The sequence below is a fragment of the Humulus lupulus genome, chromosome 5 (genome assembly GCF_963169125.1).
Source record: "Humulus lupulus chromosome 5, drHumLupu1.1, whole genome shotgun sequence".
NCBI lineage: Eukaryota > Viridiplantae > Streptophyta > Magnoliopsida > Rosales > Cannabaceae > Humulus > Humulus lupulus.
The window spans coordinates 193,531,118-193,603,206 of record NC_084797.1 but is presented as its reverse complement, the minus strand read 5'-3'; the positions used below and the strand labels follow the sequence as shown (position 1 = coordinate 193,603,206).

Sequence of the window (72,089 nt, the reverse complement as noted above, 5' to 3'; positions counted from 1 at the left end):
GTTTTGGTGTTGTTATAGAGCTGGAATATATGTGTTTAATACCTGGGTTAGATAGGTGAGTTTTGGTGAGGATTGGCTTGAAGAAAAGATGGGAAATTGATGAAGAATTCTGGGTTCAGCGAGGAGCGCCGCGGCCCTAGGAGGGGTGTGCCGCGGCCCGCATGCGCGCGCAGCCATGGGAGGCTAAGGGAACTCGAGCGCGCCGCAGCGCTTGCAGGGCGCGCCGCGGCCCGCGTGGTGGACAGTGGAGAGCTAGCCTCTGTTTTGAGGCTAGCCGCGACTCTAGAAGGTGGGGGCCGCGGCCCTTAGTATCAGTGAGGATTTTAATGATATTTTCGACTTGGGAACTTAAAGGGTAAGGCTTGGGATGGATTTTATCGTTTCGATTGATAGAATTCAAGGTCCCGGAGGTTAGGGTTATGGTTTGAGGTTATTTGTTGGGTTAGAATTTGATGGTCGGATATTGTTATGTGTTGTGACTAGGAGTTCGGCGAGGCTCACGTTGGCGGACTGTGCTCGGGGCATCGATGCTCAGGAAGCTCGGAACTCAGGTAAGAGAACCTTTGTTCCCATAGAGCTTGTGTGCAGGGCTGAGCCCAATGTGTTTGAATGAACTGATATGCAGGGCTGAGCCCAGTGTGATTGAATGGATTAATGTGCAGGGCTGAGCCCAGTATGTTAGAATTGCGGGGCGTAGCCCTTTATCTGATTATGCTAGAATTCTATGTATGCCTGTTATGCTTTGTGAACTATGATGTGAATGGTCGGCTTGGGCCGGGAACGGTGTAGACCGAGAACGGCAAGGGGCCGGGAGCAGCGCTGAGCACGTGGAGTGCGAGTTGCCAGGGCGAGTCCCCAGAAGGATACCTGGGATATCCTCACAGCATGGTCCGCGAACCCAGGGCGTAGTAAATGCCTGGGACGGCTAGGCCATGCGTGCTTAGCCATTGGTGGCATGATTATATGTTTGATTTATGTGTTGCATATGTTATCTGCTTGTGGGTTCTCTTGCTGGGCTTCGGCTCACAGATGCTCTGTGGTGCAGGTAAAGGGAACAAAGGTGATCAACCAACCATGAGTATAGCAGGCGTGAGGCGGCGTGTACATGTTTGGCCAGCCTGGCCGCCACGGCCAGAGGAATTTGGGAGATGCTTGTAAACAACCTTTGATTTTGACGTCTAGTCGACTTGGTTTAACTAATATGTTGTAAACATTTCTAAACTGTATTTTTGGGATCCCAATTGTAAACCTTTTATGATTTTCTATGGAAGTCAATATTTCTAAGGTTTTTCCTCTGTTTATAGCTTAATTACACTGTTTGATCTAAAACCTCGATTAGCGAGATGAAAGCACGTTTAAAAACTCACTTAGTAACGGCTCTAAGGAAGTAGGGCGTTACAAGAAACCCCTACTATCAAGCCCACATGGAAACTTTATGTTGATGGCTCCTCCAACGAGAATGGTGTAGGAGCTGGACTTATTTTGGTATCCCCAAAGGGTAATCATGTCCACAACGCCTTAAGGTTTGGCTTCGATGCCTCAAACAATGAAGTAGAGTATGAAACACTCATTGTCAATCTCCGAGTGGTTTTGGAACTCAAAGCAAAAGGCCTTGAGATATTTAGCGACTCTCAGCTCGTGGTAAACCAGGTGCTCGAGGAGTATTAGGCCCGAGGAACGAAAATGGCTGCATACCTCGCGAAAGCTCAAGAAATGCTACACTTTTTTAAGTTTACCATCCGACAAGTCCCTAGAGAGAAGAATTCAAACGCAGATGCTCTAGCCAAGCTTGCTACCACTAAAGTTACTGAACTGATCAACGTGGTCTTGATCGATTACCTATCGGCCCCAAGCATCTCTACGCCCGAAGAGGTAGAATTTGTACAACGACATGACGGTTGGATGGAACCAATAGTCAAATATATTGTTTGAGGAGATCTGCCAACAGATAAGAAAGTAGCTCATAAGTTGTTGTATCAGGCTCCACCATATATAATCATGGACGGCAAGTTGTACAGGTGAGGATATTCCTTACCCCTACAGCGTTGTGTGTCCCATCAGAAAGCAGGACTTACTTTCCGAGAGGTGCACGAGGGCTTTTGTGGGGACCATGCTGGGGGGCAGAGCCTCGCCAAGAGGATTCTTAGACAAGGTTACTTTTCGCCTACCATGAATAAGGATTCTATAGACTACATTAGGAGGTGCAACAAGTGCCAATGTTATGCCAACATACCCTGAGCTCCTCCAAATGAGCTTACCCAGATGACGAGTCCTTGGCCTTTTGCTATATGGGGGATTGACCTTATCGGGTCTTTGCCCACTAGAAAGCGAGGATTGAAGTATGCTCTCATCGCGGTCAACTACTTTATGAACTGGGCAAGGCTGAGCCTCTCGCTACCATAACTTCCAAGAAAGCGCTGGACTTTGTCATATAAAACATAGTTTGCCATTATAGACTCTTGAGAAAGATAGTGTCCGACAACAGCCTTCAGTTCGACAATGAACTGTTTACCGATTTTTGTCAAAGGCATGGGGTGATGAAGAGCCTCTCCTCTGTGGCTCATCCACAAGAAAATGGACAAGTGGAAGCGATCAACAAGATGCTTAAGGCCACTTTAAAGAAGAGGTTAGAACAATCGATAGGTGCATGGCCTGAAGAACTGCCTAAGGCATTATGGAGTTATCGCACCACTGCCAGGACTTCTACCGACTACTCTCCCTTCTTCATGGCCTATAGCTATGAGGCCATGCTGCCAGATGAAGTAGTGATCTCCATGCACCGCGAGATACATACAACCCAACCACCAATCATGAATTACTACGAGAGTCTCTAGACCTAGTGGAGGAGCTCCAGGAAGCTTCGCATCTTTGTGTAGCATCCTACCAGAAAAAGGTGGCTAGATACTTCAATTCCAAAGTAAAAGATAGGAAGTTTGGTGTCTGAGACTTGGTGTTGCGAAGGGTTTTCTTAGCAACCCGAGATTCTGGTGCTGGGGTGTTGGACCCAAACTGGGAAGGTCTTGATCAAGTTGAGAGCGTCGTATGTCCCAGAAGATACAAGTTAGCCCGACTAAGTGGGGAGTTAGTGCCCCATGCTTGGAATTTCAAGAATCTTTGGTGGTACTACCAATAATATAAGCAATGTAGTAGTCTAAATTTTATAATCATTATGTTGCCTTTTAGCACAATTAATGAAAACCATGTATTCAAAACATGGTAGAGGAATTTTAGAAAAAAAATTCTTATATTTAATCATTTATTATTTTTATATCAATGCTCGAAGAGTATGTGCCCGCTAGCTTGGACAAGTGAACATAGACTAAATCTTCGATCACTTGGGGGGCATGGTAGGGCAACCTCACTGAGCATTGTAAATCGGGATCATGACCTAGGAAGCTAGGCTTATCGAAAGAAAAGTAAGCCTAGTGTCAGAGGTCCTGAATAAAAAACTTAGAGAATAAACTCTAAGATTACAAAACCCAAATATCTCCTAAGGATCAGAGCCCAAGGAGTAATGGCTCATTCTCGATGAGCGGAACCTGGTTAAAAGGTGAATGGGCTAGGGATTCCCGAGTATGATACTCAAACTCCCAAACTGCATCCTGGAGACTTAGAGCCCAATGATGAGTAGTGCTTCCCCAAGACCATAAGGCAAGCCCTGAGTATAGGTACCCAGGGGGCAAGGGTATTTCCGTGGCCAAGGAGAATAACCTAGTGGACCCAGTGGGTAATACTAAGGTTAAGGGACCCTAAGGCTAACTGACCTCATGAGCCCTGAGTAGGAGAACTCAAGAAAATGCTAAGAACTCTAACTTAGCACCACACTTAAGCTATTGTCAGGGACCTGGTGCCCTATGCCCAATGCTAAAGTGTTGGATTGTGATGTCTCTGGGTGATCTCGTTGAAAGAGCAAGGGCCCAAAAAAAATTTGTGGTTTCTGATCATGTTAAATTAGAGTAAGTGCAATTCTCAAAATAATGACATGCAGCAATAGGATAAACAAGTTTAAAAAGAGAAACAACATTCATAAGAGCACTACGATGTGGAGATTTACACATAAAGGTGCTCGAGGGCTCGAACTTAAATCTATTTTTTCCCCAAAACAAGAATAAAAAGAAATGGCACGTAGGCTGAGGGAATAAACAAATAAAGTTTTTACTCTTGGCCGCCTCTTAGGTCCTCCTCCACAAGGTCGACGACAGGGTCCGCCTCTGAAGCTTTCCCAGCTTCACAAGTTGCGGCGTTGGCAGCCTCTGCATCTTGCGTCACTCGCAAGCGCTATTTGAAAAGAAGCTTGTACTTGGCGACTTCCCCTTGAAGTAAGCTCATCTCTTGGTTATGGAACCAGGCCACAAAAAAAGGCATCTTCAGCTTGTCCACCTGGTGCTGAGAGGACATGTTCATCTCCATAGCCTGGATGGCCTTGTTCTTAGCAAGATTGACTCGATCATTGGCTTCCTTCAACTGTTCTTGCACCTAGAGAATCTCCAGGTCTACCTAATCAACCTCCATTGCAGCCTTGGTAGCATCCTCCTTGGCCTTACAGGCCTCCTCATTAACTATTCTGAGCTCCTCAGCAGTCTTTGAGATTGTTTCCTTGAGCTCCCAAGTACATTGTTGTTCAGTCTCTAGGGCAGCCTGAAAGCAAAAGTACGTGGACCCTTTCCTTGAGGACCACGATCTTGTCGTGGGCCCGCTGAAGTTCAAAGGATTTCTCTATCATTATATTTCCCAAGCGCTGGTAGGCCAAGGTGAACTATACAAAGAAGAAAGTAAATATCCATTATATTTAAAGTCGAATAAAGACCCGAGAAGGTGATGACATACCCGAACAGTAGCATAGCGACATGAAGCAACAAGAGAAGCCTCATTACTGTCACCCAACTAGGCAAAGCTACGAGCAATTAGCTCACACATTATGGAGCTGACCCCTTGAACAAGCTAAGCTGCGAGCAAGGCGACGACTTCCCTGAGCTTAGCGGAAAAAAGAGTTTACAGCTCAGCCCGACCTATTGGATGCATTTTGGGTCGCACTCTTGGAGGCTTCAGCTAGCGCAAGGCCTCTGTAGTATCATGGAGAAGTATGTTGCCCTCCTCCATACAGGCATCGAAATGTTGGAGCATGGCCTGGTAGCGCTCCAACAAGTCCTGATCATACCTCTCAAGGTACACTAGGAGTTGGGGATGAGATGCCAACTCCTGTGGGTTCAAGCCCAGAACCTCCTCCCCATCCATGGAGGAGGATGAGAATTCTAGGACTGGACCCAGATCCTCCCTCAAAACTTATGTGGGAGGTATGGAGGCTCTTTGCCTCTTCACCGACGGGGAGGGATTAAGACCCTCCCGAGGACACAGTTGTTCTCCTGCTGTGGAAGAACTTGGAGGCGCTCCCAGCCTAAGAGCTGAACGAGTGATATCAGCATGCCCCATTTTTTATGCAAGGACAGGGAAACAGTTAGCACAAATTCTTGAGCTATCAAAATAAAATATCAATAAAGGCTTGATCTTTTATTTCTTGGTGCAAACAGTTGAGGTGCTTAATCTTTTCCAAAATCTCACAGTTTAAGTTGGTACCATATTGACTAAACTAGGTGGAGACCAGAGTAAAGGATGTCACACGGTCTAGGGATACAAAGCCTCGAGGAGGTGATTGCCTCCTCGGATGGTGGAGATAAACATCTATGAGGTCTTGATAATCCTAGAACTCTTCCCTATTCCAATGTCGATCCACAGTTAGGCCACACCGGAAAAGCGAGGGAGAAACCCAGACGTGCTCAGGACTTATCCTATCCCCTACGTGTTTAGCATGATGTAAGGCTATGGGGTATTTACTTGGAGAAAGTTGAGAACTCTCTAAGCCTGCTTGTAGTTCAGCCTCGAGCTCCTGATCTTCTTGGGCTTCTCAGGCCACCTCGATCGCCTGTATGTCCTCCAGTCTCTCTTCTCCCAGCCTTTGATTAAGTAGTTGGAGAGTGTGGCTGTCAATGTAGTTGATGTGCTGAGAGGCCAACTCCCGAGAATTCTTGGAGGGGAGGTACCTTGTCAGCTTCAAGTTGTTGATCCTTTGTCCTCGATGGAGGATCCCGACCCTGACAAGATTCTCCTACGTCGCCAGGAAGCTGAGCTCCGATTCCTGCTCGGGAAAAGTCCTCAGCTCTTGAAGGTGGTCCTTAAAAACATGGACATACAGAGTCCGACGAAATGGACCTATTCAATAAAAAGACCAATTATATAGGGCAGATAAAAGGGAAAGAAACTATCATCGAGGGGATACTCACCAACCCTGGAGAAATCGAGGATGGGGGTTAGGTTATCACAAGTCAGAAATCCTCTCGTAAAGAATAAGTGGTCCTTAAAATCTCAAGAATGATTCTCGTTGTGGTGAGGGGCCTTGTAGTTAAGTGACGAGCTGGCATACTTTATCAATGCATAGACCCCGTCAAGGTTTCTTTTCCTTCTCAGGGTATTGCGAAAGCTGTAAAAATACAATATTTCTGCCAAAGAAGGTGTGGGCCAATTCCTCCTCCATTACAGGACATACATCCCTGCTAACACTCGATATGCATTGGGGGAGAGTTGGAAGGAAGTTATCCCCACGAACTTCAAGAAGTCCATGAAGTATTGGTGTAGGGGCAAGGTTGCTCCAGCCATCAGATGTGCATGGCTCCATGCACCAAGACTATTGACATTGCGGTGTTCCCTCTCAAAATCTCGACAAAGGCGCACCAAGCACTCTTCACCAATCCCGTTGTGCCTCATGATGTGATCTAAGGCCTCAGGGTGTCGGAGCAAAGTGCTATATTTCTCTGCCTCAAACCCATCAGCATCATACTTCTGACTAGGGTGGGGAATGGGAGCCCAGTTCATTTCCATCACGGTCATCCTCCTTTGGCTAATAGCATTGGCCTTTCTGCTACCGGGCCATCCGTCCAAACTACCAGTTCCCTAGCTGGTTCTTAGGCCTCCGCCCTCGCGCCTCATTGCTGCCTTCTTTGTTCTTGGGCCATCTTGAGTATCTCCTGATTGAAACTCGTAAAATCCTTGCTCGTGAAGTTGATGTAGTTCCTCAGATATCTGAGACAAAAAAACCAAGCAGTTAGTATTTTAACTGAAGAAAAGAAGGCCAAAACACAGGAAACCCTAAGACAACTGCTTGGGAAGAATGAATGAAGAGAATTTATTAAGAAAATGGAACATTCTCAGGTTCCGATGTCGGTTCTTGCAAAGCGTCGCCGAAAGTTCATAAAACTCACCAGATTCTGGAAATTTCCCAGAACCCAGTGGAGCATTCAAAGGTGGCTTTTTGGCAATAAAAGGCCTAGAGATGGCCAGAACAACCTAAAGGCCTGCATGGCGGATATAGATGCTAGCCTGTGCCCAAGGAACGACCTAAATGTGCCTATACCCATGTCAAGTGCCATGCCCAAACTCAAACATTCGCATAAAAATAAAAGAGGAAAAGAATAAGAGACTTACTCGAAATGTAGCTCCAGTAAGTGTTGTATCTCATGCAAATGTGGAGATAGTTTGTGTCGTTTGCCCAAAAGTACCGCGTTTCTCTCCAACCGTCCAGGACCATCCGTGCAAACTATCAGTTCCCTAGCTGGTTCTAAGGCCTCTGCCCTCGCGCCTCCTTGCTGCCTTCTTTTTTCTTGTGCCATCTTGAGTATCTCCTGATCGAAACTCGTAAAATCCTTGCTCGTGAAGTTGATGTAGTTCCTCATACATCTGAGACACAAAAACCAAGCAGATAGTATTTTGATTGAAGAAAAGAAGGGCCAAAACATAGGAAAAACTAAGACAACTGCTTGGGAAGAATGAATGAAGAGAATTTCTAAGAAAAGGGGACGTTCTTAGGGTCCGATGTCGGTTCTTGCAAAGCGTCATCGGAGTTCATAAAACTCACCGGGTTCTGGAAATTTCCCAGAACCCAGTGGAGCATTCAAAGGCGGCTTTTTGGCAATAAAAGGCCCAGAGATGGCCAGAACAACCTAAAGGCCCGTATGGCGGATATAGATGCTGGCCTGTGCCCAAGGAATGACCTAAATGACTAAATCATACCCATGTCAAGTGCCATGCCCAAACTCAAACATTCGCATAAAAGAAAAGAGGAAAAGAATTAGATACTTACTCGAAATGTAGCTCTAGTAAGTGTTGTATCTCATGCAAATGCGGAGATAGTTTGTGTCATTTGCCCAGAAGTATCGCGCTTCTCTCCAACCGTCCAGGACCATCTGTGAAAACTACCAGTTCCCTAGGTGGTTCTCAGGCCTCTGCTCTCGCGTCTCATTGCTGCCTTCTTTATTCTTGGGCCATCTTGAGTATCTCCTGATCAGAACTCGTAAAATCCTTGCTCATGAAGTTGATGTAGTTCCTCAGACATCTGAGACACAAAAACCAAGCAGTTAGTATTTTGACTGAAGAAAAGAAGGCCAAAACATAGGAAACCCTAAGACAACTGCTTGGGAAGAATGAATGAAGAGAATTTCTAAGAAAAGGGGGCGTTCTTAGGGTCCGATGTCGGTTCTTGCAAAGCGTCATCGGAGTTCATAAAACTCACCGGGTTCTGGAAATTTCCCAGAACCCAGTGGAGCATTCAAAGGCGGCTTTTTGGCAATAAAAGGCCCAGAGATGGCCAGAACAACCTAAAGGCCCGTATGGCGGATATAGATGCTGGCTCGTGCCCAAGGAATGACCAAAATGTGCCTATATGACTAAATCATACCCATGTCAAGTGCCATGCCCAAACTCAAAAATTCGCACAAAAGAAAAGAGGAAAAGAAGAAGAGACTTACTCGAAATGTAGCTCTAGTAAGTGTTGTATCTCATGCAAATGCGGAGATAGTTTGTGTCATTTGCCCAGAAATACCGCGCTTCTCTCCAACTGTCCAGGACCATCCGTGAAAACTACCAGTTCCCTAGCTGGTTCTCAGACCTCCGCCCTCGCGCCTCCTTGCTGCCGTTTTTGTTCTTGGGCCATCTTGAGTATCTCCTGATCGAAACTCGTAAAACCCTTGCTCGTGAAGTTGATGTAGTTCCTCAGACATCTGAGACACAAAAACCAAGCAGTTAGTATTTTGACTGAAGAAAAGAAGGCCAAAACATAGGAAACCCTAAGACAACTGCTTGGGAAGAATGAATGAAGAGAATTTCTAAGAAAAGGGGGCGTTCTGAGGGTCCGATGTCGGTTCTTGCAAAGCGTCATCGGAGTTCATAAAACTCACCGGGTTCTGGAAATTTCCCAGAACCCAGTGGAGCATTCAAAGGCGGCTTTTTGGCAATAAAAGGCCCAGAGATGGCCAGAACAACCTAAAGGCCCGTATGGCGGATATAGATGCTGGCCTATGCCCAAGGAACGACCTAAATGTGCCTATATGACTAAATCATACCCATGTCAAGTGCCATGCCCAAACTCAAACATTCGCATAAAAGAAAAGAGGAAAAGAAGAAGAGACTTACTCGAAATGTAGCTCCAGTAAGTGTTGTATCTCATGCAAATGCGGAGATAGTTTATGTCATTTTCCCAGAAGTACCGCGCTTCTCTCCAACTGTCCAGGACCACGAACCTTAGAAGGGAAGAATTGTAGAAAGGAATTTTGGGGAGAAGGGTGTTTAGCACAAGAAAGCTCGGGCTGAGTGTTCCAAATGAATGTAAGTGATATTGAGGAGCCATAAATTCAAATTTATACTCTCAAAATGTGCAAGAAAAGTAATCGATCTCTAGCCGTTGATTACCTATGGTGTAGGTACTCGAGAGTACCTACGGTCGTGGTTTGTAGAGGCGTGCATCATGAGAAAAAAATGTAGGAGAAAGGTTGAGAAAGGACGCTTTGGGTACAGTGTGAAAGGGCGTGCCAGGTACGGAATAAACGTTTTGGGCGTGGACGAGACCCCTCATTAATTTTCCCTGATATACGGGCCTAGCAATAGGGAATAGACATATGGCATTGCCTTTTTGGTAATAGGGAAATGTCCAACCCAATTGTTTCCCCCAAAGCACTCCCCTGAGAATACTCATCTTGGTAAGTCTCCACCGTCCGAGGACGAGTAGAGACTTGGGGGAAAATGTTGCTCATGTTTTCATCTAGATGACACGTGGCACTTGTTGAGTGTTCACGGTTCTCAGAAAGTTAGTTAGCTGACCATTCTCAGGAGATATGCATGCCCCAGCCCCAGAGAAGGCTTCCTTAGATCCTGCTAAGTATTCTTTAGTCTCTTAATCGAAGAGTTATAGCGTGATGGTTCTCTGACCCCGGAGAACGAGGCCAGTTGTCACACACAACATCTTGGGACCGCCAACAACTTCTTGACACATGCCACGCCTTGCGTGTAGTGGTTTCGTTTTCATACACGAGACAAATATCATGTCCCAATGTGACACCTGACACAAGAAGATGTGTAGCCACTCTCTGACATCATCAGCAGCGTGACCCCCTAAAAAGTGGTGGGCTAATACCTCGTAAATGGGCCCCGTGCGATATGTACAAGCCTTCCAGTTTAGTATCATGAGAATTGTAATAATTGGGATTAAAGTCCAATCACTATAAGGGATATTAATTATTAAAGTCTCGTTTAATTATCATCAATCACTATAAATAGGGCGGGGATACCCCATTGTAAGGGGTTTGACTATTGTGTAATTTGAGCAGCATATATACTGTCGTAAACCTCCAATTGAGCTTGATGTCTCAAGCTTCAAGCATCTCAATACAATAAACTCGTGGCTAGGGTTTTATAACCTGAACCAAGTAAAACTCTGTGTCATTTTCATTTTTCTTTCAAGTTCTCTTTATTTAAAGTTGATAGCGAAAAAGGCAGTCAAGAACACTTAAATATAAATTCAATTTTTTTCCAAATTTTTATATTTATTTAATTTTTATTAGTTTTTTTATATGCTTTTATAAATTAAAATTGATTTTATATATTTTTTTCAAAATAATTTAAGAAATATTTACAACAATAATGCTAAATCTCTACTAATATTTACCCTTAAATATAAATTCAATTTTTTTATTCTTTCTATTTCTTCCATTTAGTTTTTAGATTTTAATAATTTAAAATAAATTTTATAGATTTTAAAAATTATTCAAGGAATATTTGAAATGATTATATTTTAAAATTAGCAAATATTTGGTATTATTATCGTGAAAAAAAAAAAAGAATTGATACTTAAGTGCAATTATTAATAAAGATTTGGTATTACTGATGCCAAAATAAAAAATAAAATTGGTACTTAAGTGAAACTATTAACAAAGATTTGATATTTTTGCCAAAAAAAAAATTGGTATATAAGTTAAAGTATTTGAAAACATTTGGTATTTTTGACGTCATTATCCCTATTTATTAAATTAAAATACGTTGGGACTAATATTGGATTGCATTAATAAGAAGAGTATGGTACATTTTTATAGTGTTGAGTACTAGTGGTGTTCCTTAGCAATACTCATAATTTATATTTGGGCACGATACTAAATTAAAAGTGGGATTGGGTATGATGACAGTGTTGTTTTAAAAATAATGAACCATGCAAATAATATATGTTTTTTTTATAATTTGCATCATTTCTTTTGAAAACTTATAGGATATTTACATCATATAAAAGATTTTGCTCAAAGTTATCTTATTTACAATGTTATTAATTTAGTTTTATTTATACATTGTTTTATTTTTATCTAACGAGCAATTGAATGAAATAGTCCGGCAAGATATGCCGGTGCTCTTGGAAATATGTGTTTGGTAGCAAACTCACTTGGGAACTTTTTTGGTATCTTCATGGACGAAACAACAATTAGTGTTATATTATTTTATAATATAATGTTTTAGATTAAATAAATGTGACAAAAAGTTTCACAAATTGTAATATATAAAATATAGTTACAATATTTAGATATATTGAATATCTTAATATATTTGGTATTACAAATTCAGTTACAAATTTGTAACTTCCAAATATTGCCCATTATTGTGTAGATTTGTAGTTACACAATTTTGAGTTGAATTTCTTAAAGTCATAAGTGAAATGGTTGTTGGAGATATGATTTTAACATCAATAATATGTTTGGGGGTTACAAAATCAATTGGGAATAGATTGGAACCGTTTGAAAAAAATAGCACAATTTTGTGTGTTGAAATTGGCCAGTGGCCGCGGCCAGAGTGGCTGGCTGACAAAATTTTCAGTTTTTTCAACTTTTTTAACGGCTCCAAAAACACAAATAACACTCAATCTCCTTTTTAATTCCATAAACATCCAACTAATCATTGGTAACAGCCATGGGATTGGTGGAATTTGAAATTCAAGTGGTGTCTCTAAACTCTATAAATAGGAGCATATTGCTCACTTGTAAGATGCAATCTTTCTATTCATTAGAGCACTTTGTTGGAAAACACCTAGAGGCTTGATAATTCCTGAAAACTATTTCCAAAAAAATGTGTGAGTTCCCTTAGTGCTTGAGTCAGGGGGAAATAAGCTTTTGGACAAAGGTTTCAAACTTTGTTCAAGTTAGTGATCCCCAACACTTTTCACTTTGGCTGTGTGAGTGAGAGTTTCTTGTTTTTGTTCTTGTTCTTGTTCTTACATTTTCTACTATTGCTTTTCTTCTTATTCCTCTTGTCTTATTTACTTATATTTCTTGTTTAAGAGTTGTAATCTTTCATTTCTTTTGTTACAAACACTTTTACTTTATTTGTATCCTTTTGTTTAGAGTTGTATTTCTCCATTCTCTTTGTTGTACCCTAAAATTAGCACGAGTTCAATTACTCAGCTCGGGTACAGCTGGCAGATAAATATGTGGAAAAATAGTCGAGTGGAATATCTGGTTATTAATGATGTGAACAGCTAGAGATCCAATCCAGTTTGTACACGGTATACAAGTTATCATCTGATCAACGCTTAAGGTAATAATCAAGTTCGAGACTCATAATGGTCAGACCCAACTTTAGGCGTTCTGAACTTACTACAATCTTGGAGTCAGATAGTTGTCAAGCATGAGCCCAGGTGATATATTCAACTCGTGAGGACATAGATATAACGCATACTGAAGGATCCCAGGAGATTCGGAAAGTCTTTGTACACTCATTAATGACCAGGCTGTATCATATATCTATCATTTATTATCCGAGATAGCAGGAGTATATTTATTATGTTATCAAATCTTATCCCAATGAAAATGGAAATAATCAGTATTAATTATATACCTTATTTAATTACGTAATTTATTTACCACAGTGACCCGAACTTGTCCATGGAATTCCCCTATAAATACTAAGAATGTTGGACAAGGAAGGGGGACCATTTTTTTTTTTGTATTACCGAAACTCTATAGAAATAGAGAGAGAAACATTAATAATATTGACTCGTGGACTAGGTGGATTTTAACCACTGAACCACGTAAAAGTTCTGTGCTTTTGAGTGAATGCTTGTTCTTTCATTACAGTTTATAATCTAGCACTAATCTACCCATTTTATTTCTTAATATACTGTTGGCAAAAAAATGCATCAATAGTTTGGTGCTTTCATTGAGAGTAAATTAGTGCTTCACAAGTTCCAGTCAATTTCCATCATGGTGGTCATTCGCTCAATGCATGATAATGAGACAGAACAGCTTGGTGGGCAGGAGGCTCATCATACCACTGTTCCCAATGAAAATGACCTGGATGTTCAGCAACGTCCGGGAAAACAAGTGGTGGGTCAGGACGATACTGGGAGTTCGGCGTTGCTACCGCCAAATCCTAATCCAGGGTACCTAACTACCGTCGAGATGGAAAACATCCAGTTGAGGAGCCATATCGCTAGGTCATGCAAACAGATCGAGGAGGCCTTGGCTCAGTTACCCCCTCTTGCAACCGACGTTAATGTCAGAAAGAGGCAAAGTGGGTCCCATAAGTCCCATAGGAATAATTGGCCTAAACTGAGTCGATCTGTCAAAATTACCACTCCGAGTTCTGTGCCTTCAGGGTGAAATCACCAGAATGCTCGGCCCACTGATCATCTCAGGGGTCATCAGCATGTCAATCGGTCAGTTAGGACTGGGACCCCAAGCTCAGTGCCTTCTTCACAAATTCTCATAAATGCCCATAACAATCCGCAAGGAGGGGCTGGGACAAGCTCGCAAAGGCAAAACGCTCTAGCAAATCCCTCTGTGCCACGATCAGAGCACCAGGCACAAAGAATTAGGGACGTTGGAGTAGAACCAAGGCGAGCTAATATAGTCCATCCTGATGGAACGAGGATATCCTTGCCAATAAGGTATCCTTCGTCACTTGTAAGACATCCAACACCACCTCGTCCTCAACATGATATTCCAGCTCATGGGGACAGTAGGAGAAATCCTTCCCCATCCCCAAATACCTCCATCCCACGAACGCGTGTTGAGAATCCAGGTCCTCGATTCCAGCTGCGAGCTGTAAGTTTCACAAACGGAAGTTATTGGACAGAGATCCATCGTGGAGGCAGGTCTGAGAACGACCTGAGAAATCATTTGAGTTCAGCACAAAGTCCTCGATATGATCTACAGTCCGACATGCGCGATCATCTGAACTCACAGAGAAAGTATCCAGCTCAGGATGAGGATATTAGCTATACTCAACATGAGGGAGGTCCGTCCATAGTACCCGACAACGGGAATGTCCCACATAACCAAGCTTGAGGTTGGAGGGACAATAACCTGTCAAACACATATAATAGGATGGGAGCTGTTGAACAACCCCCAGCTAACCTAGGGACTAGGGACCAAACCCTTGAGAGACTGGTTCTAATTGAAGAACAAATGAAAAGACTCTTGTCCGGAAGGAAAAGGACGATTACGACTCAGATGAGGAGCTCGAACCTTTTGCTCCAAACATTGTAGCGGCAACGTATCCTATAGGTTTTAGGATGCCGCACATGTCGAAGTTTGATGGAGATGGATATCCATCTGTTCACCTCAGAATGTCTAACATCATGATGATAGCACACAATGTCGGGCTCGATCTAAGGTGTATCTTGTTCCCTGCAACTCTAGTCAGGCCTGCCAGGTAGTGGTTTAAACAATACAAGAGGCATTCCATAAGCTCATGGAAGAAATTTTCCTCCAATTTCAAAAAAGTGTTCCGAGCTTCACAGGCAGCTCGAGTTGAGGCTGAATCATTGGCCAATGTAAAGCATCAACCTGGTGAGACACTGAAGGCATATATGAGCAGATTTTCCAATGTTGCTGCACGAGCTAGGGACGCTGATGACTGCTCCAAGCTCATGGCAATGAGAACGGGAATCCTCGTTGGGGGCGACCTGTGGCAAGAACTCCAAAGAAGAGGAGTTAAAAGCGTAGATGAATTCTTGGTCCGAGCTCAGGAATGGATAAACCTAGAGGAGGCACAAGCTTTCATCGCAAGAACCAGCCAGACCCCTGTCCAACCCGTTGGAGCGGTAACGGATGTTGCAGCTACAGCTCAAGTCATTACCCAGTATAACTAAGGGGGGAATAACAAAAGGAAGTGGAATGGTGAGGGCGACCAGAGCAGGACAAAGAAAAACAAGTCTGTGGAGAAGTTCAAGCCTATCTATGCTACATATGCCGACCTAATGGATACCCGAGAGTGTATCTTTCTGGCTAATTTAATCGCCTCCCATGGAAGAAGCCAGAACCTTTAAGAAAATAGAGGGAGAAGAGAGATCCTTCAAAATTATGCTGATTCCATAATGACATCGGTCATAACACTGATGATTGTCGGCAGCTAAATGATGAAATTGAGACTCATCTGAGTTGGACTGTTGGCCCAGTACGCCTGAAACCTGGTAGTTCGCAATCAATCCGCTGGGCAGAACTCTCAGTCAGTCCCAGAAGCTCTGATAGGCCAATCTGAAGCACAGGAGAATCAGGTCGATCCTCCTCCAATAGTAGGGGATATAACCACTATTGTGGGAACACCTCATTTGGCGGGCATGAGCAGTGGGGCCCAAAAGATGTACATTAATGAGTTAAAGGTTCATAATGGGGTGGAGTTCGTCTCGAAGCAACGGTTATCGAAACAACAGCGATTGGAAAAACAACCAATCATTTTCACGGGAGAGATGTCAGCCACATTCAATTCCCACATAATGATCCGCTAGTGGTAACTGTGCAGCTCGCCAACTGAAGGGTCCGAAGAATACTGGTGGATAATGGAAGCTCTGTAAATTTACTTTTCAGGTCCACCCTGGAAAAAATGGGACTGTTCGTATCTGATTTGAAGGCGACCTCGATGACTCTGTACGGATTTTTAGGTGAAGGAACGGCGGCCATAGGGACAATCGGACTAGTGGTGACATTGGGAGAAGAGTCACAAAATGTCTCCAAAATACTCGAGTTCGTGGTAATCGAATGCCCGACCGCATACAATGCGATTTTGGGCCGACCCGTGCTGTTTGCATTTGAATCCATAACATCGTTCCGACACCTGGGAATGAAATTTCCCTCAACTTCGGGGATATACATAATCAGAGGCGATCAGCTCGCTGCCAGAGAATTCTATAGCATTTATATGAAGGGAAAGTCACAACCCGGGTAGCAGGAAAATGTCATAAATGACGGAGGTGAGGAGTCCGAGGAAGTAGAAGTCACTCGTGGGACGGAAGAACCTCAACAAGAAAAGGATAGTGAGGTCACTCAATGTGATGAAATTCATTCGCGGAGAGGCGAAGACTGGTCAGAGCTCAAAGCCATAAAAGAGCTCGAGGAAGTGAACATCGACCCCAAAGAAGCTTCAAGAGTCGTAAAAGTTGGAAAGAATCTCGAAGACAAAAGAAAGAAGGAGCTGGTCAATTTCTTACGAAAGAACCTGGATGTTTTCGCCTAGTCACATGAGGATATGGTGGGAATCAGTTCGAATATAATAATGCACACATTAAATTTGAACAAGAACGTGCCTGCAAAATCCCAAAAACAGAGGCTCTTGGGAACAGTCTGAGCTGAAGCACTAGAGGAAGAAGTAGCTCGGTTACTAAAATGTGGGTTTATCTGGGAGGCAAGACACCCAATCTGGGTGGCCAATCCCGTGCTAGTCCCGAAGTCGAACGGGAAGTGGAGAGCCTGTATCGACTTCTCCGACTTAAACAAGGCTTGTCCCAAGGACTGTTTCCCACTACCAAGGATTGACCAGTTGGTAGACACCACAGCAGGTCACGAGCTAATGTCCTTCATAGACGCGTACTCTGGATATAACCAGATCGCGATGAACCCTACTGGCTAAGAGCATACCAGTTTCATGACTGAGCATAACATATATTGTTACAAAGTTATATCGTTTGGATTAAAAAATGTCGGGGCTACATACCAACGCTTGGTCAACAAAATGTTCGCTAACCAGATCGGGAGAAACATGGAGGTGTATGTCAATGACATGCTTGTCAGGTCAAAGACTGCCAATAACTATGTATCTAACTTGGAAGAATATTTAGGAATCTTAAGGAGATATGACATGAAGCCGAATCCCCAGAAATGCACTTTCGGGGTGGAACCTGGAAAATTTCTGGGGTTCATAGTCAACACAAGGGGAATAGAGGCGAATCCTGAAAAAATCAGATTATTGTTAAGCATGCCTTCATCCAGTTCGCGTAAGGAAGTTCAAAGCCTAACTGGAAAGGTAGCAACTTTAAATCGCTTCATTTTGAAATCCACTGACAAGTGTCTGCCATTCTACAACTTGCTCAGGGGAAATAAGAAATTTGAGTGGACCGAAGAATGCGAACAGACATTCCACGATCTGAAAACGCATCTAGATGAGCCCCCAGTATTATCCAAATCGACATCTGGAGAGTCTCTGTTTCTTTATCTGGCCATGATAGAGAATGCAGTCAGTGCCATGTTAGTTTGAGAAGAAGGTCGTGTTCAAAAAGCAGTGTATTATGTAAGCAATAGACTTCTCGGAGATGAATAACAGTACCCACTGATAGAGAAGCTGGCATTCTGTCTAATTTTGGCTTCCAGAAAGCTCCGGGCATATTTCCAGTCCCATTCTATCAACATCTTAACCAACCAACCTTTAAGGCAAGTATTGCAAAAACCTGAAACGTCGAGACGCCTCTTAAAATGGGCCATCGAACTTAGCTAGTTCAAGATATTATACATGCCATGAACTTCAATCAAGAGTCAAACCCTTTCTGATTTTATGGCTGAATGCACTGATTTTCAGGACGAGCTCATGAGGGAGCCAGTGCAAAAATGATGGAAAATCTTCATTGATGGATCATCAAACGAGAACAGATCAGGAGCTGGGATAATCTTAATCTCGCTTGAAGGACATCGGTTCCATACAGCTCTTAGATTAGTATTTGAGGCATCCAACAACGAAGCAGAATATGAGGCCTTACTGGCAAGGCTGAGGGTGGCAAAAGAGCTTAAGGCGAAAGCCATCCAATGCTATAGTGATTCCGAACTCATGGTAAATCGGGTATTGGGAGAATATCAAGCTCGAGGCATCAAGATGGCCCCCTACCTGGCTAAGGTAAAGAGGGAACTGTCTGAATTTGAGTTTAGCATTGTTGAATAGATACCCCGCAAGCAGAACTCTAACACTGATGCTTTGGCATGACTTGCTACCACCAAAAAGGCTGAAACATTGATTGTAGTACTAGTGGAGTTCTTGGAAAACCCAAGTGTAATAGGAGAAACGGTGGAGGTTGGAATGATTGACATAAGACCGACCTGGATGACTCCTATAATGGAATATCTCGTGACTGGAAAGTTACCTGACAATAGAAAAGATGCGAGAAAACTACTTTATCAAGCTCCACGGTATGTAATAGTTGATGGAATCCTATATCGGCAAGGTCATTCATTGCCCCTCCTACGATGTGTTCTGCCCGAGGAAGCCAGAACCATTTTGTAAGAAATACACGAAGGATTTTGCGGAGATCACGCTAGGGGCAAAACTTAGCACTGAAGGTACTGAGACAGGGCTATTTATGGCCCACTTTAACGAAAGATTCGATCTCGTATGTTCATAAATGCGACAAATGCCAGTGTTTTGCCATAGTTTCCTGAGCTCCTCCAGTCGAGCTAACAATGATTTCATCCCCCTGGCCATTTGCAGCATTAGGGATTGACCTGATAGGTTCCCTACCTATGGGCAAAGGAGGAATTCGATATGTGGTGGTGGCAATCGATTACTTCACGAAGTGGGTAGAAGCCGAACCTCTGGAAAACATCGCCTCAAAGAGAGTCCTGGATTTCGTGTTAAAGAATATCATCTGTCGATTTGGACTCCCTAAAAAGATTGTATCAGACAACGGGACACAGTTTGATAGTGATCTCTTCACAAACTTTTGTGAAAGATATGGCATAACGAAGAGTTTCTCATCAGTAGCATACCCACAAGCCAATGGGCAGGCCGAGGCTATAAATAAGACCCTTAAGGCGAGCCTGAAGAAAAGGTCGGACGAAGCCAAAGGATTATGGCCCGAGCAGCTCCCGCAAGTACTTTGGGCCTACCGAACTTCTCATAGAACCTCCACTGGGCATACTCATGTTTCCCTAACCTTCGGAAGTAAGGCCATGCTTCTGATTGAAACAATGGTGGCTACTCACAGGCAAAGGACATTTGATCAAGAACATAATAACGAGCTACTTAGTGCATCCCACCATCTGATTAAAGAAAAATGAGAGGAATCGCAATTACAGCTCGCCCATTATCAACAAAAGATCACTCGTTATTTAAATTCAAAGGTCAAGGGATGCAGACTCGGATTAGGCGATCTGGTTCTCTGAAGGGTCTTTTCAGTGAATAAAGACCCCAAGGATGGTGTGTTGGGCCCGAACTGGGAAGGACCGTACCAGATTGTAGAGGTCTTACGCGAACTTTTAAGCTAGCCCGACTAAATGGGGAAATAGTCCCACTGACCTGGAATGCTCTTCATTTAAAAAAGTATTATCAATAGTATTACCATCAATGTAAGACTTATTTATAAAATCCATTTCAAATAAATGACAGATGGATATTCAAATAACCATTTCTTAGTTTTATTATTGCAAGCTCGTGTTCTCACATTGTAAAAACAACCAGGAAAGTTTATACATTCTGGTTACTTGGGGAGCACATAACCGAGGAGAATGTTCGGGAAGCTTACTCGGATAAGATTAAAAACTTAGAAGCTTAGAGAAATTGATTATTCAACAACTTTTTTTTTCAAAAAAAAAAAGCCCAAATTTTCAATAAACCTAGCACGAACTAAGTTTAAAAAAAAAATCATCTAAAGTTTAAAAAAATCATATAACCAGGTCCGAAGCTTAGAAGCTTGGAGAAGTTGATTATTCGATGGCTTTTTAAATCTCGAAGTTTTCAATAAACCTAACGCGAACTAAGCTTAAAAAAAATCATTAAAAACTATGGATATAAGCAAGTCCGAGGTCTTATTCCTGATAGGTATAATGTTATTAAGTTTATTAAAAACCCTGGATATAACCAGGTCCGAGGCCTGATTCTTAACATGTGTGACGCAAATAAGCGAGAAAAATCTTGGATACAACAAAGATTGATAAAATATATCTCGATCTAAAAGTCGATCCCTAAGATTTTGAATGTACAAGAGTCTAAGGATTCATAAACATGAGAAAATAATAAAGGAAAGACAAATAGATTAAAAGTTAGATGTATATTCAAATAAAAAAAAATTATCACATCGAGGAGAAAAAACCTAGAGCTATGCCCGAAGGCAATTATTTTAATCCCAAGGGATTGTTATAGAAACTTAAAAATTATAATAATAATTACAACAAAAATCTTGAAATGTCATTGAGCCCTGTCAGCACGCTCCACTGAGGTGACCTCCTCACTATCTCCCTCTACTGCTCCAGAAGCCTCGCCAGTCTCCGAGGGTTCCTATGAAAACCGAATCTTGAATCTAGCAAGATACGGGTCCCACAGCTCAGGCTGCATGAAGGAGAAGTTCCCGTCTTGGTTGAAATCCTAGCAACAGTAAAGCATCTCCTCCATTTTCGACGAGGACATTGCAGCTTCCTCCTTGGCCTTAGCCTCGGCCTCGATCAACTTCGATTTGAGTTCGTTGTTCTCGGCCTGAAGCTGATCAGCACGGCTACTCGCCTCCACGACCTGAGCCTGAGAGGTGGAGAATTAGACTGCTCACCCTCTTGAGAAGAAATGGGAGCAGCTTTGGCAGCATGCTCACTCTCTTGAGCAACACTCAGGGCAGCTTTGGTGGCCTACTCATTCTCTTGGGCAGACGTTAAGGCAGCTCATAGTTCCTTATTCATGGCTTTAGCATGAGCTATGCTTTGGTATTGAGCCAAGACATATTGTAGAATAACGAAGCAAGTCAACAAAAAAAAACACATAATAAAGAAAAAGAAGAGGAAAATTTAGAAGTGGGAAAAGGACTCACGGTGAGGTTCATTTCCATAGCAGATTCAAGGAAATCTTCTAAGTTGTGCTCTTCTATGGCCCTCAGATCCCTAACACTAACTTTGTACGCATGGCTCACTATGTGACTCATCGTCTCATACATGATACCCTGAAAAGCCTCAGGGATCTTGTCTGTGTGACTCGATCGGTATCCGGACGAGAGGATTCTCACAGCATACGGGGGCCTCGGTTTGAATCACTTGGGGATGTGAGGAAAGCATATGTCGAGGAGGGGGAGGAGGAGCTTGCTGGACAGTGACAATTGTTACCGGAGCTGGGGGGAGTTCTCTTGGAGGCTACTTCGGAGCAGTGCTTGCACCTTTACCCTTAGAGGGGATTTTGTGGAACCCCCGTCTTAGGGGTGGTCTTCTTTGCCACCCTGGGCCTTTTTACCACGGGACAAACTCCGAACCCACCGAACCTGAAGGCACTTCTTAAATCTGGAGCTCCTGGCAACTCCATCTCTTCACTTGGAAAAAGAGTGAACAGAGGACTCAATTCACAGGAGTAATGCTTCAAAGGAATCATAAATACAAGGAAACAAGAACAAGAATCCTACCCTCCGGGCTAGGGGAGGAATCTATTACGATCAGCTCAAGTGTATTAACCGGGCTAAGCACAACCTTCAACTATAGGATTAACGGAGGGGAGGGGGAATCTAAGGGAACGATCTCCTGGATCCTATGGGGTTCAGGTCCTTCCTCGAGGCTGGACTCATCTACGTATTGTTGGGGTTTTATGCCCTAATTAAAACCCAAATTCTTTGTAATCTCATTTTATTATCAATAAAAGAATAGAAATCATTTTTTTGACTTGGTTAATCACTTTTCTCACATGTTTTATTTTCATGATTATTTGTTTAATATAAACTTCTATTAAATCCCGAGCATATAGCTAATCTTATTTATAGTGACGTAATCACAGTGGAATATAAATATGATTATATGTTCAAAATAAGTTAGTCCTAAGATTAGTCAGTGCACAGGATTTACACTGACTTGCAAATCTACGATATGATCTACTTACACATTACAGTGTTATGTTCTTTCCAGAAGATTAGCAAAGTAGATAAGATCGGATGTATTTGTTACATCGGACAGGACCGATATTGATAGTTGATAAGATAAGAAACATACCGTTATTATCTATTCTAGTCATATCATATAATTGACCATAGGTCAATTCAATCTCAATTCTAAGTGGTCAGTATTCTAACTGATTGTATTATTTGAGTTCTTTGACTTGTTCGTTACCAGCTTACCCTACGGACTAGCCCATACTTACATCTTGGGAACTCGGTAGTATAATTGAGTGGGAGTGTTAATCATAGATATGAACATCTATAGCTTCTGATGAAGAAGTGAAACGATGGTTTCCTTTTAGTTTGTTTCAAGGTGTTAAATGATAGAGATCTCATTTCAGTAATTAAATTAGTTACTGAAATATCATTTACAAGGAACTAAGTGTTTTAAGGATAATATACAATGAGGGGTAAAACGGTATTTTAGTCCAATCTCATTGTAGACCGTGTATAGAGGATTGAGTGACAATTATGGTTGTAACAATGGATAATTAATAGCGTATCTATATTTTTTATAGAGCGTTCTATGAATTCAAGAGTGCAATTCCGAGTCTATAGTGGAGTCACGAGGAATTAATAAGTTAGTAAATTTATTTGTTAGATTTATGATAACTTATTGGAGCTTGATTTCATAGGCCCGTGGTCCCCATTGTACCTTGGATAAAATCATCTAGATAGTCTCAATTAATTGATTTAACTATCAATTAGAATTATCAAAGTTGACCAGGTCAATTTTGGATAGTTTCACAGAGTTGTGTAATTTTGAGAAGAAAAGAGAAATTATGGCAGATTTATTAATTAAGCTAAATTGGTATCTAAATTAATAAATAAGTTTAAATCAATGTTCAAATTATAAATAATTAATTTGATAAAGGATTTAAATAATTAATTATTTAATTAATTAAATCAATAGAAAATAATACAGGCCTTGATTTTAAGTCCAATGGGCTTATAATCAAATGGGAAATTTCACGGGCCTAAAGCTCATGATAATTTCGACCTAGGGCTTCAAAATGGCTATTATTTTATTGATTTTTTAATTAAATTAAATGGCCTAATTGAGTCTATAAAATGAGTGCTTAGAGAGAAGTCAAAACATAAGTTTAATCACTGGTTTTCTGATAGTTTTAGATTCTCTCTAAACACAAGTCATTTTCTAAGCCTCTTTGTTATTTTCTCTTCTTCTCTCTATATCTATCTCATGTGTTGAGAATTGCCCACACTAGTCTAGGTGGTTCTAAGGATACATTGGAAGATTGTGAAGAAAATAGAAGATCGGTTCAGTTTCTTGATAATAATCTGCGACAGAGAGGATACAAGAGTTAGAGAAACTGAAGGAAAGACTATTTCATTCCGCTGCGTATACTGTAAGTATTCTATTCTTTGTTTCTCTTTGAATTCAATTTTAGAAACATGTTTTAGGCTATCTCGTATTAATTTGTTTAATATTAGATATACATGAAAAATAAATAAAGATCCTATATAAGCTAATCCAACAACTGGTATCAAAGCCCTTTGTAATCTTTATTTTCATGCATGAACATGTTTAAAATTGAATTATTTGATATGTTTGAATAATTGGATGGTTTTCATGTTTTATGAAGCATATTGCTTTTATGTGAATTTTAGCAATTTTTAGGTTATTTTGTTGTGTTTTCTATGCTATTAATTTTTATATATACTTTATTTTGCGTAAAACATGTTAAAAATTAATTAGAAAATGGTTTTGGTTTGAAAAATTGCTCAAATTTTTTTTTTGCACTGTCTCCCATGCGCGCACGCACCTCGCACCAGCGCGCGCGCACCCCAGCCCCGAGCGTGCGCCACCAGCAGCCCAGCCACCATGCACTCGGGTGAACAGTACCCGAAACGGGTACTGTTCATCTAGTTTTTTTTTTTTTGAGAAATAAAAAAAAATTAATTATGAAAATACATTATTTATTATCAAAACCAAAAATATCTTTTTTTTTGTTTTATCATTTAATTTTACTAATATCATTTACTAATAGTGGTGTCCATTATTAAATGAGTTTGCAACTCTATTTAACTAGTGGTATGTTTGACTCTCGCCAACCGGGACAAGGATATCATAGATTAGTTAAAATCCTAAAGAAATAGAGATATGATTGTTTTTGGTATTTTTTCTTATATCTTACATATTTTTGGTATATATTGTGCTATTTCTTGAAATTTGTGTGAATAGAAATTTTATTGAGCAAATGTGATTGATTTCTATTTTATTTGTAATTTGTAGTTTTGAGTTATGGCTGTGTCTACTCCCATCCATTCTCAACTTTCAATGGAGAAACTCACTGGAGAAAACTTCCTTAAATGGAAGAAAAACATCAACGTTGTGTTGATAGGGGACAACTCCAAGGTCGTCATGAATGAGGAATCCTCGAAAGTTCCAACTGAAGGAGCTACCAAGTCTGTGAGGGACAAGTATGAGCGTTGGCAGGCGGCTGACAACAAGGCGCAGTACTACATGTTGACTAGTATGGTCGACACTCTCAAGACAAAGATGGAGAATGTCGAGATAGCCTACGAAATCATGGATCGACTCCAAGACATGTTTGGTGCCAAGTCAGCGCAGACTCGTTTTGAAGCCACCAAGAAATTTGCCAATGCTCGAATGGCACCTTCTCAACATGTTTGTGATCACCTGATCAAGATGACAAACTACTTTCAGGAAGCTGAACTGTACGGAGCCATAATAGATGAGGAAACTCAAGTTGGCTTAATCCTCAACAGTCTTTCTCCAGCTTTCCTTCCATTCACCACCAACTATGTGCTGAATAAACTCAACTATGGTCTGACGCAGCTCATGAATGAGCTTCATACTTTTGAGTCTATCATGGGTGGACCTAGTAAGGGAGGAGAAAAGAAGACAACTACTACTACTACTGCTGATCCAGCTAAGGCTGAAGCTAACCAAGCTTCATCTTCAAAATCTAGAAACAAGAGGAAAGGTGGGCAAAACAACTACCCCAAGCCTGCAAAGATGAGTGCACAACCAAGTGCACAGACACCTAAGGGGAAAAACAAGAAAGGTAAAGGTAAATGTTTTCACTGCAAAGAGAAGGGGCATTGGAAACAAGATTGCCCAAAGTTTCTAGCAGATAAAAACAAAGGTAATGATTATAGTTCATTTATCTTGGAAACATGTGTTTTAGAGAATGATAACTCTGTTTGGATTATTGATCCTGGATCTACTAACCATGTTTGTAACTCATTACAGCTTCTTGAATCGTGGGAGGAAGTGAACGAAGGCAGCTTAAAGCTTAGAGTTGGGAACGGAGCGTTCGTTGCGGTCCAAGCTAGAGGAAGAGCTCGTCTGAAGTTCGGAAATAAATTTTTAATTTTAAAAGAAGTATTTTTTATTCCTGATTTTAGTAGAAATTTAATTTCAGTTTCATGTTGCAATTAGAACGATTTGTTATGACTTTCACAAGTTTTAATATATCTATTTCTTTCAATGGATCACAATTGTGTATTGCATGTTTGGAAAACAGGTTTTATATTCTGCGACCTAACGAACCCCTCGCTCTTAATAATGATTTATTCAAAGTAGCTAAACCTAGGACCAATAAACGTCAAAATACCGATAACAATAATATGACGTATTTGTGGCACTTGAGACTAGGTCACATTGGCTATGATAGGATTCAAAGACTTACAAAGGACGGACCTTTGAGGGAACTCACCTTAGGTAAATTACCTGTCTGTGAATCTTGTCTAGAAGGCAAACTGACCAAGCGTCCATTCTCTGCAAATGGTGATAGGACCAAAGAACCACTTGGTCTTGTGCATTCAGATGTTTGTGGACCTTTGAATGTAAAAGCTAGGGGTGGTTTTGAGTATTTCGTCACTTTCATTGACGATTACTCTAGATACTCATGTCTTTACCTAATGCATAGGAAATCATAAACATTTTCAAAGTTTCAGGATTTCCTAGCAATGGCTCAGAACCAATTAGGTAAAACGCTAAAGATCTTGTGATCTGATAGGGATGGAGAATATTTGGATATGAAGTTCCAAGATCATTTAACTGAACTTGGGATTTTATCACAACTTACTGCCCCACGTACTCCGCAACAAAATGGTGTAGCGGAACGCCGAAACAGAACTTTATTGGAAATGGTTAGATGCATGCTTAGTTACTCAACTCTACCAACTTTGTTCTGGGGACATGCAATTGAAACCGCGAATGACATTCTCAATGTCGTGCTGTCAAAATCAATCCCCAAAACACCTTTAGAATGCTGGAATGGTTGTGAACCTAGTTTACGCCATTATAGAATATGGGGGTGTCCCGCTCACGTCCTGAAGAAAAAGGAGGGAAAGCTAGAACTGCGAACTGAAGTTTGCATGTTTGTTGGCTATCCTAAAGGTACTCGGGGTGGAATTTTCTATAGTCATTCAGAAAAGAAAGTGTTTACTTCTACAAATGCTACTTTTATGGAAAATGACTATGTCCAGAACTTTAAACCTCGCAGCAAAGTAGTTTTAGAGGAGATGGTTAAAGAATTGACTCCAACCAATGTTCCATCATCATCAATGTGAGTTGATGATGAAATTCCCACTCTTCACGTCCAACCGACGCAAGTCGGTTTAAATGAAGCAAGTACCACTGTTCCTGAGAAAACAGTCACGAAGCCTCATCGTAGTGGGAGGGTTTCTAGGAACCCAGTTCACTATGGTTTTGAGGGTGAAACCAATATGGTTGTTGGTGACACTAGTGATGATGATCCGTTGTCTTTCAAACAGGCAATGGCTAGCCCTGAAAAGGAACTATGGCTCGAAGCCATGAAACAGAAAATGGAGTCCATGTACTCAAATTCCATCTGGGATCTTGTGGAAGCACCTAGTGACTTTAGGGCCATTGGGTGCAAGTGGATCTACAAGAAGAAACGAGGTGTTGATGGAAATATCGAGACTTATAAAGCTCAATTAGTGGCAAAGGGTTATACCCAAAGAGAAGGCGTGGACTATGAGGAAACTTTTAGTCCGATAGCCATGCCCAAATCCATTTGCATCCTCCTATCCATAGCAGCCGCTCTCGACTATGAGATCTGGCAAATGGACGTCAAGACAGCTTTTCTTAATGGAAAGTTTGACGAAGTCATTTATATGGATCAGCCATAAGGATTTAAAGTATCTGGACAAGAAGGAATAGTTTGCAAGTTGAATAGGTCCATCTATGGACTTAAGCAAGTTTCTCGTTCCTGGAATCTTAGGTTTGATGAAATAATCAAAACCTATGGCTTTGAACAAAATATTGATAAGCCCTGTGGTTACCAACTGAAGGCAAATCAAATAGTGGTATTCCTGGTTCCTTATGTAGATGATATCTTACTCATTGGAAACAATGCTAAGAAATTATCAAATGTGAAGAATTAGCTGAGCACTCAATTCCAGATGAAGGATTTGGGCAAAGCAAGCTATGTTCTAGGTATCCAGATCATCAGGGATATAAAGAACAGACTCTTAGCTCTATCTCAAGCATCTTACATAGATAAAGTGCTTGAACATTTCTCAATGACAAATTCCAAGAAAGGGCGTCTACCGTCCCGCCATGGAATTCATCTTTCAAAGAAATAGTCTCCCCAAACTCCTGAACAAGAAGATGCAATGAGAAAAGTTCCTTACGCATCTGCAGTTGGAAGTCTGATGTATGACATGTTGTGTACTAGACCAGATATTTGCTATGCAGTGGGAGTAGTGAGCAGGTATCAGGCAAACCCAGGACCGGAACATTGGATAGCAGTTAAGCATATCCTGAAGTATTTGAGACAGACTAGGGATTATATGTTAGTCTACAAGGGTGGTGTTCTGAACCCTGTAGGCTACACCAATTCAGATTTTTAGACTGATGTTGATGATAGGAAGTCTACTTCTGGAATGGTGTTTACTCTTGGGGGTGGAGCTGTGATTTGGAGAAGCGTAAAGCAGTCTGCAATCTCAGATTCCACCATGGAGGCTGAGTACATAGCCGCGTCAGAAGTAGCTAAGGAAATAGTCTGGCTAAAGAAGTTCTATTCAGATCTTGGTGTTATTCCAGAAATGGATAAACCGCTTGTGTTGTTTTGTGACAATACAGGAGCGATAGCCAACTCGAAAGAACCTCGAAGTCGTAAGAGAAGTAAGCATATAGAAAGGAAGTATCACATTATTCGAGAATATGTGGCCAGGGGAGATGTGAAGGTTATGAAGATTGCAACTGAAGACAATCTTGCGGATCTGTTTACAAAGACACTACCAGAAGCTACATTTGATAAGCATATCAAGGAAATGGGATTAGTAGAATTAAGGCATTAGTTTCAATTAGTGCAAGTGGGAGTTTGTTGGGGTTTTATGCTCTAATTAAAACCCAAATTCTTTGTAACATCATTTTGTTATCAATAAAAGAATAGAAATCATTTTTTGACTTGGTTAATCACTTTGCTCACATGTTTTATTTTCATGATTATTTGTTTAATATAAACTTCTATTAAATCCCGAGCATATAGCTAATCTTATATATAGTGACGTAATCACAGTGTAATATAAATATGATTATATATTCAAAATAAGTTAGTCCTAAGATTAGTCAGTGCACAGGATTTACACTGACTTGCGAATCTACGATATGATCTACTTACACATTACAGTGTTATGTTCTTTCCAGAAGATTAGCAAAGTAGATAAGATCAGATGTATTTGTTACATCGGACAAGACCGATATTGACAGTTGATAAGATAAGAAACATACCGTTATTATCTATTCTAGTCATATCATATAATTGACCATAGGTCAATTCAATCTCAATTCTAAGTGGTCAGTATTCTAACTGATTGTATTATTTGAGTTCTTTGACTTGTTCGTTACCAGCTTACCATACGGACTAGCCCATACTTACATCTTGGGAACTCGGTAGTATAATTGAGTGGGGGTGTTAATCATATATATGAACATCTATAGCTTCTGATGAAGAAGTGAAACGATGGTTTTGTAAAGACCCAACTACTCTAAACTTTTGGACCATTACGAAAACTATACATACTAACCCTTAACAAAACTTACAAGTGAAAAATACCATAACTTTATTAAGAAAACTTGTAAAAATAAGAGTTAACTTACATAAAATCTCAAGTAGGATATGGGATCCCATTGTTTTAAAAACAAAACATAACATTATTTAGAATAAAACGGAATTACATAACAAATGCGGAAAATACATGTAAAAACCATAAAGACAAAACTACATCCTCGAATCGAATAACACTCGGCTCTTGAATCCATTCCGCCTCAATACACATTCTCCAAGTGTTTGATAAGCTTATGATGATCAAGCTTATGATTCCCCAACCCAGGTGTTTACACTCTCACACTCACCTAGCACTTGCAGCCTCTGAACTTAGAGCAAAAGATGAATAATGGCTGGGTACTAGGTCCTATTTATAGAGTTTAGGAATGAAAGGATCTTAATTTCACTTGAATAAAAATAATGGCTTTTTAGGTGAAAATAATTTGAATAATCGTTCAGCAGAGGCTGAAGACTCGTTCAAAAAGGTGCTGGACTTATGAAGAGGTTGAAGGGCTGAATGGAAAACGATTTCAAAATGTTTCAAAATAAGCTGAAGGAGGCGATATATCGCCCCCTATAGGCGATATATCGCCTGGGCCAGTATGCCCGAGGCAGTTGTGCATTGTCTCGTGTTTTCCGTATCTACGTGCTGCGATATATCGGCACACGCTGATTATTTAAACACGAAATTACACATTTTTAGCTAAATTTGAATGAAGTAAACAGCCTTGACTAAGCCCTCAATGTATTCAAAGCTGCTGACTGACCTTAAAGCATTCAAACTTTACCTTTATTAAATTTAATCCTCAAAATACTTAATCCTTAATCACCCATTCATAACATGTGCTTAAAATCCTATTGGTTGTTGTCTAAACCTTATAGTATAATAAATATTATCCTTAATATCAGTCATATTAATCAAACCTTAGGTTAACATTAATATTCTTAAACTATAGGTTAAACTTAGAAAATCTACAAGTACTACTATGAGTGTCCAAATAATTCCCGGTCTGAACCAAAAATCCACAGTCATAAAGATAATACTATAAATACTATAATACTACTATCTAACTAGCTAAGTAAAGTTCTTGGACTCTACAATTCTCCCCTACTAAAAAGAATTTCGTCCTCGAAATTTACTTACCAAATAATTCCGGATACCGGCCTTGCATGTCCTCCTCCAACTCCCACGTTGCCTCTTGTTCAGAACTATTACTCCATAGGACTTTGACTATAGGAAAGCTCTTGGACCGTAACTGCTTCACCCCCTATCTAGGATGCTAACCGGTCATTCCTCGTAACTTAAGTCTTTCTGGAGTGCTATTGTATCGTACTTGAGGACGTGAAATGGGTCTGACACATATTTGCGTAGCATCGAAATGTGGAACACGTTGTGACTATCGGCTAGTGCTGGCGGTAGGGCTAGTCTATACGCAACTGGTCCCACTTTGTCCAATATCTCAAAAGGACCTATGAATCGGGGACTAAGCTTGCCTTTCTTCCCGAACCGCTTGACACCTTTCATAGGAGATATCTTCAGGAAGACTTGATCTCCAACTTGGAATTCCACATCGCGTTGCTTGGCATCCGCATAGCTTTTCTGACGGCTTTGAGCAGCAAGCATACACTGTCTAATAAGCGCTACTGCTTCTTGAGCTTGTCTAACAGCTTCGGGCCCTAGAAGCTGCCTTTCTCCTACCTCGTCCCAGTGCAACGGTGATCGGCACCTTCTTCCATATAGCAACTCATAATGTGCCATCCCGATCGTCGACTGGTAGCTGCTGTTGTAGGAAAACTCGATCAGCGGTAAGTACTTATTCCATGATCCTCCGAAATCAAGTACACACGCGCGTAGCATATCCTCTAAAATCTGAATCGTACGCTCGGACTGCCCATCTGACTGAGGATGAAAAGATGTACTAAGACTTAACTTAGTACCCATAGCTTGCTGTAAACTTCCCCAAAATCTCGATGTAAACACCGATCCTCTATCTGACACTATTGTCTTGGGGATTCCATGCAACCGTACTATCTCTTGGATGTAAATGTCTGCGTATTGGTCTGCCGTGTATGAAGTCTTAACAGGCAGGAAATGAGCCGACTTGGTTAGTCTATCTATTACTATCCAAGCGGAATTATGCTGCTTATTCGTCTTTGGTAAACCCATCACGAATTCCATAGCTATATCGTCCCACTTCCATTCTGGTATGCTAAGCGGTTGCAAAAAACTGCAGGCCGCTGATGCTCCGCTTTCACTTGCTAGCATACAAGACACTTAGATACATACTCTGCTATGTCCTTCTTCATCCCTGGCCACCAATAGATTGCCTTGATGTCATGAGTCATCTTGGTAGACCCTCGATGAACTGAGTACGGGGTGCTGTGCGCTTCTTCTAGAATTGTCTTCTTAACACTTTGATCATTTGGCACGCATACCCGATCCTTATATCTCAATAAGCCTTGGCTAGATATTGAGAAATCTGTAGTCTTGCCTTCTCTGACTGCATCCATATGTGCTGCTAGCGAGTCATCATGTCTCTGACCAATCCGTATGTCCTCTAGCAGATTCGATTAGATAGACAAGTTAGCCAGCTTGCCTACAACCACTTCTATTCCGGCACTGATAAGCTCCTGCTGTAACGGATTTTCTATTCCGGCTAAAGCTGCTAAATTCCCATAACTTTTCCTGCTAAGTGCATCGGCTACTACGTTCGCCTTTCCCGGGTGGTATAGGATTTCGCAGTCGTAATCCTTTACTAACTCCAACCACCTGCGCTGCCTCATGTTGAGCTCCTTTTGAGTAAAGAAGTACTTTAAACTTTTGTGGTCCGTATAAATCTCGCACCATTCTCCGTAAAGGTAATGGGGGCAGATTTTTAACGCAAAGACCACCGCTGCCAACTCCATATCGTGATTTGGATAGCGCTGTTCGTACTCCTTTAGCTGTCGTGAGGCATAGGCTATCACCTTGTCATTTTGCATCAGTACGCAACCCAATCCTTGCTTCGATGCATCGCAGTAGACAACGAACTTATCGTTGGGTGTCGGTATGCTGAGTACTGGTGTTGAAAGCTTATCCTTAAGCAACTGGAAGCTTTCTTCACACTTATCATTCCAGTTAAACTTTTGTTGCTTCCGGGTCAGGTTGGTGAGCGGAGTGGCTATCTTTGAAAAGCCTTCTACAAACTTCCTATAATAACCTGCTAGCCCTAAGAAGCTTCTTACTTCTGATGCGTTCTTTGGTGTGAGCCAATCTTTCACGGCCTCTACCTTTGATGGATCTACTGCAACTCCATCTTTCGATATAATGTGCCCGAGGAACGTCACTTGCGAAAGCCAAAACTCGCATTTCTTGAACTTTGCGTAGAGTTGATGCTCCTTCAATCGCGTCAAAATCATCCTTAAATGTTCCTCGTGCTCTACTTCATCCTTGGAGTATATTAAAATGTCGTCGATAAACACAACGACGAATTTATCCAAGTAGTCTTTGAAGACCCTATTCATTAAGTCCATAAATGCGGCTGGTGCGTTTGTAAGACCAAAAGACATAACCAAGAACTCGTAATGTCCATAACGAGTCCTAAAGGCTGTCTTAGGAATATCTTCTCCCTTTACCTTGAGCTGATGATACCCGGATCGTAAATTGATCTTTGAAAATACAGTCGCGCCTCGGAGTTGATCAAACAAATCGTCAATCCGAGGTAGCGGGTACTTGTTCTTAATCGTTACTTTGTTCAGCTCACGATAGTCTATGCACATTTGCATACTTCCGTCCTTCTTCTTCACGAATAGTACCGGAGCTCCCCATGGTGAATGGCTTGGCCTAATAAAACCCAAGTCTAGGAGTTCTTGTAGCTGCGTCTTTAACTCCTTGAGTTCTGTAGGTGCCATTCGGTATGGTGCCTTAGAGATAGGCTCGGTGCCTGGTACTAATTCTATTGTGAAGTCTATTTCTCGAGTTGGCGGCAATCCTGGCAAGTCATCGGGAAATACCTCTGGAAATTCTTGTATAACACGAACGTCTCCAACCTTAAGTGGTGTCTCCCTCTCCACATTCGTGATGCTGGCTAGGAACGCTTGACATCCTTTCTCCATCATTCGTTGAACTTTGAGAGATGATACTAACAGGGTGTGCAATCCTAAAGCTTGTCCCATGAAGCATCATCTATGGCCGTCAGGAGTCTCGAACATCACCTTCTTGCATTTGCAGTCGATCGTTGCGCCATGCCGTGCTAGCCAATCCATGCCTAGTATTACGTCGAAGTCCTTGATCACAAGTTCTATCAGGTCTCCTTCTAGTTCTATGTCCTCAATCTTGATCGGTACGCCTCGTACTATCCGTGATGATAGAACTACTTTGTCCGAAGGCAACTCGGTTACAAACCTAGTTCTAAATCTTTCACAAGGTTTGCCTAGTTTTTCTATCATTCCTAACGAGATATACGAGTATATTGCTACCAAATCAAGCGATACTAGAACATATACTATTGAGGATAGGATCTGACCTGTAAATGCTTGTTACTAGCATGGGTTCCTCCCTGGGTCAAGGCAAAGACTTTGGTCTAGAACCATCGTTTAATCCCTCTTCCCCTCACTAACATTCATCTGAATCCTTTTTACTTCTATTGCCATTTCTAGAACATTGGCATAGGTGGTATTTCCCGGTTTTGCTAGCTTAACCCCTAATTCAATCTTTGGTCTAAGTCCTCTAACGAACTTGGTCACCCTCATAAAGTCAGTTGGAACAAACTCTGGTGCAAACTTGGCTAATCTGTCGAACTGACGAGCATATTCTTCTACCATTAGCGATGACTGCCGAGGTGTAATACTTCTTGTGGAACAGCTCCACAAATCTTGTCCATATCATGGTGGCGACATCGTTAGTCTGCTGAACTAAGTCCCACCATATTCTGGCATCCTTCTTGAGTAATGATGAGACGCAGGATATGCAGTCCGCATTACTGAGATTCATGTGCGTCAGAATCTGCTCCACGTTCCTTAGCCACTCTTCTGCCTCAAAGGGGTCTGTAGTCCCTTCGAAGTTTGGAGCGTGCTGTTTGCGGAACTTTTCATACACTGACTCCATATTCGGTACTGGATGTGGCGCGTAGTTCGTCACTAGCCATCCCCCACATGGACCAACTTGTTGGGGTGATAGGGCCATTTGCTGTGGCTGCGGTTGCGGCTGCGGCAGAGGCTGAGGCTGAGTTTGAGCCTGTTGGCGTTGTTGCTGCAAAAGTTCCTCGACTTGCTGTCGCAGTCTGGCGATCTCCGTAGTGTTGTCAGCTTGTAGTGCCGGCGCGTTGCGGCTAGTAGTAGCATGCACTCCTCTTCTGCGAACTGGAGGGGCTTCATTGGTAGCTGGGACGGCGTTGGAGGCGTTTCCGTTGGTGCGTGCAGATCTTTGGAGCGACATCTTCACCAAAAGTTCTAACAGTCGAGAACATGTTAGAACTTACCCTAATAGGCTCTAAGGCAAAACTTATTCTAAAACAAACATATCTCGAACCTATTTATTATGACTTTTTTATGAAAAGTTATATAAGTCTTTATATATTATTTAGAGTGGGTTTCTATACTTAGAAAAACGTGTCATCTTTATTTTCTAAGTGTGTTTCTAATCATCCTATATGACTTAATTCTCAGGCTCGAAACTAATCTTTGTTCCAAAGTTAACCATATTGAGGGAGGGCTGGGATCAGTAAAATCGTTCCCACTACTATGGCCCCTAACTCTCAATAAGGAAACTTGGTTCATTGATTTGTATCCACCCTCACCGAACTTAGTCATTATTCTTTTTATTTATTACTTATTATGATTGCGAAAATAAAATCAAACTCATACATGATAATAAAATAGCATGTTATTCATTTGGAAAAACAGTTTTCATTTATTACAATCATAAAGAAAGAAATAAAACAAACAATAAAAACTACTATTCTAAAAATCGGGATCTTCTACATCCGATCCTTCATCTAGCATATCATCATCTATCTCCTCATAATCATCATTGTCTTGAGCCTCAAAATTTCCTCGGGGAAGATTCAAGAAGATCCTATGTTGTTGTTCATTAGTGAATTGAAACTCTAAATCATGGGTGAACTTAAGTATGAGAGAATAATATCTTAGGGCTACTTGTAAGTCATCATCATTATTTATAGTCTCCCATGTTTCTTCTAAAGTTGAAATTACTGAAGGAAAATCTTTTAAAAGCCTAATTACTAGGACATATTGTTCTGCAGCTCTCATCATGATTTGCTTAGACTCTTGCAGGTAACCTATCTCTTTGTGGAACAAGATCAATCTCCGCGTGATTTTCTCTAGTGTTCCTACGGTGTTCCTTGGTTCCCTTATTCTCTTTAAAGCCTTAATGGTTGGGATATCCTCATTGCTTAATGCTCCGTTCATACTTAACTGAAAACATACACACTAAAGTTGTTAGCTATACACATAAGCAAAATAACTTATAACTTAAATACTTACTTGGCGGTCAGATTCGGAGCTTTTGAGCGTGTGTATCGAGGAGAACTTCATGCAAAGGAACCGTTGCTCTGATACCAACTGTAAAGACCCAACTACTCTAGACTTTTGGACCATTACAAAAACTATACATACTAACCCTTAACAAAACTTACAAGTGAAAATTACCATAACTTTATTAAGAAAACTTGTAAAAATAAGAGTTAACTTACATAAAATCTCAAGTAGGATATGGGATCCCATTGTTTTAAAAACAAAACATAACATTATTTAGAATAAAACGGGATTACATAACAAATGCGGAAAATACATGTAAAAACCATAAAGACAAAACTACATCCTCGAATCGAATAACACTCGGCTCTTGAATCCATTCCGCCTCAATACACATTCTCCAAGTGTTTGATAAGCTTATGATGATCAAGCTTATGATTCCCCAACCCAGGTGTTTACACTCTCACACTCACCTAGCACTTGCAGCCTCTGAACTTAGAGCAAAAGATGAATAATGGCTGGGTACTAGGTCCTATTTATAGAGTTTAGGAATGAAAGGATCTTAATTTCACTTGAATAAAAATAATGGCTTTTTAGGTGAAAATAATTTGAATAATCGTTCAGCAGAGGCTGAAGACTCGTTCAAAAAGGTGCTGGACTTATGAAGAGGTTGAAGGGCTGAATGGAAAACGATTTCAAAATGTTTCAAAATAAGCTGAAGGAGGCGATATATCGCCCCCTGTAGGCAATATATCGCCTGGGCCAGTATGCCCGAGGCAGTCGTGCATCGTCTCGTGTTTTCCGTATCTACGTGCTGCGATATATCGCCCCCTATAGCTGCGATATATCAGCACACGCTGATTATTTAAACACGAAATTACACATTTTTAGCTAAATTTGAATGGAGTAAACAGCCTTGACTAAGCCCTCAACTTATTCAAAGCTGCTGACTGACCTTAAAGCATTCAAACTTTACCTTTATTAAATTTAATCCTCAAAATACTTAATCCTTAATCACCCATTCATAACATGTGCTTAAAATCCTATTGGTTGTTGTCTAAACCTTATAGTATAATAAATATTATCCTTAATATCAGTCATATTAATCAAACCTTAGGTTAACATTAATATTCTTAAACTATAGGTTAAACTTAGAAAATCTACAAGTACTACTACTATGAGTGTCCAAATAATTCCCGGTCTGAACCAAAAATCCACAGTCATAAAGATAATACTATAAATACTATAATACTACTATCTATCTTAGCTAAGTAAAGTTCTTGGACTCTACAGGTTTCCTTTTAGTTTGGTTCAAGGTGTTAAATGATAGAGATCTCATTTCAGTAATTAAATTAGTTACTGAAATATCATTTACAAGGAACTAAGTGTTTTAAGGATAAAATACAATGAGGGGTAAAACGGTATTTTAGTCCAATCTCATTGTAGACTGTCTATAGAGGATTGAGTGAAAATTATGGTTGTAACAATGGATAATTAATAGCGTATCTATATTTTTTATAGAGCGTTCTATGAATTCAAGAGTGCAATTCCGAGTCTATAGTGGAGTCACGAGGAATTAATAAGTTAGTAAATTTATTTGTTAGATTTATGATAGCTTATTGGAGCTTGATTTCATAGGCCCATGGTCCCCATTGTACCTTGGATAAAATCATCTAGATAGTCTCAATTAATTGATTTAACTATCAATTAGAATTATCAAAGTTGACCAGGTCAATTTTGGATAGTTTCACAGAGTTGTGTAATTTTGAGAAGAAAAGAGAAATTATGGCAGATTTATTAATTAAGCTAAATTGGTATCTAAATTAATAAATAAGTTTAAATCAAGGTTCAAATTATAAATAATTAATTTGATAAAGGATTTAAATAATTAATTATTTAATTAATTAAATTAATAGAAAATAATACAGGCCTTGATTTTAAGTCCAATGGGCTTATAATCAAATGGGAAATTTCACGGGCCTAAAGCTCATGATAATTTCGACCTAGGGCTTCAAAATGGCTATTATTTTATTGATTTTTTAATTAAATTAAATGGCCTAATTGAGTCTATAAAAGGAGTGCTTAGAGAGAAGTCAAAACATAATTTTAATCACTGGTTTTCTGATAGTTTTAGATTCTCTCTAAACACAAGTCATTTTCTAAGCCTCTTTGTTATTTTCTCTTCTTCTCTCTATATCTATCTCATGTGTTGAGAATTGCCCACACTAGTCTAGGTGGCTCTAAGGATACATTGGAAGATTGTGAAGAAAATAGAAGATCGATTCAGTTTCTTGATAATAATCTGCGACAGAGAGGATACAAGAGTTAGAGAAACTGAAGGAAGGACTATTTCATTCCGCTGCGTATACTATAAGTATTATATTCTTTGTTTCTCTTTGAATTCAATTTTAGAAACATGTTTTAGGCTATCTCGTATTAATTTGTTTAATATTAGATATACATGAAAAATAAATAAAGATCCTATATAAGCTAATCCAACAACTGGTATCAAAGCCTTTTGTAATCTTTATTTTCATGCATGAACATGTTTAAAATTGAATTTTTTGATATGTTTGAATAATTTGATGGTTTTCATGTTTTATGAAGCATATTGCTTTTATGTGAATTTTAGCAATTTTTAGGTTATTTTGTTGTGTTTCTATGCTATTAATTTTTACATATGCTTTATTTTGCGTAAAACATGTTAAAAATTAATTAGAAAATGGTTTTGGTTTGAAAAATTGCTCAATTTTTTTTTTTGCACTGTCTCCCATGCGCGCACGCACCTCGCACCAGCGCGCGCGCACCCCAGCCCTGAGCGTGTGCCACCAACAGCCTAGCCACCATGCACTCGGGTGAACAGTACCCGAAACGGGTACTGTTCATCTAGTTTTTTTTTTTTAGAAATAAAAAAAAATTATTATGAAAATACATTATTTATTCTAACTGATTACCCACACTAGTCTAGGTGGTTCTATGTATACATTGGAAGATTGTGAAGAAAATAGAAGATCGGTTCAGTTTCTTGATAATACTCTGCAACAGAGAGGATACAAGAGTTAGAGAAACTGAAGGAATGACTGTTTCATTCCGCTGTGTATACTGTAAGTTTTCCATTCTTTGTTTCTCTTTGAATTAAATTTTAGAAACATATTTTAGGTTGTCTCGTATTAATTTGTTTAATATTAGATATACATGAAAAATAAATAAAGATCCCGTATAAGCTAATCCAACACGTACTGCTTGAACCCAGGAGCAAATGCACCCTGAAGCAAAGAAGGCCAGGTCCTACGGTTTGTCCCATACTCTTCGAAGATGGTGGATTTAAAGTGTAATGTTTTATCAACTACAACGGTGCCTTTGGGATAGCTATGATCATGGCATATCACTAAATGATCCATGCATTAGAGAAGGGTTACGTTTAGGTCCGGGTCGGTAGGATGACGGCTAACGAGTTGGTTAGGGTTAAAATGGATTAGCCTATAGCTGGCGGCAGCTCGATCTAATTCTCTAAAAAGGTATGGGCTATCTTGGCTGGAGGGGCCGGCTGCTTCCCCGGATGCAGCTCACTCAGGATCAGACCCATGATTAGCTTCAGGAGCTCTCCTTTTTCGCAAAAGTGGTGCCACGACCTCTTCCTCCTCGTTGTCCTCAATGGTTGGCAAGGCCTCTTGAGAAAAGGGGAGCTCAGGGATGACGGGAAGTGGAACTCGGGTCCTCATAGCTAATGTCTAACCCTAGCTGATTAATTTGCATGCCACCATGGTGGCGTCGTTCATGATTTGGCGATAGTCTTTTTCCCCTGGAGGAAGGCTAGACAAAGTCTCGTACTGACCCCCGAGGGTCTCAGATCGTCCCGTCCTCATGAATATAGCTGCATGAGGAGAAAACTCAATCAGAACATATAAAAAAAATTCACAATGAAAGTGATAAAAGTTCACGTGCTGAATTCACAAAGTTAGAAGACTTACGAGGACGGTTGAAGTACCGATGCTCACAGTTCTTGAACCCATCTGACATAAAGAATAAATGTTTATAGTCATTTGGGTGGCTAGGAAGGTCGATGACGGAAATGGATTTCGGAAACCAAGTAAGGTAGTAAAATCCATCACCTTGCCCTTTCTGGTCAGGACTGGCTTTGAGGCATAAAAAGTATAGGATGTCTGCTGGAGTGGGGACCTCCCACTCATGCCTCAGAAATAGATATTTTAATCTCACTAAAAGTAGGTAGGAATTTGGGGGGAGCTGAAAGGGAGCCAATCTAATGTAGTTCAAGAAATCTACGAAATATTGGTCCAATGGGAGGAAAGCACCAGCCTTCAGATGCTCGTCACTCCAAGAACCATAATCTTCTTGGAAGGGGGCACAGCTCCGTTCTCCCTCCAGTGCAGGTTGGGCGATGAGACCATCAGCTCCCATCTCGATACTATGACTCAACAGGATCTTGTTCACCTTCCCCTGAGTCATTATCCTTGAGACTATATGCTCAGCCTCAAAAAAAGTGTTGGGGTCAATGAAAACCTCTCTCTCCACCACAGGACCAAAGTGAGGGATGGGAGAGTCAGTGGCGATCTGCTTGCCTTTATTTTTGTCTTGGGCAGATGAACTCGCGTCATTCTTCTTGGGAGGTGCCATGATTTAGATCGCCTGGCGGTAAAGCAGCCTAATAATTAGGCGACCTAAGATGGTCTATGGCCATGGTTGTAGAGGTACAAAAAGAAAAGGTTTAATTGGTTTACTTTCAAAATTTGAAAGTTTATACGAGCTAAACTTTGCCCTAGCCTCAACGCGTGGTCCCACGCAGTATCCTAGGCCACGCGCCACGATTTCTTAAAATCCCCAGATACTTTGGGATCCTCGTGTCAGAGCTGTCAGACCCACGACTTTCCTTTTGATAGCGGTTTAATGCAAAACCGCCTAAGGAATCGTAACCTCTAAGCTACCTAGGATTAAACCTAAAACCCCTTCGGTTTTCATATCCCAAATAGGTATTCAAACCGATTTTCCATTAGATTTTTCTCATAATAACCAAGAAAATTTTCCAGAGTTATGTGTATCTTATTTCTAAACAAGTTTGGTTTCATTCATTTAGCCTAAACCAAATTCTATTTCCTAATGGCTCTCAGACATAGTCTAAGAGATATCAAACAATGAGAAGTATTAAAAAAAAAAAAAAAAAACTCACTGGAAAATAAAAAAGAAAATTCAAACCAGGTGATGAGATACTTACAGAAAATATGTTCGATTCAGAGAAGATGTCGATGTGTCCATAGGGAGCTCCTTGAAAGTTTCTGAAGGTCTGAGAAGCGATGAAAGTCTCTGAGGATTCTAGAGAAGAAGAAGGAAAGCTTGAATGTTTGAAAGGGAAAAAATTTTTAATACAAAGGTGGTGAGGTCTCGGGACTAATCATCCTATTTATATGTAAACTACAAAAATTAATCAGGAACATCCGATTGGGTTAGCTCGAGATCCAAGGGTCAATATTAAATAAACCATATTGCAGCAAAAAGTTGACAGGACAATTGTTTCAGTCCTCGAAACCCAAACGGACGCCAATTGCAGGAAGCCACGTGTCTGATACTTGAGTAGTGGGCAGGCACAATTTTATATGACAGAAGTCTAAAAGCCCCCACTGTGTATGTCAGAAAGTGACGACATCAAACACGAGCAGGAGCTTGGGGGGCAAATGTTGTACCCTAAAATTAGCACAAGTTCAATTACTTAGCTCGGGTACATCTGGCAGATAAATATGTGGAAAAGTAGTCGAGTGGAATATCTGGTTATTAATGATGTGAACAGCTCGAGATCCAATCCAGTTCGTACACGGTATACAAGTTATCATATGACCAACGCTTAAGGTAATAATCAAGTTCGAGACTCATAATGGTCAGACCCAACTTTAGGCGTGCTGAACTTACTACAAGCTCGGAGTCAGATAGTTGTCAAGCATGAGCCCAGGTGATATATTCAGCTCGTGAGGACATAGATATAATGCATACTGAAGGATCCCAGGAGATTCGAGAATTCTTTGTACGCTCATTAATGACCAGGCTATATCATATATCTATCATTTATTATCCAAGATAGTAGGAGTATATTTATTATGTTATCAAACCATATCCCAATGAAAATGGAAATAATCTGTATTAATTATATACCTTATTTAATTATACAGTTTATTTACACAGTGACCCGAACCTGTCCATGGAATTCCCCTATAAATACTAGGAATGTTGGACAGGGAAGGGGGACCATTTTTTTTTTGTATTACCGAAACTCTGCAGAAATAGAGAGAGAAACAGTAATAATATTGACTCGTGGACTAGGTGGATTTTAACCACTAAACCATGTAAAAGTTCTGTGCTTTTGAGTGAATGCTTGTTATTTCATTGCGGTTTATAATCTAGCACTAATCTACCCATTTTATTTCTTAATATACTATGGGCGAAAAACTGCGTCAACACTCTTCTTCTAATTCTTCTCTTATTTATTTGTATTTTTCAGTCATAGAGTTGTAACATTATTTAATAAATCTTATTTATTTGTATTATTTTGTCTAGAGTTGTAATAGTTCTTACCATTTCCATTGAAATAACATTTATATTCCTAACATTCAAAAGCTTACCCCTTTGTTTGTTGCAATGGAAGGTGAGACTATCAAGATCATGAATCAAGACCTAGTGAGATTGGATAGGTTTGATGGATCCAATTTTACTAGATGGCAAGACAAGGTGAGATTTCTCTTGACCACTCTCAAGATTGCCTACATCCTAGAGTCCACCCTTGAACCTCTCCCAAAGCCATCCAACAAGGACACTCCCGAGGTGGTGGAGAAAAGAAGGAAGAGGGGGAGGACAATCTCCTCTGTAGGGGTCATATCCTCAACGCCCTTTTCGATAGTGTAATGACCCAACTACTCTAGACTTTGGACCATTAATGAAAACTACACATAGACCCTAATCCTTAATAGAACTTACAAGTGAAAAGATCATAACTTTATTAAAAACTTGTAAAAATAAAGGTTAAACTTACATAAAATTTAAGTTAGGATATGGGATCCCATTGTTTTAAAAACAAAACATAACATAATGGTAATTAAAAATAGATTACATAAATAAGTGCGGAAAAATACACATAAAACCATAAGTAAAGACTTCATCCTCGAATCGAAACTCTCGGCTCTTTGAATCCATTCTGCCTCAATACACATTCCCCAAGCTTCCAAGAACCTTTCCCGCCACTAAAGCTATTTTCCTGCACATATATACATAAAAGGAGTGAGTCTAATGCCCAGCAAGGAAAATCTAACACATAAACCATATACATAAATTTCATAAAGAAACATAAAACATATCATAACACTTATGTCACATACATACTATAATGGCCATTATTACTTGGGGTCCCATAAACTAAACAAGTCATATGCCCATTAGATTAGTGGGGCTTGCTAGCTAAGCAAGTCATATGCCCATAATCTATTTTGGGCTTGTTAGTTGTATAGGTCATATGCCCAAGTCTACAAACATACTTAGCATAGCATATTACATAATATAAAATCATAAGATAACATATAAAATCATATAACACATAAATCCTATCCTATTTTCCTTACCAAATTACCGGGATATGAGAACAGATTTTGGGACTTTGGAACACTCCTAAAAACCATAAATGGGAGAGTGAGTATACTAAAGAGAATGAGATGAAAAGAATGGAAGAACTATACCATTTAGAATATACTTACCAAAAACTTATGTTCAAGACCTTACGTTTCCTAACCAAGAATAAAGAATAAGGTTAGAATGCTGAGTAGAAGACTATAAGAACTTAAAGAAAATAATACCAAATGAACTAGAGTGTGGAATACCTTGAATGCTTCTATAGCCAATCTAAACCTTGAACCGAAATGCTATAAAACCTTACTTCCCAAGTGTTTGGTAAGCTTATAATGATCAAGCTTATAATTCCCAACCCAAGTGTTTACACTCTCACACTAACCTAACAACTTGCAGCCTCTGAACTTAGCTTAATAGATGAATAAATGGTTGGGTACTAGGTCCTATTTATAGAGTTTAGGAATGAAAAGATCTTCATTTAACTTGAATAAAAATAATGGCTTTTTAAGTGAAAAATATTTGAATTATCGTTCAGCAGAGGCTGAAGACTCGTTCAGAAAGATGCTGGACTTATCAAGAGGTTGAAGATTTGAATGGAGAACATTTTCAAAATGTTTCAAAATGCCCTGAAGGAGGCGATATATCGCCTGGGCTAGTATGCCCGAGGCAATCGTGCGACGTTTTTTTTTTTTTTTTTCCGTGCTGCGATATATCGGCATACGCTAAATATTTAAACACGAAATTACACATTTTTAGCTTAATTTGAATTGAGTAAACAGCCTTGACTAAGCCCTCTAACGTTTTCAAAGCTGCTGACTGACCCTAGGATATTCAAATTTTAACCTTAATAAATTTAATCCTCAAAATACTTAATCATTATTAAACATACACATGACATGTGCTATTATCTTATTGGGTCTTATCTAAACCTTATAATATAATAAATATTACCCTCAATATCAGTCATATTAATCAAACCTTAGGTTAAAATTAATATTCCTAGACTATAGGTTAAACTTAGAAAATCTACAAGTATTACTATGAGTGTCTAAATAAATCCCGGTCTGAACCAAAAATCCACAGTCACAACAATAATACTACTATTACTATTATACTACTACCTAACTAGCTAAGTAAAGTTCTTTGGACTCTACAGATAGGCTATATGACCTCTACACTGAGACCAAGTCAGGAAAGGAGATATGGGATGCACTTGAGACAAAATTCAAGGTGGAAGAGGAAGGTACCATAAATTTTTTTATTTCTCAATATATAGTGTTATCCCTGTTTTTCCCTGGGACACTTGGCATGACACAATGGGTCTGTGGGCCCCCTTAAAGAGATTCGGGCCCATCTTGAGCCCGATGAACAGGGAAGAAGAAAGCCCTGATGGCGCAATCATCAATGAGCCCAACAACGTTCGGAGGGCGCGAGCATAACAAGAGAACCAAGATAAAGATGCAAGTCCAACTCATCTTCCCAGTCCAACCTACCCATATCCTACGGGATGCCAATAGAGGTGGCAGACTCACTAGTCTGGGAATAGACCTTGTCAAGAATGAACCCGAGTCCTTGTGAACGAACCAGGACTCTGGTAAGTAAACTAGGACATTAGTAAAGGAACCCAGACCAGACGTCCGGATAGGGCAGGTTTGATCTTCCTTGATGCCGACATGTCCTCAAGAAACATGGAAGTTGGTCTCTTCAACTAACCTGCAGATGTAATGCCCCAAGTTTCCTAATAAGGTTCAGGACCTTGATTAGGAGGTCGGGAGGGCCATAATTAATTTATTATGTTATTAAATGATAATATGCATGTTTAGGTGTATTAAATATGCATGTGAACCCATTTCTGATTAATTGGGTGATTTTCATATTTTGGCCATTTCGGGCATATTTGGCATATATGTGATATGTGTGTGGTGCCTTATTATTATTTGGTTATGCTAGGGTTACTCAGCATGAGACGATCCTAGGAGGTAAGCTAGTGGAATAGTCACAACAGGATTTATTCTTGACTCGGAGTGAGTCAAGGGGTATTTAGAGCATTACTGGGTTATTGGGTAATGGGAATAAGAATTTGATGATAAATTGGGAGTTTTCTAAGTTGGAGTTTTCTAAGTTGATAATGGGAATAAGAATTCTATGTTGGTGTTTTCTAAGTTGAACTTCAACTTATGGGGTGAAGCGTTGTTAACCGCTTGTCACGTTCTTAATCGAATACCAACGAAGAAAAATGAGATATATACATATGAGTTATGGAAAGGAAGAAAACCCAACATAGGGTACTTCAAAGTGTGGGGTGTCTTTCATATTGCATGAAAAACAAACCTAATAGAACAAAGTTAGGTTTAAGAGCCATAAAGTGTGCTTTTGTTGGTTATGCCAACAATAGTAAAGCTTATAGGCTATTAGACTTAGAATATAATGTTGTGATTGAATCTAGAGAAGTTGAATTCTTTTAGAACATGTTATGTGACAACACTTCTCAAGATTCAACATCTCTAAAGGAAAATTTGTTATATGAGAACAATTCTCAAGCATCTCATCTAAAAATGATTCTCAAAAGGAGAAATCTCAAAGGAATGTAGAGCAACCCATTGAACTTAGAAGAAGTCAAAGGGTTAGAAAGGAGAAAAATCTAGGATTGGATGATATAGATTCTCAACGAATTTCTTTCAACATGGCAGAAGGAAATAAAGAGGAAGTCATTAGGAAAATTCCTATTGTACTTCTTGTTGAGGATGATCTTAAGACTTATAGAGAAGCCATGCAATCAAGAGATAGTGCATTTTGGAAAGAAGCCATCAATGATGAGATGGATTCCATTCTTTCCAACAACACTTGGGAATTGGTAGACCTCCCACCAGGGTCTAAGCCAATTGGGTGTAAGTGGGTATTTAGGAGAAAATACCACACTGACGGCACTATCCAAACCTTTAAAGCTAGATTAGTAGCTAAAAGGTTTAGGCAAAAAGAGGGTATCGATTATTCTGATACCTATGCGCCTGTTGCAAGCATAACTTCTATAATAATTTGTTCTCTTTGGCTTCTATACACAACTTGTATGCTCATCAAATGGATGTCAAAATGGCATTCCTTAATGGTGACCTCAATGAGGAAGTTTATATGGAACAACCCGAAGGGTTTGTCCTACCAAGATATGAACATAAAGTATGTAGACTTGTAAAATCCTTATATGGATTGAAACAAGCTCATAACCAATGGCATGAGAAATTTGATCAAGCCATCATGTCTAATGTGTTTAGGCATAACAATGGAGACAAGTGTTTGTATTCCAAAACTTGAAAGGGATATGTGATCATTGTTTGCTTATATGTGGATGACATGCTTATTCTAAATGATAGCGTGAAAGGGATAGAAGAAACGAAGAGGTTTCTATCATCAACCTTCAAGATGAAAGATCTTGGAGAAGTCGACATGATACTTGGTATCAAAGTGAAGAAACATAGTGGGGATTTTGCGTTAGGGCAAGCCCACTATGTTGAGAAAGTACTGAACAAATTTAACCATCTCAAGGTTAAAGATTCCAATACTCCATTCGATCATAGTGTAAAACTCGAGAAGAATGAAGGAAGAGTGGTGGCTTAATTGGAGTACGCTAGTGCTATAGGACGTGTTATGTACGATGCCCAATGTACTAGACCTGATATAGCATTTGCGGTAAGTAAACTTAGTAGGTTTACAAGTAATTCAAGTGTGGATCACTGGAAAGCTATTGGGAAATTCCTAGGTTATCTCAAGAAAACCAAAGGACTAAGCCTTCACTACTCCAAATTTCCTTCAATCTTAGAAGGATATACAGATGCAAGTTGGATATCCAATCTTGGGGACAACTTGTCCACAACTGGTTGGGTATTTATACTTGGTGGAGGTACAACTTCTTGGGTTCCAAGAAACAAACATGTATATCTCATTCCACTATGGAAGCAGAGTTTATAGCTCTAGCTGCTACCAGCAAAGAGGCTGAATGGTTAAGGGATCTATTGATAGAGATACCCCTAATCAAAGAGAATGTATCCACTATATCGATACATTGTGATAGCCAAGCAACATTGGCTAGAGCATACAACACAGTGTTTAATGGGAAGTCTAGACACATTATTCTAAGACATGGATATGTAAGAGAATTGATTCAGAGAGGAGTCATCTCAATATCCTATGTGAGAACAAGTGAAAACTTGGCGGATCCTTTCACTAAGCCACTAACGAGAGATTTTGTAACATCCTCTTAATCCAGGACCGTTACACTGTGTACTTTAAAATGTGTCAGACTTGCTAATCAAGACATTTGGCTTAAAATGTGTAACTATGGTTAATGTCAAGGGTTAGGGTTAAAATTTTTAGTCAAATGAACCGTTGACTTTTATTTAAAAAGTTTCATACATTAATGGGATCCCAAAATATTACAACTAAATTCTTAAAGTAGTGTAGGTATATCAAAAATTACATCCAGCTGACCTAAGCGGCAAAAACAGGGCTACAACCCTAGTTCCTCTGAGATATCCTCGGTCGACGTGGTCGAGCAGCCGCATATGTACACACCGTCACCAAAGCTCTCCAACTTATGGTTGGTCAAGCTTTCCCTTCCCTTTACCTGCACCACAAAGCACCCGTGAGTCAAGGCTCAGCAAGAAAACTATACGAGTGCATAAATAGAACAATACAGATTCCCAGATACTTATCTAGCATGTCCAGCAATAATAACCTACACATACAGTCATTCAGTTGCAAACAAATATTCATTGGACCAATTTGGGGCTGCTGCCTGAACAGTTGACCATAGAGCCAACCCTGAGGCCTATGCCCTAGCTATGTGACCATAGAGTCACCTGGGGCCCTTGCCCTTAGCTCTGAGTAACTAGCCATAGGGCTATCCCAACACCTTTGGTTTTCCAACGACCATAGGGTCGGCCAACGTAATAGTATGTTGCTGATTTAGTCCTAAGCCTTTCGACTAGCACGTAAAATACGGATGACCCTCGAGCACGATCCCAATTCTGAGCCCCTAGCGATAACCTAGTCACAACCATAAAATAGGATTCCATCAATAACAAGCAATAAAGGCTTCCGGACCGAGTCCTAGCCTCTGGGGCCTCGAATTCCACTCAACTAGGTAGTGGAATCGATCCCGAGCCCTAAGGAAAAGGTTCCCGTCCTTAAAAACTTCCCAAGGCCAAAACTGCCCAGGCGGGCCGCAACCTGCCCTTGAGGGTCACAGCGTGCCTCCCAGACAGAGGCCTCCCTGGGCCCTGGGTTCAGCTAGGTCGCGGCCCCTCAAGAATAGAATCGCGACTTGGCCTTGCGAACCCAGATTTTCTTCAATTTTCAACAACCGAATTCAACCCAAACTATCCCAATTTCACCATAAAACCATAATTCAATCACCACAATAGTTCTAACATCTTTCCAGCAGCAAAACCCAACAAAAATCTAGTTACTAAACTCATCAAAACACCAATTTCAATTATTGAGCTAGAAGGTTCAAGAACACCTCAAAACAGCTGCAAATTCTTACATAAATCAGTTAAACACAAGGATTAGATTGTTACCTTAGCTGTGAATGATGATCCCTAACCACAAGCTTTCCAAATCCCAATCCCAAGCCTTCAATTCTTTGGTTTCTAGCCAAAATCCTTCCCAATTCTTCAAAGACTAGCTTAGTGAAGTTTAGAGAGAAAGAGAGTGAGTCGGTTCAGTGAGGAGTGTTTTTGTGTTTGTCTTTTGTTTCCTTGGGGCTTAAGTGACTTAAGCTAACCCCGAGGTTCGAGGTACCAAAAACTGTCCCCGAGGGAAAAATGGTCAAATTCCCCAATATTCCCTCCTAAACTCACAAACTCCCAATATGTCCCCAAATATTCAATCTCATTACCCAATAACCCAATTATATTCCAAATACCCAAAATACCCCTTGACTCGCCCCAAGTCTGGTATTGGGTCCCGTTGTGACTTTCCCGCTAACTTGCTCGCTAGGATCGTCTCGTGCCGAGTAACTCAAATAAACCCACATAATAATGTGGTCTCACACATATATTACATATATGCACATATATATACAATTATGCTCATAATGGGCCAAGTTACGAAAGTTACCCTTCTAATAAGAAACGGGCCCACGTGCATATTTAATACCCCTAAACATGTACCACTAGTTATATTATCATATAACTCACATAATCACAAAAAAAATATCAAATAAACATATAACTCCATATATTGCCATCATGGCCCCTCAATCAAGGCCCTAAGCCTTATTAGGTAATTTTGGGACGTTACAGATTTAGTGGCTACATCATCTCGAGAGATGGGACTAAAACTCCATAAAAAGATTCACGATTGATGGTAACCTATCTTAACACTAGTTATTTAAATAGTGTTAGGTTCAATAGGTAATAACAAGTCAATCAAGTGAATATTAGTTGTACTCAAAACAAGTCCCATTTGAGATGTTGAGTACTTGTGAGTTACCAAATTGAGGGTTAAAACCAAGAGGTTTTTTAATAGAATCCAGTCTTGTGAAGACAAGTATTTTTGGTAACAAAATACTATAAGAGTCCTACCTATATGGACCCAGGGGTGGTGCCGCCTCTCATGAGAATTTGGAGTATTCTCAAGAACGTCCATGAATGGAAAGTGCACATGGCCATTAATGGTGCAAAGCGAGACATAGAGGTCTCAATTGAACATGGCAAAGGTGTGTGTGTTATCATCGATTTGTTATCATGAAAATATGGTTCAATGCCTTATGCAACCAAATTTTCAACAAATTTTGTGATGATTACACTATAGTAAAGTTCAAGTTGAAAAACACTTTATTTTATGCACCAATGTAATGGCTTCTATAAGAGAGAGTTATTGTTTAATCAAGTGGGGGATATGTTATATTTTAAAATATAATGTTGATTGATTAAATAAATGTTACAATAGATAACTATTTAATCTAGTGGGGGAATGTTATATTATTTTATAATATAATATAATGTTATATTGTTTTATAATATAATGTTTTAGATTAAATAAATGTGACAAAGAGTGTCACATATTGTAACATATAAAAAAAAGTTACAATATTTAGATATATGTGAATATCCAAATATGTAACATATTTGGTGTTACAAATTCAGTTACAAATTTGTAACTTCCAAATATTGCCCATTATTATGTAGATTTGTAGTTACACAATTTTGAGTTGAATTTCTTAAAGACATAAGTGAAATTGTTGTTAGAGATATGATTTTATCCCCAATAATGTGTTTGGGGGTTACAAAATCAATTGGGAATAGATTGGAACCGTTTGGAAAAAACAGCACAATTTTGTGTGCTGAAATTGGCCAATGGCCGCGGCCAGGAGTGTTGGTGGCTGCGGCCTGGGGAACAGAGACCAGTGGCCACAGCCACTAATACTCCTTGTCACAGGCAGAGTGGCTGGTTTTTTCAACTTTTTGAACGACTCCAAAAATACAAATAACTCCCAAATCTCATTTTTAATTCCATAAACATCCAATTGATCATTGGTAACAGTCATGGGGGTTGGTGTAATTTGAAATTGAAAGTGTCTCTAAACTCTATAAATAGGAGCCTATTGTTCACTTGTAAGACACGATTTTTCAATCCATTAGAGCACTTTGCTAGAAAACACCTAGAGGCTTGATCATTCCTGAAAGCTATTTCCAAACAATTGTGTGAGTTCCCTTAGTGCTTGAGTTAGGGGGAAATAAGCTTTTGGACAAAGGTTTCAAACCTTGTTCAAGTTGGTGATCCCCAACACTCTTCACTTTGGTTGTGTGAGTGATAGTTTCTTATTTTGGTTCTTACATTTTCTACTATTGTTTTTCTTCTTATTTACTTGTATTTCTTGTTTATGAGTTATAATCTTTCATTTCTTTTGTTACAAACACTTTTACTTTATTTGTATCATTTTGTTTAGAGTTGTATTTTTTCATTCTCTTCTTCTAATTCTTCTCTTATTTATTTGTATTTTTCAATCATAAATTTGTAACATTATTTTATCAATCTTGTTTATTTGTATTATCTTTTCTAGAGTTGTAATAATTCTTACCATTTCCATTGAAATAACATATATTTTCCTAACAATTAGTTGTTCTTTGTCATATAGCTCTCGCTTCTGCTACTGCTGTCATTTCTCTTCTTATAAATACTAATGTAAAGAACCTATAAAGTTTGAAGCATAGGGGAGTTTAGCAAATGGTTTAAAAAATAGACAGAATGAAATAAAATGGTATATTTTCATAAATTTTTACTATGCAAAAAAGTTTAGGGGCAAAACTTTACTAATGTTATAACCTATTTGTCTAATAAATTTTATTATTTTACAATTTTTAGTTTTGGTAAATATATGAGGTACATACTTTGTACTATTCAGTCAAATTCAAAAGCAGGTACCTGCTTTGTTCTTGCTTCTATTGCCATATGATTACACCAAGTTACTTATGGTACTATGTGTTTTTTTTTAAATAGGCTTACATAGATTTTTCTTAGTTACTTTTTGTTTTTATTCACAAGGCATACTTCAAGGTACCATGTTACCTTTAGTTCTTTTTTCTTTTTTTTTTGTTAGTTTGGCTATGATTTTCAAGGTGTTAGGTTACTTTTAGTTTTATGTATTTATTATTGGTTTCATATGGATTTCAATATATCAGATTACTTTCTCTGTTGTTGGTTTTCAATGTACCCGTTACTTTTATGTTATCTAAAAGAGTAACCTAATTTGGAATAAATATTTACTTTGATGGTAACCTAATCTGGAACAAAAAATAATCTAAAAATCTAAGGTCAATAATACATATATATATATATATATATAAAAAAGAAAAAAAAGGTGTGACTATTGACACCTCTCTTTTTTCTCTTTACACCTATTTTAAATAATTTATTATTATCAAATGAGCATTGCTATAAGACACATATAGTGTCCAACACTATCTTATTTTGATTGGTACAATTTAGTATAGTCTCACATATTATATTTTAAATTAAAATATGTGAAACCCGATACTAAATTATAGTAATAACATTTCATTGTATCACGTGTTGTTAGGCACCATTGATGCCCTTTAGCATTCTCTTACCAAATATATTATTTTGGTTATTGACCTAATTATTCTTATCAAATATTAAGAGGTAATAATAATAATTTATTTTCTTTTATACCACCAAAATATTCGATACATCACTTATATATTAATTAGTTTTTTAATTTTCGATAAAAAAATTACATAAAAAGAATAACATGTTTTAATTTTTAGAAGCAAGAAAATTGAATCTTTTGACATTACTAATTATTCTAATTCTAGTGATATAAACTTTTTTTTTAATTTTAGATTATTCATGTTTATATTTTGTTCTTGTTTTGAATTTTAAAAATAAATTAAAAATTGTGATTAAATTTTTTATTTCTTAAAAAAAGTATTATTAATTTTTAATTAACACTATAAAAAATATTTTATTTTTTTACTAATAAATTATAAAGGTAGAAAAATAAAAATAAAAAATTATTTAGGGAAATTTTGCAGAAGGTACGAGGAAAGAATTTTTTAAAAATTACGAGGTGTTTAAATAGAATGGTGTACTGAGGGAAAAGTACAAAAAAAAAAACACAAAACCCTAAGCTAATTATTGAAATATGGAAATAATTCAAACCACCATAAAAAAAATAGAAATGTTTATGCATATAATTAGCTTAATTTAGAAAAAAAATCATTGTATATGCAAAATCTGAAAAAATCCACATTTATGAAAAGAAATGAAAAAAAATGGTAGCCTACATAATTTCTATACAATTTGAGTATAAAATTTGGTACAATAACATTAAGTGATCGGTTTACAATAAAATTATGGTACAAGTCTTTCACATTTTTTTGCAAGGGAAATTATGGTATAAGTTATACATAGTTTAAAACTTCACAGCTCGAGATGTTTCGGTTTTGAAACTAATACCAAATGGCATACAATATTACTTCGATATACTAGCACAAACTGCATCCCAAAGGATGGATAGTTCTCTCTGTATTTTTTGCCTCTCAATTTAGTTCCAACCAATAGAAAACAGCTAGAAGAAACAACACTTGTGACCATGAATCTAATTTAGTTGCTAGAAATGTCAGCAGTTCGCTAACGAAAGGCATCCACAAATCTCCTAAGAATACAGATTGACAATGGAGGCCTGATTCAATCACATATCAGCTACGGACCAAAGATAAGCTTCCCTTTCAGTAGCTTGTTTCTCATTCTTCCTTTTAAATAGTTCTTTCTCATATCCTACAAAACACAATCCAAATATTTAGAAATGCTGCTCTGTCTATAATATTGTTCTCACTAGACTGAAGGTTAAATAAAGGCATCTGACTGAATTGTATTTTGGAATTCAACTAACCGGTACTACGATCCACACCATCCCAATGTCTTCCTGGTCTTATACCATATCTATTTGGCGCAGCATCTAATCCTCTTTTCAACCAGCTATGATTAGGGATATCCTGAGGGATAATAAATCCTGATTCTTTCATCTTTTCACTATCCCCAAAGTTGGAGAGAGCAGGTTCAAATTGCTTTTTCTGCAATATGTGAAAATGGTCACAAGTCAGCATTTAAAAAGTTGTAGTTTTAATCACTTAACAATCTATAGTCGCTTTGTTACCTACTTACCTTCACCAAATGTGCCATTGGATCACCCCATCTTATTCTTTCTTTCATCAATTTGTCAATTTCTGGATCGTCTCTGCAAAAAAATGGTACGACATTATGAACACAAAAGAAATCACAAATAACTTTTGGCAACAAGTATCTTAGAATCTACCTGGTCCGTGCAAATGGTTTATCCTTCTCAAGTTCTAATTCTTGAAGCTTAGCCTCAGCCTCCCGCTTTTGAGCCAACCCCTTGCCCCATTCCAACTTTATCTCCTGACAAAATGTGGACAAAATGACCATAGAAAGTAGAGAAACAATCAAAGTGCAAATTCAATCGAAGATAATGACAATGTTAGTTGTCTAACAACTATAATATAAGAAACACATCTAAACAATTATACCCAAAAATAGGGAGAAATGAAGAGATAGATCTTAGCCCCACATGTAAAGACTGCAAATTAGCACTGAGACTATCTGCAGCCTTTTCTTATTGCCATAATCGAAGGTTAGTAAGAACAAGACCTATTAGCTAAATATTTATATAAACTTCGGCAAGTACCTTTGGTTTTTCTTCTACTTTTTGTTTTGATTTCAAGAATTCCTCTTTCGTTATACGTACCCCTGCAAAAATATCTAAATGAGGCAAGGATGAAGCATAAATGCAGGAGAATGACCTGATAAATTAAGAGTTGTCTGACCTTTTATCTTATCACGATATATAGGCTCAGCACCTCGACCACTTATAGAAGGGTCCATGTCTTGAAACCTACAAAATCAGATGTACATCAAGACAATAAAAAAATATAAGTACACCAAGTGAAAAAAAAAAGGAGAGAAAATATCTTATGTGGTAATGAGCTAGGACATATTTCCCTTTTTTGTCCCAGGTTTATTGAGTGCAACCCAAATGATTAAAAAGGCTGCTAAACTAACTAAACATGCATCTACAAGGAAGAATAAACAAAACAACAGGCTTTATATGAATAGAACTTTTATCACATTATAACAGAACAAGGAAGTGACAATATGATTAAGAGCTTTGGCTTCAGTTATCTCATGTAACTGGCTCATATAGCAAATGTAAATGAATTTTGGATTCTTGTGACATAAGGAAATGCTTACCTCATAAGATCCTGCTTCTTAGTTCTAGCAATTTCATCTCTCATGTCTCGACCAGTAATTAAACCAGTTTTCCGTTCCTCTTTCATATCTAGAGCAGACACTTGCCTCGTATTTTTTCTTGGTGGAGAAAGATCTGAAACACAGACAGATGTGAGTGGTAAGAACCAGGTTTTGTTAGAACCAGTATTCTATTTATTAATAAAAAGTGTATTTTATAAATAGTCCCTAGGTACAATTTATCAAGTGGTTGGGTCTTCTAAACAAGTAATAATAATGTGAAGTATTTTTTTAGTTCTAATCTCAGTTTGCAAAAGGTTTCAATTGAACTTATATACCATAGTTGACAATGAAGAAAGAAAAAAAATCATTCAAATTCCTCACCATCATTCCTACTTTTCCTTGGGGGTGAAAGGTCTAAAGCCACGTGACCCTTGTCAGGTTCAGGTGACTGTGTGTGATGGCGCCTTCTCCACTGCCGAGGGGGTGACAAATCCACAATTTCCTTGACAGGCTTTCTATCACGTTCAGGGGAAGGTGTGTCATTTCTTGCTCTACCATTACGAGGTGGAGACAAGTCAGAGTTTTGGTTATCGGGTTCTGGTGACGGGGTATGGTGGCATGATCGCCGTTGCCGCGGTGGTGAAAAGTCATTATCTACTTCGGAAGGCTTCAGTTCAGGCGAAGGCGTGTCATTTCTAGCTGTATGCTTACGAGGTGGAGACAAATCAGAATTCAAATTCGCATGTTTTGGAGAGAGAGTAACCCAACCACTTCCATCCTCCGATATCGGATTAGAAGCACGAATGGCTCTTAAATGCTCAAGCCTCCTCATTCTTCTAACCTCAATATCTTCATCAATTTGGGGCTTCTCTTCCTCTACAAAGAAGACCAAAAAGATTACTCAAAAGTCAAAACTTTATAAACTCTATGAATTAAAGGATAATAATTCAAAAGGCATTATATTTGGACCCCAAAATTTGATTAGTACATTTTTTCAACTTGCTTACATTTTTCAAAAAAATTTTCTTTTTCATAACAAAAAAAATATATAAATAATATATATTTTAAATATTTAAATTAAAAAATTAAAACAAAAAATATATAAAAACTTGTTAAAATAAAAATTTTATCTACAAAATTATAACATTATTTAAAAAAAATTATGAAAACAATATAAAATAAAATTATTGAAAATAACAAAAAAAAGAAATTAAAGAATGTCAAAAAAAAAATAGAGAAAAAGTGTTAGAAATTATTTTTAAAATTAATTTTTTTTAATTAATATGGTGCCTATATATATTCTTGGGTGCAAATATAATGCCCCTATAATTCAATCAATCACTACCTACCAGCAGAATCATTTTGATCTACTTCAAGCTGTACTGGTTTTTGCCAAACCGGATCTTCATCAACAACTAAAACGCCTGAGGCATCCGGCTTAGCTTTCTGTTGTTTCTTTTTCTTCTTCTTCTTTTTATTTTCATCTTCATTATTGCTCTCATATTTTTTTAGATACTCCTTAAGAGACTTCGACCCTAAACTTGAACCCGCCATTTACACTCAACAGCAATAACCTTTCAAGTTCCATAGTCGAATATGTTAGAGAATGAACAACTTCACAACATAATGCAACTAAAGATTTATAGAGAAAATTGAGCGGAATAATATATACATAACATATTTAAACGCTAATGTTATACTAAGTCACATTTATCCTGCTATATATCTTTCATTTACTATCTTTTTTCATATAATGCAAGATTCTTGTATTCTAAGCTCTTTGCATTCATCCAAGCATAATTGCGATTAACACAACCATGACTTTATACTCCAAACTAGTAACCTAGACATGCATCATAGTTTAATCAAAAAAATTTGAAAAAACAAACAGAAGTTATTCCAACAATCAAATAATTGGGGGGAAAAAAACCTCTTTAACCTACTAAAGCACAAGTAGAAGCTAGAATTTAACCCTCTCCCACAAACATCCAAGTACATTCCTCTTCTTCTTCTTTTCTAGAAGGAAATGATGTTACTATTATATTAAAGTAAAGAACAATTATAAACAAAAGACACGGGCTGAGGCGAAGCACCAACAGCTAAACTCACAAAACCTGAAAAACTGACATAGAAGTAAAAAACCTAGATCAAATTACATCATGCGAGCAATCCCAATCCCTTGACAAGTCAGAAAAAGAAAACAAGCAAAATCTTTGGCACACTTTAGCCATATAGCAACCCACAACTTAACTCCTTTCCAAATGCACTCTAACTCAATCTCCTTATCTAGGAATGTCTTGCCATTTCTCTCCAACTAAAGGGCCCACAACAGTCCATTATGATCTCCTTATCTAAGAATATCCTGTCATTTCTCTCCAACTAAATGGCCCACAACAGTCCATTATCTTCTTTAAAAACATGATGTCATTTCTTTCACCAAAATACTCAAAATGTTGATATTCATTCCACGTAACGACAGATGATTTTCTTTTACTGAAACCAATTGATGTTTCAATCAATAAAGATTCACAATGTTTAGGTAACACCTACTCAAATTCGGTTTCATTTTCAAAGCCTTCAAAGTGCTCACTAATGCCAATGGAAATCTTTCATAAATGTAGTCTAGTACCACTAGCCTCAACCTCCTTCTACTGCTATATTTTACCAATTACATAAATGGCTATCAAACGAGGCATAACAGAAATTTGTATGGATTTTTTAAAAAAATAAAACTTTAAAAGTGCCGGTTAATTAGTCATCCAAACTGAACAGTTGCTTCTTCTCAAAAAAATATTCAACAATTGCTCCTCTACACAAAATTAATTCCCAAACAATGCAACATTTCAGAAGTATACACAACCTTCCGCATTCCCAAACACACTACAAATACAGAAAAATTATCCCACCATCAATTCTCTCATCAGTAAGAAAAACCCCAAAATAAGAAAAACCAACTCCTAAAACAGAAATTCTGAGAATAATTTCACTTTCAAAAAGTGTTGAACTAATAGCCTGATTTCAACTCTGGAAACTTTATAGGAACATCAAAAAGGTTAGTGAAACTGAATTCAATATGGTTATCTGCTCCTTGAAAAAAAAATTCTGAGATTGAAAGTGTTGAAGTAATACAATCTGATTTCAACCCTGGAAGCTTTAAAGAAACATTGACTAATTATATTGTTAAATATGCCTATAGCATATTAATATTAAATCAGTACATAAGCAAGATTCAAATTAGTATTCCTGCAAAAACTAAATAGCTACATATGTTTAAAGAAATAGAGATGAAAAACTAATTGTCCTTTACATAAACCCGGAAAACTAAACTCAACGCCGTGTATTATATTTAGATTTATAAATAAGTAAGAGTTTATAACTTAACTACACTTAAAAAATATAGAAGAATTAAGAATAGAAATATTTAGAAGTAGATAAAAAAATACTTAATTCCTGATAATAGTAAAAGATAAAATTCTTGTACAACCAAACAACCAGTTTGAATTTAATAAAACCTATAATCAGTCAAAGAATTTGGAAATAATATGAGTAAAGGAACAAACAAGGAAAAAAATGCACTTAACATCTACCAAAACCAAAATTAAACTCAAATAAATAATCCATATGATCCAAAACAGCAAAAAGCTTATTCATTTTACGAACAACACTAACAGACCAAAACAAACACATATACAAAGAAAACCAAAATTTGTCAAAAAAAAAACATTAAGCATACTCATATTTACAAAATCATGATTAGGGTCATCCTGATTAAGAACAACAAAACAAAAGCAGATAAAATCATGCATAAAAATACAAACGCAAACCCCTTAACCTTTTCCACTAAATGAAAACGCCAATCATCAGTAAAAAAAAAAACAAACATCAAACAATCAATACCATCAAACCCTTGACAGGGAGAGAAAATATACAATTACCCTGTCTAATTTAGAACACGCCACCACCGGAGACAATGCCATGCATACCAAAGCCGAGCAAGAAAACTTCGAAGAAAGAGGGTGCCACAGCCACAGCCACAGCCTGAGTGAGGATGACGGCGAGATGGAGAGAGTAGCGGAGTCTGGAGAACGTCGAGATAGATACAAGTTCAGAAGTGAGGGAGATAGAGGAAAAGGGACCAGGGTGGACGATTGAGATCTGAAATTTTTTTGGAGAAATAATGACCGTACCGTGTAAGAGAAATGTAAGATTTAGATAGAAGATAAAACAAACCCTAATAAAATAAGTGAAAATTACATTTAATATGAGATTTTTAATAAAGTTCTAAAAAATATGGCTTTTTTTTTTCTTGTATTATTTTATGGCTTTTTATGTTATGACACTAACGTTTCAGGTACAAGAAGATAAGTATTGCTGGGCCTAAGTGAAGCTCATATGGATCTAAGTGTTGTCCAAAACCTATATGATGGATCTAAGTGATGTCCAGAGGGCTCGGATGCCCAAACTTTATAAGCAATTTTTCTATACTGGACTGATTTGTTTATAGCTAATGTAATTATGACAATATTAAGTTTATGAGTATGACCCTAGAATTGTATGGTTATGTATGATAGTGATTCTCTTAGTGTGAATTGAAGAGAAATATTTATAAAAAGCTTGAGCTGAAATTTTTTATATGAAAATGCAAAATACAGTAATAACTAATAAGGATTTTCCTGAAATTCATAAAGCCGCATAAGAACCAAGGAAGAACAACATATCTCAATTATACCCAATTCAAAATAACAACATATCTCACATCAGAACACATTTAGAATTCAAATTTCAAACTTCAAAGTTCATTCAAGCCATTAGTTTCTCATTTTCTCAATCAAACTTTTAAAGCTAAAATAAAAATACCTTCGGATTCGGCAAAGTGAAGAAGTGACGATATTCAAGATAAATGGACGGAGGGAGGAGACCAGAGCCTCGGATCGGATTTCGGACCTCGTCGGAGTCAAAGAATGTCGGAGATAGACAGGCTGAAAGTAGAGTCACGCGCAAGTAGCCTGGGATATTGGAGCTCTTCAGATTTTTGGGTTGTCGCAGGGACTAGGAGATTGAGGCGACTTGAAGGTTGGTGTCCGTCGGTGGTGTTTCTCGGCAGTCATCACTGACTCATTCACAATCGGGGGTTGTATGCTGTGAGAGTGAATAGAAAAGGAAAGGAGAAACGGTGGATCGACACTCAGGTAGTGGTTGTGGGTACCAGGTAAGGGGTTGTACCATTTTGTTCCCTATATTATCATGTAGTTGCACAATGGAATGTATGTTTGGAAAAAATACATTTTTAAATCTTGTATTATATAAAATGTTTAAAATTATTCTTTTAGATTTGAACTCAATTAAAATATTTTCAAATATAACTTCATAAAAAAATTTATATGTTTGTTACAAATTCACATATTTTCTAAGTGGATGATTTTGTTAAAAAAATCTGAAGACAAAAAATATTTTGTCTCAAACCGGATTCACATGACCCTTTTTAATCATTTGACAAAACATATATCCAAAAATCTATTTGTTAAAATAAAGGGTCCATCATGGAATTAACGTAAAATACAAGATCAAAATTGGTATAAACTATTTTTCTGCTCATCTTAATTAAACTCTTATAAAAAAATTTAAAAAAATTATAAAGAAGTTTAAAAAGATAAAATCTTTCTACACTCATATTTTATTAAAATAATAAAAATATTTGATATAGTTGAATTCTAAAATAAATTATTCCTTATACACAAAATAAGAACAAATAACATTAAAAAAAATATTCTTTCATATTAGAATAAATAATATCAAATAATACACAAGGTAAATACCAATTTGGCTCATGTATTGTGCAAAAATTCTCGATCGGACAATTTAAATGACGATTCAGACCCTGTATTTTACAAAACAGAACAAAATAATACCCTAAGTAGTCAAACTTTTTTAAATATGACTAAAGTGCCCCCCAAATTATAATTTTAATTTATTTTTTAATAAAAAATTAAAGGAATATATTATAATAATAAAATTAATTATTAAAATATTAAACTAATTTTAATAAACAAAAAATCAAATTAAAATCAAAGTCCAAACTTTATAACAAAAAATTAAAACAAACTTAATAAACTACATATTATACCAACAAATTGAAATGCAAATTCAGTCCAAATTTTACTCTTTATCTTCTTCATGAAAAAAAAAAACCTTATATTTCATGTATTGTTCATCTTCTTCATTCTAGATTCACAAACAAAAAAATTTAAACAAAATCCAAAAACATACAAACTTGATCTCAGAAATATCAATAACCATGATTCATCAATACCTTCATGAGAACAAAACCAAGACTGGAGTAAGATGAACAAAACTCAAATTTATTCACAATAACAAAACAAATATAAGCTAAATCAACATGATTTAAACCCAATATCACACTAAAGAAATCTAAATTTATGCATAAGGATTACAAGAATTATTATCCATGCCTCTGCTAGTTCAAAAGCAAACCCATATTCAACCAAAAAAATTAAGAACGCAAACCCATATTTATTGCAAAGTGTGAACAAAACCCACATTTGAAGCCAAAAGCACACTGAACCCAGATTGCAAAGTCACATCTGAACCCACATTTATTGCATGTGCCTCTGCTAGCTGACAAGCTTGACCCATTGCTCGTGTCATGCCTCAGCTGTATGAAAAGCTCTCCACTCGTTCCTATTATCGGTCCAAAAGCTACGTTGGGTGGACCTGGGAGTGTCGAAAGCTGCCTTAGTCGCACCATATCCATCATTTTTCTACCATGCACGACCCTGTGCCTCAGAAACTCCAGACCCATGCTGATCTCCTCTGCCAAATGAAATTGCCACGCCGATCTCCTCCACCAGTCTAGCCATCTATAAGGAAAAAGAAGAAGAAAAAGATAATAGCTTCAGGGTTAGGTTTTATGATTTGTTTTAGTTTTTTTTTTACTTTAATATTGTTTAATTTTTGTTTTAGATTGTTAGATAAATAATTTTTAGTAGGGGTGTTCATCAAACCGCACAAACATTCCACACCACACCACACCACAATTTGCGGTTTGGAACCTTTCACAATGTGGTTGGGTTTGTATTTTTGGCAAACCGCGCAGTGTGATGCCGTTTGCGATTTTGAGTTTTATAATTGCAGTTCAACCCGCACCTCACCACATCATTATATATATTAATTTTTTTATATATTTTTTTCAATTTTACTACACTTAAACTTAATGCATATATATTTATATAGTATAATATACACAATATTTTGAAAAATTATTATGTTTCATAGGATTCTAACGCATATTGTACTTTAACATAAATATATTCCTACTTAATCAAAACTTCTACTTCTATATCACTTTTTTTTCTTTGTTATTAGTTTTGTTGTATTTTTTATTGTTTTGCTAAAAATTTATTAGTTTGTTGTATATTTATTGTTTATTTAAACACTCTTTAGCTATGAGCTTTATATGAATCTCTATTAATTATAATGTTTAATTGTTAAATTATTTGGCGATCGGTATAAACCGCCCACACCGCACTGCACCACTCCACAGTTTGAGGACTATGCGGTGCGGTTTGAGGTTCAGAAAATTGCTCAAATCGCATATGCGGTGCGGTCCAATAAATTAGCAAAAAACCACACGGCCCACACTACGAACACCCCTAATTTTTTGTGTTTTTTAAAAAAATATTTTGAATTAAAAATATTTATGTTTATTTAATTAAGTAATATATTGTTTAATTTTAAAATCAATTTATATTTTTAATTATTTAATGAAAAATCATCAAAGTATTTTAGTCGTATTAAAAATTATTTGACTAAAATGGGGCTCATCTCAACTATGATTCTCTTGAGCACTCCAGTGCATTTTTTGTTATTTCTCCTATCTATTTTTTTTTTTATCCTAAAATAACAATTCAAATATGAAATTCCGCCTTTTACTTTTAAATTTGAGTTTATTCTTTTATTTTTAGCATTATTTATTGAATGATGATATTTTGTTCTTTGTTTTGATATTGTTGGTCATTCAGTTAAAATAATTCCTACTAATTCTTGTTATCTATAAAAAAAATATTTTTTATACATATACATAATAAATATGTATAGTAATAGAATCATTATTTGATTAGATTTTGTAATCAAAGTATTATTCTTTATTTTTTATATTGATTTAATTATGGTGGTTTTGAATATATATGTTGAATGTTTATGAAAGTTGTTATATTCTTAGTTGGCTAACATAATTTAGACAAAAATATCTAACAACTCAGAAAGTTATTTTTTAATTTATTGATTAAATTATGTGATTTGCTTCTAGATAATATGGTTATCATTTTCGAAAATCCTTGTTCAAATATTATGATATAGTTGTTAATATTTAATGAGCATGATTTGTGCTAATATGTCATTCTTATTATAAAAGAATTATTATCATATCTTATATGATAAAATATTTTTTTTAAGATAAGAATAATATTGTATATTTGACTTATTTATTCTGACTAAGCATTCTCAAGAATTTCGTTTTCTGGATGAGGTAAAATTGAATTGTAATCTAGTCAAGAAAAATGATCATAATCAACTTGGCTTATAGATTTTTTCAATCAAATAAATTTGTAAATATTCTTGTATTAATTGCAATATTTTAGAAGAACTGACCTTGGACGTTTTTCTCAGCCATAAATACTTTGCCAAGGCCTTTGGAAAAATCTCCTCTTCCATTTTGAATTTGAAAACACTTGTTGTTAATTTCTTGATGAGTTTTTCTTTGTAAATATTAAGTTGTTCTCCTTAATCTTTGTGGTTGTGTCTAGTACACTTTTATCTGTATATATCTTGTTCTTTATGTAACAGTTGGTAACTCTCTGAACGTTCCTCGGCATCTTCGGGAGAAGATTTCATGAAGTCTCACTTCGAGAGGAAGAGAGCACTCACTGATTTTTTAAGGGATTTCAAGAGATTTAGTGTTTCATCAAAACCAGAGTCGTAAAAAATAGTACAACTAGATTGCGATGATAGTTTAAGATGGAGTATTATATTTTTTAAGTCAATGCTTTTGTACAATTGGTTCTTTGCATATTGTTTATTCTCTGGGCATGGCCCCGTGGAGGTAGGTTATCCGAAAAGATTTCTGAACCACGTAAAAATTCTCTTGTGTTGATTTTTACTTGTTTTTTGTTTCCGTCTTGACATGCACTACTGTTGTGATAACAACACAATAATATGTTTAAACAACTTAATCAGTACTCTGCATTTAATTAAGTTGTTTAATTAAAATCACTTGCTAAGCATAAAATACAAAATTTCAAAAGTTTAACATTATAGCTCTTTTTTATACATGATTTATCTGTTAAAATTATACTAGGGTTTCTTTTTGTTGAACAGGCTTAACAAGAGAATGTTACATAATTAACATTAATTTAGTTCCCGTATTAGTTTAGTTTATTTACATTCTAATGTATTAGTTAGTAAATACTTAATGTACCTTTCTTTAGTTTATTTACTTTCTAATGTATTAATGTAAATACTTAATGTACCTCTCTTGATCTCCAGTAATTGTATTCTTAAAAGACTTTGTACATTTTAGTCTATAAATTCATGTGCTCTAGCATACCTTATGTATGACGTGCTTCTTTGAATCGTTCTTTTAATGTCTTTCATTGTCTCTACTTTATTTTTCTCTTAGTTTTGTTGTTCATGGTATTAGAGCCACAAGCTTTTCTATGATTTTCTCCGCTTCGAAATACGATATCGTCTTCTCCCTCTAGTCAATCCTTAACAGCTCAACAAAATGCACCAACATAACTATAAGAATTGGAAATAATGGCTTAATTTCCATTGAATAAAGATTATGAATATATACAAGTATAGGATGAGATCGGGTTGATTTCCCAATCAATATTAATAATTAGTCAAATATTCTAAAGCTAGCTAATTTCCTAATTTGAGGGATTTGAAGTTAATCCAAAATATTACAAAAACTAAAACAAGAAACTAACTAGCTAATTACATAATGTAAAGAATTAAATATATAATAAGTTAATTCCTCTAATATGCCCCCTCAAGATGGAGCTCTTGGTAAGAGCACAATCTTGGTTTTCAAAAGTTGAAAACGAGTGTGCGGGAGAGGATTGGTTAAGATATCAACTAATTGATCATTTGAAGGCACATAAGTGACACGCAAAGCTCCACTTTGTACTTGGTCTCTAATAAAATGATAATCGATTGCAATATGCTTCATATGTGAATGGAAGACAGGATTGGAGAAAAGATGAGTTGCACCAACATTGTCATAATAGATAACTGGAGCAGTAGGAATACAAACACCAAGCTTTGTTAAAAGAGAACAAATCCATCGTATCTCAATAGCGATAGCAGCAACAGAACGATATTCAGCTTCAATTAAGGAGTGTGCAACCGTGTGTTGTTTCTTAGAGGACCAAGATATCGGATTGCGACCGAGATAGACAATATAAGCACTAGTGGAGGTGTAGTCACCTCTATTCCCGGACCAATCAACATCTGAAAAGGCATGAAGAGATAAAGGTGCATGATGGTACAAGGCAAGACCATGATCAATTGTACTTGAAAAATAGTGAAGTAAGAGCTTGGTATCACTCCAATGATCAGTAGTAGGTTGATGCATAAATTGTGACAACTTATTAATGGGATATGCAATATCAAGGCGAGTAAGACACAAGTATTGAAGACTACCAATGACCATCCTGTATTTAGAAGGATCTAGCACTGCAGTTCCGGATAGAACGGTAAGTGTTGGCTTAGTAGCAGGCGAAGTGGTCACAAGTTTGGCCCCAATCATATTTGTATGAGTAAGAAGATCTGTGACATACTTTGTGATAAAAGTAAACCATTGGAAGTATTGGTAACTTGAACACCAAGAAAGTAAGACAAATCACCAATGTATTTTATGGAAAACCTTTTGCCAAGAATAGCAATAAATCGTTGAACTGCAGTGGTGTTGCTTCCAATAACAATAATATTATCAGCATATACAAGGAGATAGATTGGATCATTATTGTTATTGTAGATAAAAAGTGATGTGTCTGTATGAGAGTTTGTGAACCCCAAAGCTACAAGAAATTGTCGTAGCGCATGGTACCAAGTTCATGGTACTTGTTTGAGACTATATATAGCCTTTCGTAATTTGCAGACATGTGTAGGATTATCACGATCAATAAAACTGGGGGTTATGCCATCTAAACATCTTCATTGAGATGACCTTGTAGAAAGGCATTGTTGACATCAAGTTGACAAAGAGACCACCCACGACTAACAACAAGTGTGAGAACTAAGTGAATAGTAGTAGGTTTGACAACTATACTGAATGTATCATGATAGTCAACACTAGGACGCTAATGGAACCCTTTAGCAACTAATCGTTCTTTGTACCTATCAACAGAACATTAGTTCGAAAAATCCATTTACAACCAACTAGATTTTGCACTGAATCAGGTGGGACAAGTTCCCATGTTTCGCTTCGCACAAGAGCATCATACTCCTCAAACATAGCATGCCACCATTTAGGTTCTTTGAAGGCTTGGGTCATTGTGTTAGGTTGTAGGTGAGGGGTGAAGGGAATGGTGGCAGTAAGATTCAATTTTTGTAGATGTTTATGGATATTGTTTTTAGCTCAAGTAGTCATGTTGTGTATATCAGTGGGTGGATTTTTAGGATTTGGGTGTGGAGAGTTTGGTAAAGAAGAAGAGGATGGGTTTGATAGGAATTGTAAGGTGTTAGGATTAATGCCCTAAAAGCATGTAAAGACATTTTATTAGTTTTAAATAAAAGTACAATTTTATTATATTTGAATGTTATAATTATTGTTTGAATTAATTATATAATAATATCAAGAAAAATCTCTATTCATTCATGAAAATATGATCTTGTATCAATACGAGAGAATTAAGATCATATATAATTAATAAAATAGTAAGTAGCATATTAAAGTAAGAAATCTTTAATGAATGGTTACTAGTACGGTTTGCTAAGCATACGATATGCAAGTAATCTAGATTCCGGAAACTGATGTGGATAGACATCTTAGTAAAGGTGTTGTATATAATAGAGATTATATATGATAGGACCGATGAGAATTAATTATCTTTATAAACTTATCGTTTGACGTAAAGATTTAATTCTTGTCATAATAGATGATCATTTGTAGATCAGTCTAAATCTTGAGTATTCATGAACTCCTGTTTATGTTTATTGGATCTTTTGGTTCACTCGTTAAGGTCTCTTAGAATAATGAGGCTAGTGACTTTTATTTTGGAGATTCAATATCATGGATGGCTGAGAACATGAATTACAATATTGAAATCCATGCTTTCCTAACGAATCAAATATTGGTTCTTTTAAGGGTTGATTCTGGAACTGAATAGTTATTGAGCTCAAATCTATAATTAGATTATAGATTAATTATGCACTAGTGAATTAATGGTACTTAAGGATCAATAGGTAATTAGGAGGGTAAAACGGTAATTTTGACCAGCTTTAATTAACAAACCAATAATGGAGGACAGAACTACATATATCGATTATATCAATGGACTACTAGAGAAAACTTTGTAAATATTATTCTATAGATACTTAGAGTGCAATTTCATATTTATAGTGGAGTAATCATGGAATTAATAAATGAGATTATTAGATTAAAGAGTGTAATTAATAATCTGGTTTATTGGAGCTTCGTATTATAGGTCCATGGTCCCCAGATCACCTCTGTCCTACACTGTCAAGGGTAAGGATGTCAAAAGAAATATTTGTTAAGAGAAAGGACTAAATTGCAAAGGAATTAATTTTCCAGGGCAAGGAAATAATTATTTGATAATTATGGGTAATTGATTATTTAATAATTTAACTATATAGTTTTTATTTTGAAAAACTAATGGTTAAAATTAATATTAATTTTGTTTGGATTAATATAAAGAGAGAAAATAATAAATATCTTATTTATAATATGATATTTATTTATTGAATTTAAAACTGTTATTTTAAGATAAAGTTAATTTTAAATTAACTGATATTTATGTTGGAATAAATATCTTGTTTTAAAAGTTGATTAAATAAACAAATGAGAAAATTATAGCAACCATAATAGGGCTGGGCGACACACACTGTACAATATAGTGTGTGGTGCCTAGCATCAGAGATTTATCCCTGGGATTTGAATTTTGAATTTCAAATAAATTTGTTTAATCAGTTGTTTAATTATTCTTTTTTAAATATGATTGTTGACTGCGTTTTTGGCCAACGACGTGAGAACGTCAAAAACGATAAAGCCTTCAAGAGAAATAAAACGACACAGACAGTTTAATCAAGAAACATAAATAACACACAAGATTTTATAGTGGTTCAGCCCCGATCAGTCGGTAATAGCCTAATCCACTTAGAGACTTTATTACTTTATTACACTCAAGATCAGATGAACCAGTGTCAACTGAGTTTCTTCAGTGTAAATTTTCAGGAATACAAAAAGGGTTCTCTCAAGAAGACGCACTTTCTCTCTCTAGAAACTCAGACCAATTGTCCAATTGCCCAAAAAGTCCTTTTTTGATCCCATTAACCCTCTATTTATAGGCTTGGGATCAGCAACTGATATCCCCTTAGGATCGGGATATTTTATTACTCATATTATATTTAAATTACACAAAATATTTGAAATACAACAGAATCCTCAATTTGAGCGAAAAATAAGAGATTCCCGCGCGTGCCCAGACCGATTTTTGTTGAAGCCATTTTTGGGAATTTGACGTAGTCTGGTCCATTTGTTTGATGAATATCTTCTTCTGGTCGAACACATGCATGCTGGACACACGGTCGGACATATGCATTCTGGACACATGCATATGGACCATACTCCTTGGACTGCTCCTCGGACCAAGGTCCGACCAGTCACTTTTTGGGCTCACCTCGGACCACAGCCTTGGGGTCTCCTCGGACCAAGGTCCGAGCACACCTCTAGTCTCTCCTCGGACCAAGGTCCGAACACCTCTCTTGACTCTCCTCGGACTAAGGTCCGAGCCACCCTCCTTGGCTCTCCTCGGATCAAGGTCCGAACACATGCATGGGGCTTCTCCTCGGACATGGTCCGACCGGACCTCTTGGAGTGCCTTCCTCGGACCAAGGTCCGAGCACATCACTTGTGCTCCTCCTCGGATGTACTTGGCTTGGTCATGACATCTCTCAAGCAGTCCAAACTCTTCACTGATGTATTGGGCTACTGCTAAGCCAGATCACCCCATCATTCCTTGCCACTTGTCATTTTTATTGCCACATCATCGATCTCCAATTTTTGGGGATAACAATGATTTAAATAGATAATTAAATGAAAATATCTAATCACTTTTAATTTTAATTATATTTTAATTAAATAAAGATTATTTAATTAGATTAAATTTCTTTATAAATCTGATATACGTAATATTTAGAATAAGAATGGATAATCAAACTCTCTCTCTAAAGCGATAGTTTTCTCTAAACCTGAAAACTATTCTAAACCTTCTCTCTGTCAAAACTCTCTAGATATCATGTGTTGAGTACATCTAGGGAGTCACATAAATCAACTTTTTAATCCTACGTGCCCACACACGTCCTTGTGTGTTTGAGGATTGGTCTAGAAGATCAGGGTGTGAGATCTCAAAACACTGGATAGGAAGATCGTTGATTTATACAAAAAGACTCAAGGACACTTGATAGGCTAAAAGAGGTAATCACTGATCTATTTTTATGTAATTTAATATTTATATATGTATATGATACTGGCTGGTATTAATATTTATTAATATGGGTCGATATATTTCGATGCGTACCTTTGATTTGATCATTTAATACCAACAAAAGGAAGAAGATGTAGGATTTGAAGGGAATGGTAAGGGAGGATAGGATGATTTTGGTGGGTTATTGATGATTTCATTGGTTTGGTATCGGTAAGATGAATCTGAGCCCAGGGGTAGAGTTGTTGGGGGTGTGTTGAATGGCACAACCATAGATGGAAGAAATGATGCAGAAGGAGACCAATTTGGGAGTGTTTCTGAGTTTGGCTTCCTAAGATGAGTTTGAAGGGATTTAAAGGGAAAGATAGATTCCACAAATTTTATATGACAGGATGTGTAAATTTTAGAAGTGGAAGGATCAAGACAGAGATATGCACTTTGGGTCAAGGAGTACTCGACAAACATACATAGGATCGATCAAGACTCAAGTTTATGACTAGAATATGGACGAAGCCAAGGATAGCATAAATAACCAAAGATACGAAGCTTTGTGTAATTGGGTGGGGAATGAAAAAGAGACTCATAGGGTGAGGAAAGAAAGAGAATTGGTGTGGGCATGCGATTAATAAGATACACAGTTGTTGCAAAAGCATAGTTCCAATATGTGAGCGAAAGTGATGCATGAGTGAGTAAAGAAAGACCAGTTTCCACAATATGTCGATGTCGACGTTCAGAGATACCATTGTGTTCAAGTGTATGTAGGGGAGAAGTAAGATGAGAAATTCCATTAAGAGATAGGAATTGATCTAAGGCTTTATATTCTCCACCATTATCAGAGTAAAGAGTGACAATGGAATGTTTGAAGTGATTTTCGATTAAGGCTTTGAAGCGGATAAGAACATCACAAACATGAGATTTCTTCGGTAAGGGATAATACCAGACATATCGTGTAAAATGATCAACAAAAATAACATAATACTTGAAATCATCAACAGAGAAAATTGGGGAGGTCCAAACATCAGGAAATATTATTTGCAATGGGTGAGATGAAACAATCGTAGATGTAGAAAAAGGAAGCTTATGACTTTTATTGTTGAAACATGCATTACAATGAGAGTTTGGTGACATATAATATGGTAGAGAGAACGTTGACATAACATGGTGAAGAATAGGTGATGATGGATGACCTAATCTAGAGTGCCACTCGGATGTAGTGGTCTTGAGACTAAAAAAGACAACAAGTGGAGAAGATGGCTTGGAAGAGGAGATTGGCCACTCATAGATGCCATCTTTAGATTTTCCCATCAAGAGAATTGCTCCGTGCTGAGATCCTTTTCATGTTAGGCACACAAAGAATATTTTGTAAAGTAGAAGTGTGAGTGGGAGTAGAAGTAGTGGTGGAACCAGTGTGTGCTATGTGAAGACCCAAGCCATCGCTGATCATAACGTCACCGGGCCCTGCATGTGGAGTGTGAAGCAAAAGCTTATTCAATTCTGTAGTGACATGGTGCGACGCTCCACTATCAAGTAGCCATGTAAAGGTGCTAGTGGCCTCAAGAGATGCAACATGAGCACATGGTTGCCATGGTGAAGTAGTACATTGAGCATGTGGATGTGTGGGTGGAGCTGATGAGGATTGGATAGTGATAAGTCAACAAAGGGGGCAACATTTCATAGTATGTCCCTAAGTACCACATCCTTGACAATGCCCAAGATAAGGACGTGGCGGGGGTCGACCATTATGAGGTGCATTGGATTGCTGTCCTTGTTTATTATTGATGGATATGGAAGAATGCCAAGAAGGTTGGGATGGTCTTCAAGGTTGATTTTTGCATTGATTGGTAGGATTGGCGGTGGCCGAAAAGATGGTGGTGTTTTTTATTGTTGAAGAGATGTCTCGTTGTTGATAAGTTTTTCATGGATTTCATCAAAGGAGATAGA

At 37.8% G+C, this 72,089-nt stretch overlaps 1 protein-coding gene across 5 annotated transcripts; it reads right to left on the bottom strand.

Moving 5' to 3' along the window:
* Nucleotides 1-53,435: 53,435 nt before the first annotated feature.
* Nucleotides 53,436-60,663, bottom strand: LOC133777985 (uncharacterized). 5 transcript variants are annotated; one of them, XM_062217784.1, is made up of 11 exons: nt 60,262-60,662; nt 59,340-59,559; nt 56,754-56,978; nt 55,786-56,280; nt 55,405-55,537; nt 54,981-55,048; nt 54,842-54,903; nt 54,452-54,555; nt 54,301-54,373; nt 54,029-54,209; nt 53,436-53,913 (listed from the first exon to the last, which is right to left on the bottom strand). In XM_062217784.1, the coding sequence occupies exons 3-11, from the start codon at nt 56,956-56,958 to the stop codon at nt 53,828-53,830; spliced, it is 1,407 nt and encodes a 468-aa protein (XP_062073768.1). In that variant the 5' UTR covers nt 56,959-56,978; nt 59,340-59,559; nt 60,262-60,662; the 3' UTR covers nt 53,436-53,827. The 5 variants fall into 5 exon arrangements, with proteins under 5 accessions (XP_062073768.1, XP_062073769.1, XP_062073770.1 ...); XM_062217785.1 differs by having other exon boundaries at nt 59,340-59,482; XM_062217786.1 differs by lacking the exon at nt 59,340-59,559 and having other exon boundaries at nt 60,262-60,663.
* Between the last annotated feature and the right edge of the window lie 11,426 nt (nt 60,664-72,089).

Excerpts from the sequence above, each read along its gene's own strand:
- LOC133777985 (XM_062217786.1), bottom strand. The coding sequence starts at position 56,958 with ATGGCGGGTTCAAGTTTAGGGTCGAAGTCTCTTAAGGAGTATCTAAAA. Across the intron at positions 55,049-55,404 it reads AAGAAGCAGGATCTTATGAG|GTTTCAAGACATGGACCCTT; the intron begins GTAAGCATTTCC and ends CTGATTTTGTAG. Across the intron at positions 54,556-54,841 it reads AAGTAGAAGAAAAACCAAAG|GAGATAAAGTTGGAATGGGG; the intron begins GTACTTGCCGAA and ends ACATTTTGTCAG.